This window comes from Geotrypetes seraphini, chromosome 9 (assembly GCF_902459505.1).
Source record: "Geotrypetes seraphini chromosome 9, aGeoSer1.1, whole genome shotgun sequence".
Lineage (NCBI taxonomy): Eukaryota > Metazoa > Chordata > Amphibia > Gymnophiona > Dermophiidae > Geotrypetes > Geotrypetes seraphini.
In genome coordinates this window covers 130531703-130603791 of record NC_047092.1, presented here as the reverse complement: position 1 = coordinate 130603791, position 72089 = coordinate 130531703, and the positions used below count along the sequence as shown (strand labels likewise).

General features: G+C 41.8%; 1 long non-coding RNA gene across 1 annotated transcript; it reads left to right on the top strand.

Annotated features, from left to right (window-relative positions):
* Window positions 1-39020: 39020 nt before the first annotated feature.
* On the top strand, window positions 39021-62160 carry LOC117366751. Its single transcript, XR_004540643.1, has 3 exons — window positions 39021-39115; window positions 42017-42135; window positions 61899-62160. It is a non-coding gene; the product is annotated as an uncharacterized LOC117366751 (long non-coding RNA).
* The last annotated feature ends 9929 nt before the right edge of the window (window positions 62161-72089 follow it).

The following is a 72089-nucleotide window of genomic DNA, read 5'->3' as shown; positions in this document are numbered from 1 at the left end:
TTTTTTATTGATGATTCTGTTCTGTACATGCCACCTGCCCCCCCCCCATAACCAATAATTCCTCCCTATTCCAAAACTCTTGGCTCAGCCGATGTTTCTACATAAATGCTGAGGGCACCCTTATTCATTGTAATTATGCATTCAGTTTTCAATTGCTTGCCATGTTCCTGCTTTTAAATAAATAATGTTTCTAAATCGGGGCCTTACTAGCTTATCCGGTGTCAAATAAATGAAGGAACTTTATCTGCTCATGTCTAAGGATCCAGATTCTTAAAAAATGGCCTCTCAAGTGTTGTTTACAGAATAAATGCTAAATGCTCTGACTCTGTTCCAACGCTCATACATTTAGCGCTCTGGGCCGTGGGTAGAAAGCTCTACAGCGGGCGCCAAAAAAAAAAAAAAAAGAGGGGGAGGTATGTTAGGCACTGAAAAGACACCTAACTTTAGGCACCATTTAGAGAATCTGGCCCTTAATGTTACTATATAACTATGTCCAAACAGAAATTAATCAGAAATTACACATCATTTCTGACTCATTAGATTCATACCTAGAGCAGTAACATTAACATTTAAATTATTTTTTTGCTGCATTTCTTTAAGACTGCTTCTCCTCATCATCAAAAATAGCTAAAAGGGCTAAAGTCAGTAGATTTTATTAAATCTAGCTAATGATGATTTAGTATCTTTCAGCTGGCAAGGCCTTTTAAACTTCTTAGAAAAACTTACAGTAGTAAATAACTTGTAGAAAAAAAGATATCTTGTGCTCTGTTGGTACCTTTTCTATTACAGTTAAATCTATTCAGTTGTGAGGGCTGAATAGTTTTTGTTGCATTGCCAACGCACATCACATTGCTGATATCATGAACAAAGAAAACACAGCTTGAGATTTCCAATCCATTGTCACTCAGTAATAATTATACAGGTAAATAAGAGAGTGATTCTATAACTGTGCATGCTTTTTCTCGCATATATCCCCTCCCTTACTAACGCGTAGTGCGGGTTTTAGCGCCAGCAGCGGCGGTAACTGCTCCGACGCTCATAGAATTCCTATGAGGGTTGGAGCAGTTACCGCCGATACTGGCGCTAAAACCCACGCTACATGTTAGTAAAGGAGGGGAATAGTTCAGCAAATTTTCAAATGAAATGTTATGGTTATACACCCTTTCAAAATTAACCCAGGGAAACTATGTGCAGACATTTATACCTGCTGCTGACATTTTGAAAATTTCTGGATTGTTTTATGTACCCATGTGTGCTTTCAAATGTATGAATGTAAACACTTTTCTCTCACCAACCCTATCACTGGGAATGCTTCTGCTCAGCTGTTTAAACTAATCTAAGGATTAATTATAAGCAAATAAGTTTCAGGATTGAAGAGAAGCATTCCAAGGGATAAACTTATTTGCTTATAACTGATCCATGGATAAGTTTAACTGGCTGAGCAGAGGCATTCTCAGGGCTGAGCAGAGGCAACAGGCCCAGATGCGACTGGAAATCAATATGGATATAAAAAAAAAATAAGTGAGAAATGGCTCACTCATGGGCAACATGGCTATAAGTGAAAGTGTGACTTGGCATTACCATGGGTGAGGGAAAAATGTTTGCATGCATACACATACATATAGAATTCTGTAGTAGCACACAGCAATTACTTCACCAAGGGTATTCAGTCAATAAAGACTATCTCAAAGGGTAGGTAAACCTTAGCCACCCCTTTAGTGCCCTTATGTGCGTATAGATTTTACCACGATCCTCAGCGGCACCACTTGGAGCTCATAACAATCTCATTGCTCTAAGCTTTACGTGTCAATTCGTCATCGGATCACTATTTTAAACTTTTTCCTTTTCCTTTAACTTAACTTTTGTATTAATAAAATTATTTAAGACTTTAATGCTAAACTTTAAATTTTTAAATTTTAAGCATATCACTTAGCTTAGTCATCTCTGGCAGGGGATTGTAACACCGACATGTTTCGCTATAGAGCTTTATCAAGGTTAACCCCTGTAAAGAACAAAAGTTGAAATTAATAATCAAAAAAATTGTTGTCAAAGCACCCAAACCTAATTAGTACCAAAACAACATTAAGTTCTCACCTCGCTTATTAAACTCTGTGACCACTATATCTGCAGAGATGGCGGCGGCAACTTTTTCAAAAATTAAATAGAGCAGATCCCGGGCCAACTGTACCCACGTGATTACGTGGCCACAGCGTCATGGGACTGCTTGCCTGGTTTAAAGCAACAGTCTTGTATTATTTCTTAAAGGCTCCTTAAGAAATAATACAAGACTGTTGTTTTAAACCCGGCAAGCAGTCCCGTGACGCTGTGGCCACGTAATCACGTGGGTACAGTTGGCCCAGGTTCTGCTCTATTTAATTGTTTTGGTACTAATTAGGTTTGGGTGCTTTGACAACAATTTTTTTGATTATTAATTTCAACTTTTGTTCTTTACAGGGGTTATCCTTGATAAAGCTCTATAGCTAAGTGATATGCTTAAAATTAAAAAATTTAAAGTTTAGCATTAAAGTCTTAAATAATTTTATTAATACAAAAGTTAAGTTAAAGAAAATTGAAAAGTAAAAGGAAAAAGTTTAAAATAGTGATCCGATGACAAATTGACACGTAAAGCTTGGAGCAATGAGATTGTTTTGAGCTCCAAGTGGTGCCGCTGAGGATCGTGGTAAAATCTATACACACATAAGGGTACTAAAGGGGTGGCTAAGGTTTACCTACCCTTTGAGATAGTCTTTACACATACATATATGCACATAAAATAACTCATAAATTTTTTTGCATGCCAACAACAGGTGTCAATATGTATGCATGGTTTCCCTGGGTTAACTTTGAAAGGATAAATCCACATACACTTTTCATTTGAAAATTGGTTGAGCTGCATGCAAGGAAAGGTATGCACATAAAATCACCTTCTTATTTGCCTTCATAATTATTATTGAGTGACAATGGATTGGAAATCTCAAGCTGTGTTTTCCTTATTCAAGAAATCAGCAATGTAACAAAACTATTCAGCCCACACAACTGAATAGATTCAACAGAGAAATAATAGAAAAGGGGCCAACATAGCTCAGTCCAGTTAAACTTGTTAATGTGTATGTTATATGTAAATAAGTTTATCCACTTGTAAGACAAGCAATTTTATAAAAGCCTAGCTATGTGTGTTTCAGAAGTATCCTCTCCATGATTCCTACTTGAAAACTGAGCAGATCAGTGAGGTCACAAAGCAGGAACATGAACAGAAGCTGAGTATTCTATTTTCATGGGAAGCCAATTATCAGTCTCCCCGTGGTGCCAGCAGGCCCATTAGTACTTTGTATACACAGGCATACAAACAGTTTTCAGAAGGAAATGACCTAGGATATTTTCCTTTGAAAAGTTCTTCCCTGGTGGGGACCATGATTGCAGAAGTACTGGAGAAATGTGCAGGTGCAAACTTCCTACCAGAAAGTGTGAAATTAAAAATAAACTCCTCAGCATTCTATGCTGGAATGGACTTGGAGCTATTTGGACCCTACTCCTGGTTTTGTTCCTCTCTCTGCAGTAGAGGAGCTCATTTTCAGAGGAATTGTCTCTCTAGTGTGACAAACTCAAGGCCGTTTTGGGTTTTGCCCCAAGCATCAGGAGAAAACACACTGAGCCTAGGTGTAGGAGGGCTGACCAGGTGGCCGGCCAATTAATAGATCTAGCTGACTACTGCTCAGACAATGAAGTGGAGTCAGAAGAGGCAGGGCAGGAAAAGGTTAGGCATGAAAGCTGTATCCAGTGCAAACCTGTCCCTGCCACTGTCACACTGTCACTTTTTGAGCAACCTGTGCCTAGGAGAATTAGAATCCTGCCTGTAATAATAGGGTGCAGGCTGGTGTGTGGAAAACCCTTCCCCCACCTTCTCAGAGGGGGAGTGGCTCTCCACAGGATAAAACGTGGCTCCTCAGAACAGGAAATGGAGAGAGGCAAACCGGTGAGAGGAAACCTGGAGAGAGTCAGTCACTCTCACTCCATCCGGAGGAGTCTGATAATACAAACTGGCATATGGTAGAGGCAAAGGAGTTGTCTCTTACCTGGAATCCTTGGGAGCCATGGAGGTGCAGGAAATACGGGTAGGAACTGAGTCCTATCCCATAGCCATGGAAGTACAGTGAGCATAAGAGTTGGGTTTGCTGCTTATATCTCTGAGCTACCAGCTAAACTATAATCTTTCTTTGAAGTAAGTTAGGATCTCGCCTTGAAAGCTAAACTCGGAGGCTTCATTTACAGCAGTGAAGTGTGGGTTACCAGCAAACGTGTGTATGGTTTCCTGGATTGATATGAAGCTGAGTAATTATGTTGCCTTCCCTCTCAGCTGTGCATAGTAACTGCAGTAACGTTTCCAAGGGAAAGTATGCATGGTATAGCTCAGTAAAACCATGTGAAAGATCTACCTGCTGCACTGCACAGTCTGTTGTAAGTGTGGTGTTCTGTTCATTGAGAAACTTAGTACTGCTGACCTTGTTTTTATGGATAAACTGTGTGTCATGCTGGTAAAGTCAAAGTATAACTGCTCTGGTGAAGAGGACTGTGTTACTTACCTTGTTGAATTCAATGCTGACCAAACTTGAATATCCTGAGAGTGTTGTTGGAACCTTTTCTTTTTGTATTATAATTCCATGGAATATAAGTTTATCCTGAACTGCAAGGCTGAAGCCTATATTTTGGTTTATTTGGCCAGTGGCTGGAATAAAGATATTTTGTTTTCACCATTTCTGACTTAGACTCTTTACCTTGCATGCTCATTAGGCAGATACTGTGCCTGAATTAAGACCTGAAGGGACGCTTGGTAGTAAGGGACACGCTGGATCTGAGGTTTTGGTCACGTCCCCGTGTGCTCACTGCATCTTACAGGGTGCAGTGGGTGTGACACTAGGTAAACTCCTGTTTACCTGCAGAAAATCCTTTTACAAACTGCTATTGACATTACTTTTAGCAGAGAACTTTCAAAATAAGAATTGCCGCTGCTGGGTCAGAGCAGTGGTCCATCGCGCCCAGCAGTCTGCTCCAGTTCAAAGACCAGAGCCCTAACTGAGATCAACCCTACATGCGTACATTCTGGTTCAGCAGGAACTTGTCCAACCTTGTCTTGAATCCCTGGAGCATTCCAGTTTTCCACCACTCTCTGGGTGAAGAAGAACTTCCTTATGTTTGTACGGAATCTATCCCCTTTTAACTTTAGAGAGTGCCCTCTCGTTCTTCCTACCTTGGAGAGGGTGAACAACCTTTCTTTATCTACTAAGTCTATTCCCTTCAGCATCTTGAATGTTTTGATCATGTCCCCTCTCAGTCTCCTCTTTTCAAGAGAGAAGAGGCCCGGTTTCTCTAATCTCTCACTGTACGGCAACTCCTCCAACCCCTTAACCATTTTAGTCGCTTTTCTCTGGACCCTTTTGAGTAGTACTGTGTTCTTCATGTACGGCGACCAGTGCTGGATGCAGTATTCCAGGTGAGGGCGTACCATGGCCCGGTACAGAAGCATGATAACCTTCTCCGATCTGTTTGTAATCCCCTTAATCATTCCTAGCATTCTGTTTGCCCTCTTTGCCGTCATCACGCATTGTGCAGATGGCTTCATTGACTTGTCGACCAGTACTCCCAAGTCTCTTTCCTGAGGGGTCTCTCCAAGTACCGCCCCTGACATCCTGTATTCGTTTACCACCAGCTGATTATTCCCTCATCCAAGGGAGTAAAATACAAGCGAATATTTAATACCCTTTTCACGTGCATCATTGCAAGTACCTGGAACGTCCTTCCAATATCCATAAGAACAGAACTGAACTACCTCACTGAACCACCCAGTCCTGCCCCAAAGGATCCACAGAATCACCCTGGCCCTGCCCCAAGAGTCCACATAACCACTCAGTCCTGCCCCAAGGTAGAGAATGACACAGTGACTGTTACCCATGCCTAGCTGTAACCTACTGAAATGGGGAGGAGAAAAAAATAGTTGCCAAGGGTATGGGAACAAACCTTCCTCTACAATGTGATGTAACTTTCTCCATCATGCTGTATGGGTCTCTTATCTTGTAAATCACCTAGAACCTGTACTTGATAAGTGCAATTAAGAAATACTGATTAGATTATATTATCTAATATAATAAAGAGCTAGCCGCGCATGCGCAGTCCTATTTGCGTGTTCCGTGCGCTGTAGGTCTGTGGCCGCAGGACTGCGCATGCGCCAGTCCCCAGCTTTACTTCTCTCTGACTACGGACCCACAAAGCCACCACCGCGACTCCTCTCTCATCTTCCGACGCAACTGCAGCTCATGAGAGGAGCCGCGGGGGCGCCTTTGAAAACGGCTCCCTTCTCCGAGTGCCCACCCCCTCCTCCTTTTTTTGCGATCAATCAAGCGGCTCCCCAGCCTTCTTCCACCACCTACCGAGCCCCCAGCCCTGTTTCAGCTCCTCCTGCACGGGCCCAAAACAAAAAAGGAACCGCGACTCTTCCCCACCCGAAACACTATGCCGGCTCCTCACAAAACCAAAACTCCCACGCAGCCGAACTTGCAATATCGCACGGGAGCCCCAGCTCGATCCACTCCTCCAGACCGACGATGCACACAACTTGAACCACATGCAGACTTACATTGCACGCCCGAACTCACAGCCAAACAGCGTATGCGCCAGTTAGCTGCATCGCGCGACAGGAGCGACTCTGGCAGCGGATGGCGGGAGGAGGGCTCATGGTCCTGCCGCCGCTGCCGCTCCTGTTTACAGCGGCCTGCAAGTCGCCGCCTCCCCCCCTCCCGCAACAACCGCTACCGCTCCTGTTCTTCCCCTCCCTCCAGTCACCGCTGCCATTCCTATTTAAAACGGCCTGCTGAGGTTCGCGGCCGGCTGTAGCGAACCTCGCAGGCCGCTCTCCACATGGTAGCACGTTCCCTCTGACGCGATCGCGTCAGAGGGAACATGCTACTGAGGTGAACAGCGGCCTGCGAGGTTCGCTACAGTCGGCCGCGAACCTCAGCAGGCCGTTTTAAATAGGAATGGCAGCGGTGACTGGAGGGAGGGGAAGAGGAAAAAGAAGGGCCATGGAGCAGGCAAGAAAGGGGGCTGTTTTGGTGGGAGGGTTGTGCAGATAGCAATCATGGGGGGGGGGGGCGAACAGAAAGGGGCCATGGAGCAGGCATTGCAGAACAGGGGGAGAGGGAAAGGAGGCTGCTTTGGGGGGAGGGGTGTGCTGGGGGCCACGGAGCAGTTAGGCATTGCAGAACAGGGGGAGATGGAAAGGGGGCTGCTTTGGCAAGCAGGGGGGCCAGGGAGACAGACAGAAAGAAAGACGGACAGACAGGGGACCAGGGAGAGACACAGACACAAATAATGACAGACAGACAGCGTCCAAGGAGAGAGAGACAAATAAAAAAAACCCAGACATACAGACATCTATTCTGGGCGGCGGGAGGAAGGCAGTATGGAGTGCTGCTGGGAGGAGGGCTTCGAGCCACACAAGACTGTCCCCAAAGCCCCTGCGGAGAGTTGGGCCAACTTCTCCTTCCTCACCGACGCCGAAGAAGCTGCAGGCCCCGCTCCCTGTCGCGCTCTGAGCACTCACGATTGGCTGAAGGGTGTCATGCCAATGCTGCAGGTACAGGGGGATGCTTTTGTTGCAGAGGTGTGCTGGGGGGTAGACAGCTTTGCTCGCGGGGGGAGGGGGAAGACACAAGGGGGTTAGGGAGAGGAAAAGGGGTATGCTGGGGGCAGACAGCTTTGCTCTGGGGGGGGCGGGGGAATGACACAAGGACACAGACACAAAGAATGACACACACGGGGCCAGAGAGACAGCCAGTGTCCAAGGAGAGAAAAACAAATAAACATAGACAGACAGACAGCGGCCAAGGGGAGAGAGAGAAAGAAAGAAAGACAGACACACACATCTATTCTAGCACCCGTTAATGTAACGGGCTTAAAGACTAGTTCCTTGAATAAAATGAATTAATAATGTGGGATACAGAAGTGCACAATCAATGCATTTTTGGTTCATTTGTAAAAAATTCAGACTTTTTCTTGATTTTCAAACTTTTTTAGTTTGTTTCAAATATTTGTTTTAAGATCTTTTTTTTATTGTGTACAAATTCTTTACACATTCATTAATTCATAGGTTAATGTTTGTCCAATCAATTTTGAGTGCACTAGGGGACCCTTTCACTACAGTGTGGTAAAATCTAGGCTTAATGCTTTTTTTATTTACATTTTTAGCAATGTACATTATAAAAAGCAAAGCATGAGACTACCAGAAAAATATACATAACTCAGTAAATGTACTCATATAATAATTCAGTATTTAACACATTTTAACAAGGGACTTTCCTGTGTGCTAAGCTCAGATTTAACCCAGCACTGCTTTAGAGCTTAAAAAATAAAAATCAGGTCATGTGCTAATGTTCCCATTAGAGCATAGCACCTGCAAAAACGTAACGCAGGAACACTTACTATCTCCTATTTATAAGGCGCTAGGTGCTCCTACATTAATTCCATGTTATCCAGTTAGCGCATGCAAATCATAACATGCTAGCTGGATAATACAGGAATGTTCATTCTCTACCCATGACATACTCTTTCTGAAAAATATTTTTTTTAAATTCACTAAAGCATTAGTTATCATGTGCAAACAGGCAAAATACACAAAACGCTTTAACACATTTCTGTGGTAGCCTGTTCTTGCACACTGACTGCAAATTAAGGATTTAGGGCTAGATTCACTAACCTGCCCGATCTGGGCAGGTCTGACAAATTCACAAAACTGCAACATGCAGATGAGGGCGATCGGAGGAACGCCCCCATCTGCCAGCAAGGATCGCTCTATAGCGATCCCCGCACATGCGCGGACCATGTTTAGATGCTCTGCGCATGTGCTGGACCTCCGGCCTGGCACTTTTTTTAAACTTTTTTTTTTTTACAGCCCGTGATTTTAACCCACTTTAATCCTACGGGTTAAAACCACAGGCTTACACTGCGGGGAAGGGTGGGAGAGTCAGGGCGGGCAGGCAGGCAGGTGATGAGGGCAGCTCAGGGCAGGCAGGCATATCGGGGCAGGCAGGTGATCAGGGCAGCTACAATCAGGGCAGGCAGGCAGATCAGGGCAGTCAGGCGATCAGGGCAGCTACAGTCTGGGCAGGCAGGCAAATCGGGGAAGCAGGAGATCAGGGCTGACAGGGATGAGAGCAGGGTGGCAGAAGATAGTCGGAAAGGGCTTCAGCGACTGGTCCTCGGCAGTCGCTTTTTGGGTTGATCGGCCAGCACAGTTAGATTGGGAAATTTGTTTAGTGAATCGCGTCCCTACCTACTTTGCATGCAGTTCCCCTCATTTGTATGTGTGGATCGGAATCAGATCGCAAAACAGGTTAGTGAACACTGCAGGAGGGAAATCGGGTCGCAAAGGGCTCACAAACCGATCGGTACACGATCGGTTTGCTTAGTGAATCTAGCTCTTAATGGTCTTTAGTAAAAGGGCCCCTAGATTTTCAAAGATGTACTAATGAAATAAATAGTTGGGCTTTATGACTGTTACAACTAAAAAGTGAACTAACAAGGCTACCACACCATTTCACTCAATAAGAGGCAGGAATAGGAATTTCCTTATATGTTTATCACGTCTGTTCATTGAATAGATGTCAGAATTCTCTAAGTAGTTACTTATTTTTTGTTAATTGCATTTGCTTTTTTATCAATACCAAGGTTTTCAAGCCAGAATAGATAAGAGTGGATGATAGAATCAAACCAGTTTTTATGTTGGGGACCAGAAAAACAGGAAGAATAGTCTAAAGGTATAAATCACTCATAAAATTTAGAGAGGAACGTGTATGATCACAGCAGTAGAGCACTGCCATATAGAGGACTCATATGCATGTACAACCTGTAACCTGTTCCGATCTCTTTGGGGAGAACGGGATAGAAAATTAAATAAATAGATAATTGTGAAGTGACATACTTGTATGTAAAAGATGATACAGTATATTGGCATGAACTAAGAAAATAATTTCTTTGTAAATCTGAAAAAAAAATAAATCATTGGGTGTTGTGTGAAGGACAAAACTACCTTCTGTCTGATTCAAGATGTGAAAAAATGATGGGCTTCTGGCCCAGGGGAAGGTTTTTCAGAGGAAGACAGCAAAGACACAAGAAGAAGGAATGAATTCAGCATAATAGGTACAGATATAAAAGTAGTGGAACCAGCTGAGGGTAGTATGGGATTTCAACAGATTATTAAAAATGTGCTTGCATCAGAGGTCTTTGATCACATTACGGGTGGCCGCGTCGTGTTGAGTGTCAGTTATGAGGGATTTCGCCCTGAGGAAACCCTAACGGGTGAAACATTTTGGCGACTCTGTCCCTCTAGGCTATCCACCCAAGCTAAGTGCATAGTATTTACTATCTGAACATTTCTACTGTTTAAAGAACTTAACTTATTTAACTTATTAGAAAAATATATAAAAAAAGATAAAACACCAGATTTCTAGAATACCAGGTACCCGATGACGATTGGGGGCATAAATCCAATGGTTATGAAAACTTATTGAACCTTTGGTGGCACCGCTGAGGGCCTGGGTAACCGTTTGATAAGACTATATTGGAATAGGAGGTGTTCAAGGGAGGTTTGAACCATAACAACCCTCTGAATTATTGCATCAGGGGTCATACATCACACGAGTGATGTAATCAATGAACACTACCCTCATACAGAAATTTTTGTGCTACACAACATTGGACTTGAAAAAACTGCCAGTTCTCTGGTTCCTTGATAAACTGTTTAGGCTTTGGACAATAATGAGTGTTGAAGTGCTTGGCACTGAAGCAAAGATCTTACTAAAGAAAGAATATTATTTATAGTATAGTTCTGATTACCCTTCTAGTAGATGAGTTTGAAATTCATCCCATTTGGTCTTCAAGCATATTTCAGTAAATAGGCTTGAAACTCATAATCACAGTCATGATTTTAAAAATATTCTGTAAAATCAACTGTACCATTACAAAGTCATTATGGTAAGGAAAAAAAAAATCAGGAGCATAGCCACAGGTGGGCCTGGGTCCATTTGAATTTGTCCCGGGTATATCCAGCGGCGGTGGGCCTGGCTGGTTTTCACAGGTGTGTGAGGAGGGGGGATTCCTCTGTTCACTGAATCTTAATCTAGAGCAATCTTCTTCAACCTTTTTACACCTATGGACCGGCGGTTGAAAAACACTGGACTAAGTCGTGGGCCAGACTCCGCCCCCATAATAGTACTAATTGGACACTATTTTTTCCATTCAATTTCATATATACACACAATATAATCTTATTAACACATAATGGTTAACCACAAAATTAAACTACACAAAGCACACTATATGCTTCTCAACATTCCTACCAGAACACAGATAACCCTATGCAAATACGGGACCAAAAACTATAAGTGCTATTATATACAAACAAACCCTAAGATGCCAGAGAAATAGAAACAAATGCATTTCTTCCTGAACAGTGCAAAATACAAGACAGCAGATGTAAATTCTCAAATTGACACAATTAAATCATTAAATTCATAAATGTAGGCAAATGGATGTTCGGTCTCAGTTTATAAGGATAACTTTTAAGCTTCTAAATTCAGTTTGGCACAAATTTAGAAGGTCACCTTAGAATATGCCTCTCTGTATTATATACAAGTATTACAAAGAAATAGGTACAGACTTGTACAAGCACCTACTTTATGCATGTGTGTGCTAGTAAAATTTGTTGTCTCCCTCCCTCCATGCTGTGACTTACCTTCTGGCCTGCTCCCTCCTGGCCATTTTATGCCGCCCCCGTTGTTATCTTCGGGCCAACTTCCTCTTCACTGCTGCAGTGCACAAAGCCGCGGACAGCGGCTCCTCGCATGTCCCGTGCCTCACTTCCCTCTGATGTTGCGACGTCAGAAGAGCTTCCGGTTCAGGCGCATGACGCCCGTAGGAGTCGCTGTCCACAGCTTTGTGCACTGCAGCAGTGAAGGAGCCGGCCCGAAGATAACATTGTTTCGGGCCTGATGTACGTGCTGGCCCTGCGGACCGGCAGGAAATTTCTGCGGACCGGTGATTGAAGAACACTGTTCTAGAGGTTTCAAGGTACAGGGAGCTGCTATTGCTTCTGATGTCATGGTAATATGGAGGCTGTCATGCACACTGGGTGGACTCCTCCCACTGCCAATAGCAGAAAACTACTCTTGGCTTTTTTGAAAGATTCATTTTTTTTTTTTCGATTCCGGAACTTGGAGCCTAAGAGGATGGCTGGTTAACTGCTGAGCTCCCTCTCATAAGCAATATTTATTTGTTTTAATTAACAGCTATTTCTTCAATTCAATTCAAAATAGCAGAAATGTCCTCAAATAAGCAAAAGATACCAGAATCTCACACTAAATCAACAGGAAAAACCAAAAGACTAAAGGAGGATCTGCAGTCTTCCAGTGAAATTCCTCTTCCTATGGATGCCCTGGACTTAATTGAGGTATTGGAGGAAATAAGGAAAGTTAATATGAATATGATAGAAATGAAACAAGAGTTGAACATGATGAACAGCAAATTTGATATATTAACTAGCAAAATGGAAAAGTTGGAGAATAGAATTGAAAAAATTGAACATGTTCAACAAAGTAATAAAGAAGATCATAATAAACTATTCAAATTAAATAAAAGAATAATTGACATGGAGAATAGATCTAGAAATCAAAATTTAAGAATAGTTGGTTTAAAGGAAGGAATTGAGGAGAAAGACATGATTGGATTTTTAGAAGAAATAATACCAAAAATTCTTCCACTTAAAATAAAAGGATCATTAGCTATTAAAAAAGCACATAGAATTGGTGTGAGGAAAAATCAAGATAAAGATAAGCCAAGAACTGTTATTTTTAAAGTAGTTAGATTCCAACATGTATTGGAGATTTTGAAAGCAGCAAAAGAAATAAAAGATGTGTCATATAAAGATTCCAAGCTTATATTCTTTCAAGATTTTGCAAAGGAGACTGTTCAAATTAGGAAACAGTTTTTACAATATAGACAACCATTGAAAGAAATGGGTGCTAAGTATGGACTTTATTACCCTGCGCTAATGAGAGTCACTTATAAAGAAAAATTTTATCAATTTGAGGATCCAGGGAAACTTAAAGAGTTTTTATCATCACAAGAAGTACCCATGAACTAAAAATTATTTACGATAGGGAAATAAAATGTTAGGTAATGGGTAGGGAGTTTTAAATTTTCCTTGAATAGTGTGCATGAAAGTTTGAAATTAGATGAATTATAAAAATTTATTTTTTCATATACATTAATTGGTTACAAGATGGCTGCTGAAACTCAAGGATTAACTGTATTGGAATGAATAGAACAGTTTCAAAATAACTTGAAATAGATTCTAATACAGAATGGGAAAAGCAGATGGAAACAGAGAATTTTCAGTCATTCCTATGAACCCGTCAAAAGAATTCTAAGGGGGAGAGGGGGTGGAGTTGTAAATGAGGCCTCAAGATTATAGTCTCAGATAAATATCCAGGAACTTTCCTAGTGCTAAAGACGTTGTTTCAGAGGGGAAGCTCAGGATGTCTAAGATAAGAGATTCAGCATCGGAACTTTGGAGCACTTCCCCTCCCCATCTGAATCAGAAGAGGGTTCTAAGACTCGGTAAATTAAGAATCAGCACTTTTGAATTTTACATTAGAGATCTGGAACATTGTTTGTTCTCCTGCTACTTACGTGATTTTTGATGCTTGGAAATAAGATTTGAGTGCTGTTAGAGGCCAGTATTCTGTGGACCGACATTGGGGAGTTGTACTTCCGGTTGCGTCGTTGTCAAGAGAGGCGGGGTAGAGCGGGTCTGAAGAAGAGAAACAACGCTGGAGAGCTGGGCGCAGGTCTGACTAAATATTATAATCAAAGCGGAAGTGCAGGGACGCTGAATGAAAGAAGTGGACTAAATCGGCAGTGAGGTAAACTGTTTGCATCTCAGCACAAGGTCTGAACAGAACGGGACTTGTTATTCAGTTGGAGAGTAGAGACTTTTTGGGAATACAGCGCATGGTGATGATTTGGACACTGATCCGTTCCCTCGCTTATGTACTATGACTTTGCCTTTATAATATTCAGTGAGTTCAAATGTGGAACGTTTAAATGATTTAAAAAACTAGAATTTAAGACTCATATGACTGAAAGCTGAAAAAATAAAATGGAAAATGAAACTGTTTAATGTAAAGCTCACTGAAATTATCTTCAAACATTGCTCAGAGTTTGTGGAAATTGGATACTAAAAGATGGATATTAATTGATTAACACTTTCTGGGCTATACAGTGTAACAGAAGAGTACAACTTGATATATCCCACATACTGGTTTGGAATTCTGACTGAAACCTAAGGAATGAGAATTTTCATTGACTCAATATTTGAGAATGGAACAGTGCTTGGTTTGTTCATATGATTCAAAAAGTGACTCTGTGCTAAAAGTTATGATTTGTTTTGAAAGATTGGAGAGATGAAGATTGTATGCTATAATAGTTTAAATGGTATATAATATATTCAAAATAGAGTGTAATGGGCAAAATTACAATATATATAAAAAGGAAAAAAAAAAGGGGAAGAATCAGTATTGATAAAAGATATGTTATAGTTTTCTATGCTTTTTGTCACTGAGTTTAAATATTAAATTATTCAGTTATATGGGGTAGAGATACGCAGTAGAATATGATATATGGTTGGGAGATTTTTAATGAGATTATATAGTCTTTTAAAATGTGTGGCTGGAATAAGATATATTTTAAAAGAAGAAATAGTAATACAAAATGCTTATGGGTGAGGAGAGAGGGTTTGCTGGGTTGTTCTTATGACTTCAAGTTATCGCAATATGCATGGGGGAGGGATAAGGGTGGGAATAGGGGAGGGTTTTTTGTGTATTATGAATAGATTTTATAAAATTTTAAGAGAGGGAAGGGAATTGTGTAATGATAAATTAAGGGAAATGTTTGGAAAAAGGGAATATTATAATAATTTGAAATTTATGTTGGGAAAGATTTATGACAGTGATAAATATTTAAATGGAACTTAAAATACTTTCACTAAATGTCAATGGTTTAAACCATCCAATTAAGAAGAAGAAAACACTTTTATTCTTGAAAGATCAAGGTGTTGATATATGTTTCATTCAAGAGACTCATCTGTCAGCAGTAGAGTCTCAAAAGCTAAAAGGTGGTTGGATTAAGCAAGTTTTTTATGCCCCAGCTGTCAAGAAGAAAGCAGGTGTTGCAATACTGGTAAATAAAAGATGTAATGCAAATTTTAACCTAATCACTGCTGACCCATTGGAAAGGTGGGTGCATGTGGAAATGGTTCTGGGAAATATTTCCATGGCGCTTTTCAATATACATGCACCTAATTCTAATCAATTTGAATATTTTAAATCTTTACAACAAATATTATTACCACTGGCTGCTTCTAATCTAGTTGTGGCTGGGGATTTCAATGCTGTTGTAGATCCTATTATGGATAAAAAACCTAGTAGAGTAATGAAATCATTAGGGCTTGATAATTTGATACAAAACTGTGATCTGAAAGATATATGGCAAATCTTTCATTTTAATGATCAGGAATTTTCATTTTGTTCCCATGTTCATAAGTCTTTTTCAAGGATTGATTATATATTTGTTTCTAGTACATTAGTTCAACAAGTAACACAAGCCTCCATAGATCCAATTATTTTGTCTGATCATGGTGGGATGTGGATTAAAATAAAGTTAATTGATAAGGAGGATAATAGACCAATCTGGAGATTTGATAATACACTGCTGGTGGAACCAAATTTTATTGAGGAAATGCAAGTGAAAATAAATGAATATTTTCAAATTAATAATACGAAAGATATCTCTATAGAAATATTATGGGATGCTTTTAAGGCAACTATGAGAGGCCAAATTATTTCTTTTTCGGCATATCTTAAAAAACAAATTAAAAAACAATTTTATAATTTGGAACAGGAAATAAAGATATTAGAGTCAAAATTAATTGAGAAATGGGAACATTCTGTATTACAAGATCTCATGAAAGCGAAAGGGAAATATAATGAAATTTCCTCTAAGTTGATTAGAAAAGATTTATTCTCTCAACAAGCAGTGTATTATGGAAATTCAAATAAGGCGGGAAGAATGTTAGCAAATTATTTAAAAGCAAAAAAACGGAAAACAAAGATAGTAATGATTAAAGATGAAAGGGGGAATTCTTATTCTCAAACTGGAATGATTTTAAAACAATTTTTAAATTTTTATAAAAACTTATATTCTTCTGAGACTTATTTAGATAAAGAAAAGGATGGTTTGAGATTTTTAAAGTTAATTAAGGGACCGAAAATTCCTGAGCAAGTAAAAGAAAGTTTAGAAAAGCCAATATCATTAAACAAATTGCAAGCAGCACTGAAGTCCCTTAGAGCTGGATCCGCTCCAGGTGGAGATGGTTATTCTGTGGAGTTTTATAAATCTTTTCAAATTATCCTGTTGCCATTTTTATTAAATTTGTATCAGACTTAACTTAATAAAGGTTGTATTATGGGTACCATGGCTGAATCATTAACTATAGTTTTGCCAAAGCCAAATAAAGATCCCACAATGGTGTCAAATTACAGGCCTATTTCGTTAATTAATGTGGATAGGAAAATTTTAGCTAAGATTTTGGCTATACGTTTGGCTAAAGCTCTCCCTTTCATTATTGGTATGCACCAAACAGGATTCGTTGCTCAAAGACATTCTTCTAACAACACTAAGCTTGCACTACAAATGTTGAATTTATCCAAAGCTTTAATAGATCCAGTTTTTTCTGTATCACCTGATGCAGAAAAGGCTTTTGATCTTGTTGAATGGACCTTTATGTATCAAGCGATGGAGTGGTTTGGTATTGGCTCAGGTTTTATACAAATGGTTCAAGCATTGTATAGCTCCCCCATTGCTAAATTATATATTAATAATAATTTTTTCAGAAGGTTTTAAATTGCAAAGGGGGGTTAGACAAGGTTGTCCCTTATCTCCTTTGCTTTTTGATATTGTTTTGGAACCCTTGTTATTAGCCATTCAGCAAACAGAAGGGATTCAGGGTATTCCTCATAAAGATCGGGAATATAAGATCTCGGCTTATGCGGATGATATATTGCTCTATTTGAGAAATCCTGAGAAAACCATTCCTTGCTTACTTGAATTAATTGAGAATTTTGGAAAATTTTCAGGATATAAAATAAATTGGAATAAATCAGAAATTCTTCCACTCAATGTTCATTGTACAAAAGGATTGTTTGATTCATTTCCCTTTCTTTGGAAGGAGGAGGGAATAAAGTATTTAGGTATTTGGATTAAAAATACATTGGACGAAACAATGAAAATAAATGAAAAATCGTTATTACAGAAGGTTACGGAGATATGTGAGCAATGGAATCCTTTACATCTTTCATGGTGAGGGAGAGTCCAAACTATTAAAATGATGATTTTACCTGTGATTTGCTATCAGATGGGAATGTTGCCGGTTTATTTTCAAGGGTCCTTTTATAAAAAATTAAATAGTATTCTTTTAAAATTTATTTGGCTGGGTAAAACTCATAGAGTGGCTCTGGTATCCTTACAAAGACCAATTTCAGAGGGAGGGATACATTTTCCAAATTTTTATAGGTATCATCAAGCCTATATTTTGCGCCATGGTATGTATTGGGTCCTCCCAGAACTCATGGAAACACTCCCTGATTGGTTATGGGTAGAATGGCAACTCATGTCTCCGTTGCGTTTATGCCAGGTACTCAGTATCAAAATGCCTAGTTATAGTAAAGATAATATCATACTAGTAGACACATGGAAAATGTTGCGATATGTAAGCAATTTAACATCTATTCCAATTCATAAATCTACAAAACAGTCTATATGGGTTAACTCCAAGATCCAAATTGGCGGGGAGAGACTAGTCTGGAAGCATTGGATGATAGCAGGAATACGAATATTGGATGACGTTATTTCTAATGGTACCATGCTTGAATTTTCACAGTTGCAAAACAAATTTGGTCTTAATAAATCAGAAAACTTTAGATGGATGCAACTGAAGCATGCCATTCAGGCGGGGTTCCCTGATTGGAAAAACCTTAATAAACATCACAGTTTGGAATTTCTGTGTTTTCAGACAGACTTCTTGGGTCATCAGGCCGCCCAGTGGTATAAAGTGTTAGGCGGATTTAATAAAAAGAAATTAAAAAATGGTTTAAGAGATATTTGGAGCATTGAGATTAAGCATGAAATTACTGCATCTCAATGGCCACGAATTTGGTCTTGGAGGATGAAATGTACGGTGTCAGCATCTATGAGACAAACTTGGTTCTTTCTGTTACATAGAGCGTTATGGACCCCCGTTAGGTTACAAAAATTAGATAGTTCTTTGTCTAATAGATGTTGGCATTGTAATTTGGAAGCAGGAACTTTAGATCATTTATTGTTTCATTGCCCATATATTATGAATTTTTGGAAATCAATTTGGGACCAAATTAATAATTTATTAGATAACCCAGTGGCATTATCCTATGATACTGTGATATTTGGTATGGAAATGAGAGCAAAAAGTCAAATTTCTGCAAATAATAATAAATTATTGCTAATAATGACTGGTGTTGCCATTCTGCAAATTACATACAACTGGAAGGATTGGAGGAGATTGAATTACACCTTTTGGTGGAATTCTTTATGTCACATCTATAAAATGGAAAGATTCATTGCATTGCAAAGAGGATATTTTAAGAAGTTTCAGGATGTGTGGAAACCATTGACAAGATATTGTACAGAGTAACTGGATACGTTTCCCTTAAATATATCAGTTTAAAAGGGTAGGGTGGGGATTGTGGTATTGATGTGTATTTATATGATTATTAGTTATGTGGTAGGGAAGGATGGGAGGGGGAGGGGTAAGAAGTTATGTAATTAACCAAAGATAGAATGTAAGTGATATTTGCATTGATTACCTGATTGAATATGTACTTACACTTTATGTAATTTTGAAAATGAATAAAAATTTGGAAAAAAAAAAAAAAGATTCATTTTTTTCAACATGAGAGCAGTTTAGAAAGATACAGAAAGCAGTTGCAGTTTTGTTGAGAGAGAAACAGCCTATCTCTGGTTAATAGTTTTGTGGGAGCTGGCAGAGAATTTCTGTAAGCAGCTGGCTATCTCTATACATATAGCTCTGGGGTTCAGTGTCCCAGAACTCTGAATATTCTGGTAAAGGGGAAATTTCTATTTGTCCTATTTTACCCTCTGTTTATTTATTTTAAAAAATGTATATACTGCATAATAATTATGCAGTTTACAAAATTGCATTATGTGACAGGGAAGCTCCTGTCACGGTTAAAAAGACTGCTAGCCCAGTCAAAAGTACAGCCCTTAAACCTGGAATCCCTAAGATGAAGCCTTTACACCCAGCTAAAGGCACTAGTTTAGTACAGCATTAAGGAAGGGAGAAAAGGCAGATGATGTCACAGCCAGAAATTCAGGCAGGGAAGGCACAGAAAACACAGTCTATCCCCTATTACTCCTTTCCCAGAGCTAGGGAGAAACGTGAGATCAACCCAGAAGGGGGTGGAGTTAGCCACGAGTTCTGCAGTCAGGTAAGCCTCAAGTAGGAAAACTGCAGGGAGATCAGGGAGCCTCAGCTGACTCTAATTGGAAAAGCAGAACGGAGCACACTGGAAGCAGCCCAACACTCTGTGCAAAACACCAGGAACATAGGATTGCCCCAGGCCAACAAGCAGAGAGAGGAATTCAACAGCCAGCTAGGTACTGTGATTTCCCAGGGAAGCCTAAGGGGGTAGGGCTAGAGGTTCTCTCAGAGGGAGATGAACCTGGCCAGAAAACTTTCTCAAACACGCAGAGAGGGGAAGAGAGGTGGAGAGTGAAGAAGGGGAATTCATGGAGACATGAAACGACTATAGCCCCAGTGACACAGGGTGGGGGTGGTGCAGTGAGGCTGAGGCAGAATTAAGTGTGCCAGAAGAATGTATGGAAACCTGATTTAGAAATTATAAGCTGCTCTAGGACTGTGGTAGCAATTGGGAAGGCTTGAAGACCTTGGTGAAAAGGGAGGCTTGCTCTACACAGCCTGCAAAGCAGGGCTGTGAAAGTCCTTAGAGGGGATAAAGTGCTAGAGAGGGAAAGCAGTAGCAGAGAAAACGTTTTTTTCCTCTCTGTCTGAAAAGTACTTGGAAGAAGGGCTGGCACCTGCAGTGCTCAGCCAGTGCTGGCCCGAACTGGTGCTAATAGAAGCCAGCTGCCCTAAGGAGGGAGTATTGGAGCATTTGAGAGACTGGAAAGCGTGTTTGATTTTGGTTTATCTTGTTTGTTGACAAGGACTGTCCAGTCCCTGAACTTGAGCACAGATAGAGTGCACTGAACCTAAAGGGAGGAACTATATAATTAGTGCCCGTGAGAAACCATTGTTTAGTTTGGAATTTTTCTTTTTCCTTATAATAAATTGGTAAAGTTTTGTTTGAAAGAAATCCAGTGTCCGGGTTTTCCTTACACCAACTGTATAAAAGGCGCATCAAAAATCTTACCTATGGTCTGCACCGGGGTTTTCCCAATCACCAGGGGCCTGGCCCGGCCACAATATATATTTAATAAAAGCTAAACATTAACAAACGATATTATTAACAAGTGGCATTCCTGCTGATTATCACATGATCAATGTGTAAACCCTTGCCATCTACAAAATAGGTAGCAGGGCTCACATGCTAATATCTTATAATGGACAAATGCTAATGGCAACCGTACCATGTAGCCATTATTGTCAAAAATTGGAAATCGCCTTATTGTGCAGGAAAGACACATATAAGAGCATGCTAAGACATCTCTGTATCCTTCCCTTCCATCTCTCCTTCCTCCCTTCATGGTCTGGCATCTCTCTCCTCTCTTCTTTTCTCCTTTCCTTCCCTTCCTCCCCCATCTGGTATCTCTTTCCTCTCTTTCCCTCCCTCCCTCTCTCCCCTGTGGTCTTGCATCTCTCTCATCTCTTCTCCTCTCTTCTCCCTTCCCTTGTCTCCATCCCTCCCTCCCCCTTCCTTGTGGGCTGGTATCTCTATCCTTTCTTCTCCTCTCTCCTTCCCTAGTCTGGCATCTCTCTCCTTCCTTTCCCCTCCCCCCTCAATTTGGTGGCTTTCTATCTTTACCCCTCCTCTTCCAATTGAATGCAGTATTTCTCTTCCTCTCCCTGCAGGATCCAATCTCTCTTTATTTTTCCCTCCCTTCATGCTGTAGTATGCCACTGACAGCATCAGTCAGCAAAACATGCTTTCTTCCCTGCCTCTCACTTACTTGTCTTCCTCACTTCTACCACTCTGGCTGCAAAGATATCAAAACAAAACCATGTGCAGGTCAATTTATTTTGCTCTTGATATTAAGGACACCGCCAAACCCTGGAAAATAATGGCAGTAAATTTATCTCAGCTCTGACTTTGTCTCCCTCTACTGTCTAGAGCAGCTGCCTGTGGTTTACAAGTTCAAATACCAGTAAGGTCATTTTTTTAAACTACTACTGTTTGAAAAAGAGTAATAATTGCCATATCTGTATAGCATTTTGAAGGAAGTTATTATGTTGAAGACAAAGTATCATAACAAAGAGGTAGATATAGTCTGCCTGATATTCAGTTTTGTTTAACTGGCCAGGAACAGCTCTGGACAGTTAACAATAACAATTTGCCAGCTAACCACTAATATTCAGCAAGAGATAGCCAGCTACCTCCCCTTTTAATTAATGAGTAGTTGCTAAAACTTGCCTGCCAAGTTTAAGCACTGATAGCCCAATTCTATATAAGTTGTTTAAAAATTTAGCGCCAACTAGTGAGTGCTAAGTGCAATTCTATAAAAGTTAAGTGCCCATTATAGAATCACGTTTAGTGCCACCTATGAATATTTGAGTGGTACTAAGCTTTCTAACATTTAGGTGCACCCTATTTATTCCAGATTTTCTTTGCCTAAATGCCTAACTCAAAAACACTCCCATGATCCACCTTTAACTATGCCCATTTTTAACTATGCACTTGAACTAGGCACCTGTTGTAGGGTCACATCTACCAAGTTAGGTACCTAAATTTCAATTACCGGTAACTCCAATCAGTGCCAATTAAAGTGTTGAGTGCCAATTTAGACTATTATTCATTTAAGCTAGGCGCCTACAACAGATAGGTACATGCGCTGATGAAGGTACCTAGCTTTAGGTGCACTTTATATAATTTTGGGGTGACTAGCTAAATTTAGGGTCAATTCAGGTCACACAAATAGCTAGGCTATCTTTGACTGATATAACTTAGCTGGCCAACACTTAGGGCTCCTTTTATCAAGCCGCACTAGTGGGATTAATGCGCGCGACTTTTCATCATGTGCTAACCCCCGCGCTGGCCTAAAAACTACCGCCTGCTCAAGAGGAGGCGGTAGCGGCTAGCACGGCCGGCAGTTTAACGCGCATTATTACGCGTGTTAAACCGCTAGCGTGGCTTGATAGAGGGAGCCCTTAAATCTTCTTAGCCAGCTAAGTTTGAGCCATCTAAAAATAAATCAGATATTCAATGCCAGTTACCAGAAATGGTCTGGAATTGAATATCCAGGCAGCGCCGACCGTGGAATTTAGCCAGCCTGCCTCCTATGGATTGAACTTCAGACCCAGTCATCTGTGGGATTAAACATGTAGAGGGAAATTCTGTAAATGGCATCTAAAAAGATAGGTGCCTATAAGTGCCTATCTCTTATCAATCACACTTAGGCGTTTATTTCAGAATCATGCCTAACTTAAAACTTATAATGTGTTTGTAATGTAGGCCATGGTTTTAAAGACCTACATTATAGGCACCTTAGAGAATTATAGTCATTTAGAGAATTGCACCTAGCAGTGACTTAAACAAGCCTACTTTGGAGCTAGGCACTATTAGGCACCTATCTTTTGTAGAGTTGCATGTAAGAAGATAGGCACCTATCACCCAATTAATTTTTATTTTTTTCAGTTATGAGCTTGTTAAACATAATTGAAGCCAATTTTTTTAGATGTCTATTTAGGCATCTCTTATAGAATTTATCCCATACTGAATTAACAGCCCATTTGCAGCATTAAAATTAGCTAAAAGGCCCAGAAGAAAAAAATACAACATAGTTTACTAATCAGTGGTTTTTTGTTTTGTTTTTGTGAAAACTGGTCATGCTGATTTGTGGGAGAATGAGTTGCTTTGTATGATATTGCTTTGCAGCAATTAGTTCATTCAAAATTACAGTACAATTTAATTTATATTAGAATACATATGTCATCAAGAAGGCTTCAGGTACATAGGAGGATGGGGAAATACATGGAAGGACAAGAAGCTATATTGCACTGATGGGCTACATATTACTACAGCAGGAAAAAGAAACCTTGCAGAGAAATTTAGACAATATTTTTCTAGGCATTTAAACTAGAAGGTGGGGGTGGTGTATGTACGAAGGACAATTATAGAGACCACCCCCGGCAAAATTAAAGATGTGATAGTAGTAAAGAATGCAACATAAGCAATATCAGCAACTCATTTCTTAGTATTGCAACGGAAAGTGAAACGAAACAAAAATCCATACGAAAAAGGAGATTATCGCTGAAAAATAGCTGAAAAGCGATGATCACAAATGCTCGCAGTCTAAGCAACAAAGTTCATGATCTGCAAGCCCTGATGTTAGAGGCAGATCTAGATATTGTCGCTATCACAGAGACATGGTTCAGTGAATCACATGGATGGGATGCAAACATACCAGGATATAATCTTTTTAGGAAGGACAGAGATGGTCAAAAAGGTGGAGGAGTAGCTCTCTATGTAAAGATCAATATCCAAGCGACCGAAATGCAAGGGACCTGGGGAGAGGAAGAAGCGATATGGATTGCTCTGAAAAGAGAAGATGGAACTTCTATCTATGTGGGTGTAGTCTACAGACATCCGACTCAATAGCAGCAAATTGATAAGGATCTGATTGTGGATATCCAAAAGTTTGGAAGGAAAGAGGAGGTTCTGCTGTTGGGAGATTTCAACCTGACGGATGCAGACTGGAATGTTCCATCTACAGAATCGGAAAGAAGTAGGGAGATTGTGGATGCCTTTCAAGAGGCACTGCTCAGACAAATGGTGACGGAACCCACAAGGGATAAAGCGATATTGGATCTGGTCCTCACAAATGGAGAGAGAATCTCTAATGTTCGAGTGGGTGCTCACCTGGAAAGTAGCGATCATCAAAAGGTTTGGTTTGATATATCGGCTAAAGTGGAGAGCGGCCGCACGATAATTAAAGTCTTAGATTTCAAACGTACGGACTTTAATGCTATGGGAGAGTACCTGAAGAAAGAGCTGTTAGGATGGGAGGACATAAGAGAAGTGGAAAGACAGTGGTCTAAGCTGAAAGGAGCGATAAAAATGGCTACGGACCTTTATGTGAAGAAAATCAATAAAAACAACAGAAAAAGGAAGCCGATATGGTTCTCCAACCTAGTGGCTGAGAAAATAAAGGCGAAAGAGTTGGTGTTCGTGAAATATAAAAAAAACCAAGAGGAGAGCAGAAAGGACTACAGGGTGAAACTGAAAGAAGCCAAGAGAGAGATACGTCTGGCGAAAGCACAGGCGGAAGAACAAATGGCTAAAAATGTAAAAAAGGGAGACAAAAATTTTTTCAGATATATTAGTGAAAGGAGGAAGATGAAAAATGGAATTGCTAGGCTAAAAGATGCAGGAAACCAATATGTGGAAAGTGATGAGGAGAAAGCGAATGTGCTAAACAAATACTTCTGTTCTGTGTTCACAGAAGAAAATCCTGGAGAAGGACCGAGATTGTCTAGCAAAGTTACACGAGAAAATGGAGTAGATTCTGCGCCGTTCACGGAGGAGGGTGTTTATGAGCAACTTGAAAAACTGAAGGTGGACAAAGCGATGGGACCAGACGGGATCCATCCCGGGATATTAAGGGAGCTCAGAGAGGTTCTGGCGAGTCCTATTAAGGACTTGTTCAACAAATCTCTGGAGACGAGAGTGATTCCTGGGGATTGGAGGAGAGCGGATGTGGTCCCTATTCATAAAAGTGGTCACAGGGATGAAGCAGGAATCTACAGGCCAGTGAGCCTCACTTCAGTTGTTGGAAAAATAATGGAAGTTTTGCTGAAAGAAAGGATAGTGTACTTCCTTGAATCTAATGGGTTACAGTATCCGAGGCAACATGGCTTTACAAAAGGTAAATCGTGCCAAACGAACCTGATTGAATTTTTTGATTGGGTGACCAGAGAGCTGGATCGAGGACATATGCTAGATGTAATTTACTTGGATTTCAGCAAAGCCTTTGATACAGTTCCTCATAGGAGGCTGTTGATCAAACTTGAAGGGCTGAAGTTAGGACCCAAAGTGGTGAACTGGGTCAGAACTGGCTGTCGGACAGACGCCAGATGGTGGTGGTTAATGGAAGTCGCTAGAAGGAAGGAAAGGTGAGTAGTGGAGTCCCTCAGGGATCAGTGCTGGGGCCAATCCTGTTCAATATGTTTGTGAGTGACATTGCTGAAGGGATAGAAGGAAAAGTGTGCCTTTTTGCAGATGATACCAAGATTTGTAACAGAGTAGACACCGAAGAGGGAGTGGATAAGATGAAAAAGGATCTGCAAAAGTTAGAGGAATGGTCTAATGCCTGGCAACTAAAATTCAATGCAAAGAAATGCAGAGTAATGCATTTGGGGATTAATAATAGGAAGGAACTGCATATGCTGGGAGGAGAGAAGCTGATATGCACGGACGGGGAGAGGGACCTTGGGGTGATAGTGTCCGAAGATCTAAAGGTGAAAAAACAGTTTGCCAAGGCAGTGGCTGCTGCCAGAAGGATGCTAGGCTGTATAAAGAGAGGCGTAGTCAGTAGAAGGAAGAAGGTGTTGATGCCCCTGTACAGGTCATTGGTAAGGCCCCACTTGTCCGAAGATCTAAAGGTGAAAAAACAGTTTGCCAAGGCAGTGGCTGCTGCCAGAAGGATGCTAGGCTGTATAAAGAGAGGCGTAGTCAGTAGAAGGAAGAAGGTGTTGATGCCCCTGTACAGGTCATTGGTAAGGCCCCACTTGGAGTATTGTGTTCAATTTTGGAGACCGTATCTGGCGAAGGACGTAAGAAGACTTGAGGCGGTCCAGAGGAGGGCAACGAAAATGATAAGAGGCTTGTGCCAGAAGACGTATGAGGAGAGACTGGAAGCCCTGAATGTGTATACCCTAGAGGAAAGGAGAGACAGGGGAGATATGATTCAGACGTTCAAATACTTGAAGGGTATTAACGTAGAACAAAATCTTTTTCAGAGAAAGGAAAATGGTAAAACCAGAGGACATAATTTGAGGTTGAGGGGTGGTAGATTCAAGAGCAATGTTAGGAAATTCTATTTTACGGAGAGGGTGGTGGATGCCTGGAATGCGCTCCCAAGAGAGGTGGTGGAGAGTAAAACAATGACTGAGTTCAAAGAAGCGTGGGATGAACACAAAGGGTCTAGAATCAGAAAATAAGATTTAATATTGAACTAAGGCCAGTACTGGGCAGACTTGTACGGTTTGTGTCTGTATATGGCCGTTTGGTGGAGGATGGGCAGGGGAGGGCTTCAATGGCTGGGAGGGTGTAGATGGGCTGGAGTAAGTCTTAACAGAGATTTCGACAGTTGGAACCCAAGAAATAGCTAAGAAGAAAAAATTTAAAAATTAAATTGAATCAGGTTGGGCAGACTGGATGGACCATTCGGGTCTTTATCTGCCGTCATCTACTATGTTACTATGAGATTTTATTTGTTTATTCATTTATTCATTAAATTTTCTACACCGTTCTCCCAGGGGAGCTCAAAACGGTTTTTATGAATTTATTCAGGAACTCGAGCATTTTTTCCTATCTGTCCCAGGGGGCTCACAATCTATCTAAAATACTTGGGGCAATGGAGTTGAAAGGATTTTCTCTCTTCAGGACCAGGTAAGTATGTTAATTCTCTTTCTTCTTCTATCTTGCGGTGGGTACCAGTTCTCATCATTGAAGTTTTGAGAAATAGACAACCAATTTACTAACCTAACTATAATAACTCAAAAAGGCAAAACCCTATTCACTATTAAAAGTATATGTAATTTTTATTTTGTTCTTTGACAGAAGTAAACATAAAAATTACTTTGTTATAACTAGCTAAAAAAAACAAACCCAATAATTGAGGGAACCCTAATCTAAATCCTCCCATAAGAATAGAATAACCATTATTCAAGATAATACATTTTCCCAAAATTTATCGTAGCTTAGCATCCAGCAAATATAAAATCATTTCCATAAATAATTTTTTTTTTAAATCAGAAGTGTCAAATAGAACACCCAAGACTTCCACTAACAAATAATATGGTGTCCTTTTCAATTTTTAAAAAACTAAACAGCCCTGAACTATCTGATCACCTTTACAGGTCTCTCACTGGCAACTTGGCAAGTGTTATGTCACCTCCCTTTATCCCACAGAGAGAGTATACAAATCAGATTTCTTTTTCCTCTCCAAATAATCAGATGTCTGTTAACATTATTTTAGTGAATAATGGGAATTAGAATTATTAAACAGACATATCAACTGAAATCTGAAAATTTGTAACTCTCTCACAAAAAATCCAGGACCAAGTCCCACAAAGTAACTCCAGCAAGTTTAATCTCACAGAACCATGCTCAAACTTTCTTGAACTAGTCAGACACATTCTACTCAAATTTTACCCAAAAAATACACTTTTGACAGAGACAGCCACTAATACACAGCTGCTTGTCACAAGCATTCCCTCCCAACTGCCAAACTGGCAGTTTTAGAACTTTAACAGCAACAACTGATCTTTGCCATGAGAAGCCTCCTGCATGGGGCAGAGATCAACTGTTTTAATCTTACAAACAAATACCATACAACAAAAATAAATACCAATCACAAACCCTAACTAAGCCTTTTTTCTTGTTCTCTACCTTCAGGGAACCTCTTTTTATTTTCTTTCTTATAATTTATCTTCTCCCACAAGCCCACTGCGAGGCAGAGGTCCCTGCACACAACTACTAAACAGCTCTGCCCTCAAGCCATTCCTTAGCAACCCCTGATGCTTTCACCTCCATTACACGAGGCTGGGAAGCCAGCATCTAGAATGTACACCCCCCCCTTCCTGGACCAGACTGCACCTCTCAGCACCATCCCCTCTGAGCCCACTCACCTGCTCTCTGCCACTGCAGCTCCCTCCAGGATCCTCTTCTGCTCCTCTCTTTTGTCTTCATCGGTCTCCTACACATTTAGGCCTCAGTCCAGCCCTGTCTTCTCGCCGCACCTTTGCACATGTATGGTTAACGTCATCAATGACATCACTGTGCAAATACACAGCAATGCCTCCAGCCCTGCCCTGGCCTCTGTACAGCCTGGGCACTTCTTGGCAAGGCCATGCCTTCTCCTGCCTGCCTTTCTCCACAGTTTTTCTTGGTGTTCTTACGATCCTCAGGGCAGCAAAACTGTCTATCGTATATCTTTCTGAAGCATGCCTAAGTATTGACATCACCTGAGCTTCAATTTTCTACAGTGGGCATGTTTTTGCTTTGAATTAGTGACTCACTAGATAATGTAAATTGTGTTTATAGCTCACTTCAGAGCAGATTCTAAATTATACTTGTTGATTTAGTGTTTCACTTTAGATTAGTTCCTATACTATAAGGAGTTAACAATTTACATAATGCAATTGACTGAATTAGTGCTTCATTTAGGAGCAGTCCCAGAATTATGAGTATATACTATCTTCCTTTAGAAGAGTCCCTGAATTATATTGTATATTGTAAGTGTTTATTTCTAGAAATACCTCAAATTGATATTTTGCCTATCTCCATTACAGTTACTTTGCTTAGGGCTAGATTCACTAACCTGCCCGAATCGGACCAATCCATTTCAGATTTGGGCAGGTCTGAGGGATTCACTAAGGAAGAATATTCAAATGGGGGCGATCGGAGGAACGCAAATGTGCGATCCCAGCTCATGCACAGACCCTGACAGTAGTGACAGGAGAAGAAGCCTCCTATCACTGCTGTCAGGGCTCTGCCCTGATCTCTCCTGCCTGCCCTACTCTGCCCTGATCTCTCCTGCCTGCTCGCCCTGACTCTCCTGCTCTCTGCTGCCCTTCCCTGCAATGCAAGATCATGGTTTTAAAGCAGGCCTGCACTGTGGGGAACGGCGGCAGAGAGCAGGAGAGTCGGGGCGAGCAGATAGGAGAGATCGGGGCAGAGCAGGGCAGGCAGGAGAGTCTGCAGTAGTCTGACACCCTGGTCTGAATCAACCCCGACCTACTCGCCTGGTGTACCTTACTAATCGTTGGGAGCAGGAGGGGTGCCCAGTCCCTCCTTCTCCTTAGGCCTCTCCATGCACATCTTCGGGAGTATGAGGAAGCACAAAGTCCTCCTGCTCTTGCTGCTCCTAAGGCCGCTACGTCATAGCGGCCTAAGGCTGCTCCCTGTGCATCAGGTGATGCATTGGGGCGTGGCCTAAAGTCACACTCGTCGGCGGAGGAGGCATGGAACAAAAGGGACTGAGCACCTCTCCTGCTCCCAACAATATTAAGGTACGGGGAGGGGGTGGGCCTTGCCCGGTCATCCTGCCGGCCTTGGAGGAGGCCTGTAGTAGGAGGGGCTTAGTACCCCTCCTGCTCCCAACAATTTTGAAAGATATGGGGGGAGCGGGTGGGCTGGGCCCAGTCAGCAGGCCTGCCTAGGTTAAAGTACAGGGAAGGAGGTTGGCTGGGCCGGGCCTGGCCAGGAGGGGTTTCACATGGCAGGAGGGAGTTGGCATTCCTCCTGCCTTTTGTGAGACATCATGGGGGGGGGGGGCATTGGTGCGACTTAAAAATTTTTTTTAATGTTTTTATTAGAAGCCCATGGTTTTAACCCGCTTAAAAGCCCATGGGTTAAAACCATGGGCTTGCACTGCAGGGAAGGGTGGGAGTCGGGGCAGACAGGTGATCAGGGCAGTGTCAGGGCAGGCAGGCAGATCGGGGCAGGCAGAAGATCAGGGCAGCTACAGTTGGGGCAGGCAGACAGATCTGGGAAGCAGGAGATTGGGCTGGCAGGGCTGAGAGCAGAAAGCAGAAGGCAGAAGGCAGTCGGAAAGGGCTTCAGCAACTGGTCCTCAGAAGATGCTTTTTGGGTTGATCGGCCAGCACAGTCGAATTGGCAAATTTGTTTAGTGAATCGCGTCCCTGCCTACTTTGCATGCAGTTCCCCTCATTTGCATGCGCGGATCGGAATCAGATCGCAAAACAGGTTAGTGAATACTGCAGGAGGGAAATTGGGTTGCAAAGGGCTCGCAAACCGATTGGTACATGATCAGTTTGCTTAGTGAATCTAGCCCTTAGTTAGAACAAGCCAAGACACGTCAAGGTTTTGGGAGATAAACTGGTTAATTTAGATAATTACAAATAAGAAGTATTCATTAACTTGCCATCTTGATGTAGGAAGCAAAGTAAGAAATAAAGACAATGCTCTCTCTTAAGCAATTCAAATAATTATCTTTGATTTCTAATTGTTAATTACATATTAATCTGCTGTGACTTTAGGAGAAATAAGAAAATATAAAGCAAATGTAGATGGTTATGTACACTCAGTGCTGGTGCTCTATTTTTCTTATTGTACATCCATGAATTGTTTGGATAAAGGATAATGAATGGGGCTAGATGGATTGGGGGTGATAAATCAATTCAAGTTCTCTGATGAGATCATAAACTGCTAGAGCAAAGCTTGAGTACAATGTAATAACATCAAAACACTGAGATTAATTTATCACCTGGTAATCTGCCTGTCCACATCCATTATTTATCATAATGTCTAGAGAAGAAGAAAAATCTGGCCAAGATTTTGGAAGGTCCAGGAGATGGTTTTCCTTTCCTCTTTTACAAAAATTGGCAGTCCAAAGGGCTCATTTACTAAGGTGCGCTAGTGTTTTTAGCGCAAGCAGCAGATTAGCGCGCTTTAACCCCGCGCTACGTGGCTAGAACTAACGCCAGCTCAATGCTGGCGTTAGCGTCTAGTGTGCGTGGCATTGTAGCGTGTGCTATTCCACGTGGTAAAGCCCTAACGCAGCTTAGTAAAAGGAGCCCAAAGTGTCTGAAAATGTGCTCAGCTAAAACAGTACTTCCTCCTCTACCCTAGGAATGCTAGCCTGAAAGGGTCTGCAATTGTTCAGTCCTAGAAACTCTGATGTAATTTCCTGTTTCTAGGTCAGACAGAGTCAGCAGCAACACACACAGGGGATGTCTCCATGCCAGTCTTCCATCTCCCATTCAGACCTGGAGAAGCAGTGAGCCTAGCAAAGGAGCAGGATACCAGTTAACTGAATGAGCATTAATTGTGATAAAATCTTTCAACACATATCAATTTAGTGTATTAATTGCATTACTATGTAATATGCTAAATCTTCAGCCCTAGTGCTTACATTTATGCTTTTATTATGCCCAAAATTCCTAGCTTAATTTACATATTTATGCATACATTTTCAAAAATATATGTATAAATGCAATCCTTTCCTCAACCCACATCTCCAGGAATGTTTCCAATCAGTCCGGGTAAATGTATGTGTATTATATACTTGACATACCACCTTTTTCAATTGAAATCAAAGCAGTTTACAAATACTGTATGTGCAATAGGTTTACCTGCATATTGAGTGGGGAATTTTATTAAAAAAAAAAAAAAAAAACCCACAGGTGGGAGAAGAGCCAAGTTTTTCTAATAACCTGTAAGAAGTCCTAGAAATTAGTGACAGTCCCATGGTTTTAATGTAGGTATATTCTGACCCCATACAGAAACATAGAAACCCTGACAGCAGATAAAGGCCAAATGGCCCATCCAACTTGCCCATCCATATCAACCACTATCTTCTCTTCTCCCTAAGCATTCCTACATACCTGTCTCATGCTTTTTTGAATTCAGATACAGTCCTTATCTCCATCACTTCCACTGAGAGGCTATTCCACACCTCCACCACCCTTTATGTAAAAAAAGTACTTCCATAGATTACTCCTGAGCTTATGACCTTTTAATTTCATTTTATGCCCTCTCATTCCAGAGTTTCAATTCATTTGAAAAAGGCTCATCTGTAAATTAATACCACAGAGATATACTGTTTCTTTGGATTTTTGCAGCCCAAGTGCATGACCCTGCATATTTTAGCATTAAATCTTAATTGCCAATTTCTGGACCATTGTTCAAGCTTTGCTAGACCTCTCCTCAGGCCAACCGCAACCTCTGGGGTCTCTACTCTATTAGAGGGCTAGATTCACTAAGCAAACTGATCATGTACCGATCATTTTGCGGCCCGATTTCCCTCCAACCCGATTCACTAACCTCTCCTCCAATCCTATTCTTATCTGTGCATGCAAATGAGGGGAAACAGCATGCAAAGTAGGCAGGGACGTGATTCACTAAACAAATCTGGGACACCGACTGGGCAGGTCGATCAACAGAAGAAGGAACTGCTGAGGACCAGTCTCACACGTCCCTGCCAACTTTCCTACTTCAGAAATCTCCCGTGTTTGTTGGGGGGGACGGCATTTTTTGACAGGTCTGTCTTTTTCATTTTTTTTTTCCATGGCACAGATATTTTGCATGTGTTAAAAAAAAGACAGGCAGACCTGTCAAACAACGGCCGAGGTACCCCCCCCCCCCCGACAAACACGATTCCCCCTCGACCCACAAATGGCAGGATGGCTGCCAACTCCTTCCTACCACCAAACGACTGCAACTGGCCGGCCTGGCGAATCCCACCCCCCGACCGGCCCACCCTGACCAGCCCGGCTCACCCCTGGCCCGGCTCGACCAGACACTCTTCCTGTACCTGAAAGTTGGGAGCAGGAAGGGTGCTCAGTCCCTCCTGCTCCTTAGGCCTCCAGCACTGTATTTGGGAGCAGAATGAACCGCAAAGTCCTCCTGCTCCTCCTCCATGATGCAACGCGAATGTGGGCCTTAGGCCCCACCCCAGTGCATCATGTGATGCACAGGGAGGAGCTTAATGCCCTGATTGGCTCAAGCATCTCAGGCTCCTTCCATGGGAGGGGCCTGAGAAGCCTGAGCCAATCAGGGACTTCCTTAGGGCTGAGCCTAAGGAAGTCCATGATTGGCCAAAGCAATAGCCAATCAGGGATTTCTTAGGCTCAACACTAAGGAAGTCCCTGATTGGCTCAGGCACCTCAGGCCTCTCCCAAGGGAGGAGCCTGAGGCCCTGAGCCAATCAGGGCCTTAGACTCCTCCTTGTGCATCACATGATGCACCTGGGCAGGGCCTAAGGCCGACATTCGCATTGCGTCATGAAGGAGGAGCAGGAGAACTTTACGGTTCCTCCTGCTCCCAATGACAGCGCTGGAGGAGCGCTGAGCACTCCTCCTGCTTCCAACTTTTAGGTACAGGGAGGGTGTCTGGTTGGGCTGGGCCGGGCCAGTGATGGGGTTGGCCGGACTGGCCTGCTGCAGTCATTTGGTGGCAGGAGGGAGTTGGCATCCCTCCTGCCATATTCGCACAGGCGGGGAGGGCAGCGTCGGGTGGAGTGGCTGAGGTATTGGAGGTGCTTTGTCAGGTAGTGGGAGGCTTTTTTTTCATTTTTTTAAATAGGCCTGATATTTTGCGGCCCATTAAAAAAAATGAAAAAAAAAAAAAAAGCCGGCAGAAGTCCTGACAGCAGTGACAGGAGGATGCTTCTCCTGTTACTACTGTCGGGGCTCTTCCCGACTCAATCTGATCCATGCAGTCGGTTGGGAACATGCCTCCGATCACCCCCATTTGCATGAAGATGATTGATTAATTGGTCGGCCTGCCTCCAAATTGCTCACTGATCGGACACGGACCGATAGATTAGTGAATCTAGGCCATAGAGTTTGGTATCATCCAGAAAGAAACAAACCTTAACAGACTATCACTCACAAGATGTTTAAAAAATCCAGCTCAAAGACAGACCCCTGCAGGACACCACTGATAAAATCCTTTTCCTCAGCGTGAATTCCGTTTACCCTCTGTCTTTTTCCAAATAATCAGTTTTTAACTCAGTTGATCAGTTTAGGGTTCATACCAAGGGTACTCAGTTTATTTATCAGTTGCCTATGTGGAACCATGTCAAAGGCCTTGCTAAAATCCAAAAACACCACATTTAGCACCCCTCCCCTATTCAACTGTTTGGTCACCAACAGGGCAGGATTAATTCTTCAAGGGCCCCTAGGCATATAAGTACACTGGACCCCCTAGCCCTGCCATGTTTATGCCCTACCCATGTCCCGCTCCCCTGCCCCACTCCCAAGGAAGAGACAAGTTAATCTAATCATGCATTTTTTAATGGGTATAACTTATGGGCTGACTGGATGGACCGTTCAGGTCTTTATCTGCCGCCATTTACTATGTTACTATATTAAACACGACGTCCCCATCCTCCACCCGTCTGCAGCCAGCGTTCCCTAGACAGGAGGAGCACCTACCTACCTGCGGCTCCTGTCCTCCCCGGATCCCATTACATGATCCCCAGGCTGAGCCCCGCTTACCTGCAGCTTGCCTCGATCTCCGGGTTGTAACCACTGAAGACACCACTGAAGGATTTACTTTATAATCTAGTCCTCCCCAGAGCAGCCCACGGAACTACGCTCTGTGCCACTTCCAGCCACTGCCTCCTCCTCCTTCCCCGCAGGGCAGCCACCGCCCTCTTCTCGCTGCTGCCGCTCAATGATATTACTAAAATCTTCCCGATGCAGAATTGTAGGGGAAAGCAGGAAGTAAGGCTGTGTCTCTGTAGTTACTGCTCCCGCCTCTATCTGTAACCTATTGGTCAGACATTCTTAACCATTCAATAAGCTGCAAAGGATGCAGCCAGTACCTTAGGAGACACCATTGGTCAGACAGTCCTTAGCCAGCCAATAGGTTGCAGAGGAAAGCAGGACAGAAGGTTGATGTCTCCTAAGCTACTGAACCTACCTCCTCCTGCAGCCTAGTGTCAGCTAATGAATGAATGAGCAATTGACTAATAGCAGGGAGCAGAAGAAAGTAGCAGCATAGGTCAAAGAGGCTTCCTGCCTTTGGTCTACCATAGAGAGGGGAAGAAGTGCTGAGGGAGGTACTGCAAAAGGAATGAGGACTTGATAGAGAAGCAGGGAAAGGAAAGAGTAGCACAAGCACTGATAGGTTGTGAGAGGAAAAGAGGCTGAGGAAAGAGATGTGGACTGTGAAATGGAGAACAAAGCTGAAATGAATTCAAGCTGGGGGAGGGGCATGGGCTGTGATACATAGAGAAGTGGGGGAGGGATGGGCTGAAGAAAGAGAAACAGAGATGAGGACAGGAAGAGGAACTGTGTGTTCTAATAGGGGAGAGAAGCTGAAAAAAGGGTTTTGATAAGAGAGGAGGATCAGGTTGGAAGGAACAAATACTAAGAGGTGACGAAAGGGATGGAAATGGCAGAAGGTTTGAGACTAGCAAGAAAAAAAAAATAAGAACAAGCAACAAAAAGATAATTTTTAGATTTCAACCATGAGCACAAAAATCTATCAGCCTCTCTTCACAACTAAACAAGCCCAAGAATCACTGGGTGGGTGATATAATATTACTATTTGGGCTGGGTAAGTTTGGGGTAGCTGTTGGCATCTGCTCTTTTCTTCCAACTTTGTGGTCACTGGGGGCAAAAAAATATTTCAGTAGAAGGATGGGAAAAGCGGAGGAGGTTATGGAAGCATGGAATTATGAACCAAAAATTTCCCTTTTAAAACTTACTTTCTCTTGGCAGCTCTTAAATTGAGAGGGGCTATGGTCAGAGATTGAACCAAGCAAGAATGGAGAGTAACACTGTTCCCACTCCTCATCAAAATAAAAATATTTTTCTCCATTGCATGTCATGGGAGGTAGAAATTGGGGGGGAAGGGGGGGAGGGCACTGGGTTATGTGAGCCTAAAGTAATAGTACAGCAGCAGCAGGAAGGGGTGGCAGGAGACCATTGGCAGTGTTGGGGATAGGGGAGAAGAAACATGCTATCTCACAAACTCCTTGTTTCCTGGTTTAGCTCCCCGGCTTTCTTTTTGCTTAACTGTTGAATCCTTGCTCCCCTCTTTGCTTTTTGTAAAACTCCACCTCCCAGGTCTCAACTCAGCTGTTTAAGATGGATGTTTGTTTCTTGACTACTGGAGCAATATCCTGCAGAAAACCCAGAACACAGTGGCTTAGTATAAGTGCATGCTCCTATGCCCTGGACTGCTTGAACATGTTCTCTCATTCAGCATGTAATATTTCAAGTTTCAAACTATGAACCTTGCTGGGCTTCCAAAGCTCAGGGTCAGCATGTGGCAAAGAATCTGATGTGGACTCTGCAGGCAGAAAGGTGGCCATAGGTCTGGAATCTGTGAGTGACAGGGTAAGTGCTGCAGTGCAAAAGGGGATGAGGCTACTAGTCCCAGAAAACAGAAATGTGTCTGGAGCAAGGAAATGATCCAAGCCTATGGTCAATGAGAAGTCACAAATTGAAGACGAGTTAAATCTACAAACAAAATAATGTCTTACCTGTAGAGGAGAGTGAGAAATGGGAATCAGTGAGCCAAACCTGCATGGAAGGGATGGGTGAGCCAAACCTGCATGGAATGGCAACCAGCTAGGAAAAGTTCATTGGCCCTTGCTGGGGAGTGGAGGAAAATAGAAGGCTGGGAAAAGGGAAATGAGAAACAAAACAAGTTAAAAGATTTAGGGAGTAGAGCAGGCCAAGAACAATTAAATCCCCTGCCTCCAATTATGCCTAAGTAGGAGAAGAACAATTAAAAAGTACAGAAGGAGGATGGAGGGGATATAAATTATGAAAAAATGAAAAATATTGGGAGAGTAGAGTGTGATGTAGATGGGCTGAGGGGAAAAAAAGGGACTAATTGGAGAAAACTGCTTGAAGGGAGGGAGAGAGAGAGAGAGTGGTAAGACCCTAGTTTTTTATTTGTCCACATTCCCAGGCCCTGCTCTTAACATTTAGATACAGGTTGGTCATCAATACCATTTACTACCACATGTATTTTGTGTTTCCTTTGCTGGGTGAGGGGAAATTTATTGTGAATTATGAGTTGAGCACCCCCCAATCATTTTCAGAAGTTGGCTCCTATGTATATAGTTCCCCCCCGCCCCCCCCCCCACCCCCACCATGTTATAACTTGAGAATACCTCTTTTAAATGCAGCTGAAAGTACATACACAGCAAAATGACTAGTGTGCTGGTATAACAAAGAAAATACTACACATGCCTATATAAGCTGCAAGTACTATAGCTTGTGTAAGTACATGTACCTAAGTTCTGGTGACTTTTTTTTTTTTTGCAAATCATTTTTATTAAAGGCAACCAGAGGAGCAAACAGGATACAAGATAAGCAGACACATAACAGAAGCGGCTGTGAACAATGCAGAGTATTTTCTAATTTATACAATGTATAGGGGCTCAGAATAATAATTTTAAAAAAGTCCAAAAACCGGCCTAAGTCAGTACTTGGACGATCAAAAAGACAGATCATCCAAGCACAGATAATCAAAACTGGTTTTAGACGTATCTAAAACCAGCTTAGGCCTTTTCAGTGCTGCTGTATGCCCAGAATGAAAATAGGCATTTTTGGAGGCATGGATAGGGCGGGAGGTGGGCGGGATGTGGGCTGAACTAGACTTAGTCGTCCAGCAACCATAACCAAAAAAGATTGCCAGGCTGCCAGACGGAACTTATACGTTTTGACTTAGATGACTTGTTTTTGATTATGCCCCCCACGTGCTCTATCAGACTCTGTACATATGTATGTTGTTTAAATTAGGTGCCATTGACTCATGTTCAAGTCCTAGTAACTTGATGAATTGCAGATCTAAAAAGAAATCAGTTTTGTGCTAGTCCGGAAAGGTCCTCCAACATCATCCCTGTGGTTGTTTTCAGCATGTCCAGCCATCTGATTGCAGGTCACCCTCTGCTTGGTCCCTTGGATCATCCCAATCATGATGTCCTTTAGTGACCTCTCTCTCTTCTGATGGTGTGACCAAAATAAAACAGTCGTAGCTTCATCATTTGAGCTTCAAGTGACATAGTGGATTTGATCTCTTCTAGAATTGATTTGTAACATATGCAGAAAAATCCATTTAGGTACATATGTGTATACAGTGGTCAGAATCTCCAATAGACCTCAGAATGCACAAATTAGAAAACCTTTAAATCTAAACCTTTAAATCACAATTGTGACATTACAGTAACTTTAAAATAATTTGGGACACATTAACAAAAATTTGTTTGACTTGATCATTAGCATTACCCTTTAGTTTCTCTATGAGTGTTGAACACATCCAGGAAGGGGGGGAGGGGGTGTTAATATATACTTATTATATTTGAATGTAATGAGTGCTGTTTTTTGAAATATTTGTTCATTATCTGTTGCACTTTATGTTGGCTTGAAAAGAATAAAGGGGGAAAAAAAACCAAAAACCTTTAAATCAAAAGGCAGAGTGCAGACTCTGTAGTGGTCTTTATTGTCAATTAGTTTTTCCCCCTCAAGGTGAAATACAGAGTAAGCTTTTCACTAGTGGTTCATAAACACAAGAGCTACAGTATTAGATATTCAGGACTAGATTTTGTAAATGGCACTCAAATGTCATATTTTTTATTGTTTGTTTCATTTTATTTCTTTAACAAAGGAGAAAGGAAATAAATGAAATCTAGAAATAAAATAAAAACTGATGGGTTGGTTCAGCTCTCTGCCCCCACTCCTTCCCATTGCCTCTGCTCCTACTGCCATTACACTTTTAAACTAACTGTGTTTTATGTCAGCTGTTCCAAACCTCTAGCTTCTCTATCTACTTTCTAATCCATCTGCGGGATTAATGGAGGCATGAGAGATTCCAGTCGCCCCTCCCTATCATGGTTATTGTCTTGATCAGCTGATTATACCATACAACATAATAGTGCAAGCCACAGGTTGACTGGTGGCATTTTGAAAAATAGCAGAGGCAGGGCAAAAATGACTGGTGATCAATCCTTCACCTGGACTTCTGCAGACCTATGGACTGGGGTAAAACACATTTGAAGAGGAAGGAAGGTGAAGGCTTAATTTTGATATTCCTAAGGTTTTGCTTGTTTGTTTTTTGGGGTGGGTGGGGGGTAGGATAAGCTTGGTGACTAGTGGCTGCATTTAAAAAAAAGGCATCTTGTTCATTTTTCTTTTGTTTTAAAAAGTAAATGAAACGAAACAGGAGATTTTACTACAGTTTCCCAGCTTATTTCAAATGAAAGCAAGTCCCTAGTTTAGTAGGGAAAGTCAGCATATAAAAAAAAAAAGTGAGGTATCCATCTTGGCTACATTGATTTTTTTCATGTCTTGGACTTAAGCCTGAATAGTGCTGAAAGTAATAAGTGGATACCATAGAGAATTTGGAATAATGAAGATTCATAAGGGGATCCTTATGCTCAGAAACTAAGACAAACAATTGTCTGTCCAGGTGAAAGCACTTCCAGACTGGGCAATACATTTTCAAAACTCCAGATTGCTAATCAGTTTACTTCAAAGAAATTCCCTGTTGCTGTGGCAGCAGTTATTTTGTCCTGAATATAGTATAAAACTCAGTATCAGCATATCCCCCCTTTTCCTATAATGGGACAGGCATGCTGACACTATTGTTTTGTTGTTTCAGTGTAAAATGGATGCTGTAGGCTGCAATTGATTATCTTCAGGGCAAGTTACATCCTAGCCAGCTTCATCCTAATGCCAGGATGCTTTCATTTCTATGTATTGTGGGGCAGCATTTTCCTTTAAGATGAACTAACTTGATGTTATGGTACTTCACATCAAAGAATGTGATTCTATGACTGGCTCATTGACTTAGTGGTTAATTGCGTTGTCAGTACAAGTTTTAGAAAAGGATTAAAACATTCTATTAACCTCCTGGCTCTTATTGTAATTTAAAAGTAGAACTCCTAGTGAGCTGTAATGCATGTTGTAAATAAAATGAATCGGGGAAAATTGCAGCAATAGGGCAAGACTTTTAACAATAGCTGAATCATCTGTCAAATACAGGAAAATAAATGAGAACAAAATGGTAAAGTAGGATCAGCCAGGCTTCCCAATTCTCTTTCTCTCATCACTCTGACATCAGGTCACTTAATTTTGTGTTTCTTCTTATAACATAGGGCCTGGTTTACCAGACCTTTCCTCCACAAACACAGGATGGAAAAAAGGTAAAGTAGGATCAGCCAGGCTTCCCAATTCTCTTTCTCTCATCACTCTGACATCAGGTCACTTAATTTTGTGTTTCTTCTTATAACATAGGGCCTGGTTTACCAGACCTTTCCTCCACAAACACAGGATGGAAAAAAGGCACAGTACATCAGGCAAATAATCTGAAAAAAGTTCAAGGTCAACATTAGACCCCAGAACAATAAAATCCAAAATAACAGATATACTATGTTTCCCCGAAAATGAGATAGTGTCTTATATTCATTTAGGGCCCAAAAAAGGCACTAGGTCTTATTTTTGGGTAGGGCTTATTTTTTTTTCATGTACATGATCATCTCTCCCTTCCTCTCCTTCACCTCAATTCTTCCTCTTTCCTTTACCCCACATGTGCAACATCTTTCCTCCCCTCTCACCCATCCCCTTGTGCCTTCCCTCTGCAGCATTTTTCTATCCCTCCAACCCTCCCATCCCCATGTGCAGCAGAACCCTTGCCCAGCTTCCATCCTTCCCTCCCTCCCATCCCTCATGCAGCAGAACCCTTGAGCAACCGCCGCTGCCCCCACTGCGCAGCCAAACCTCCGAACCCCCGCAGACCATCCTTCCCTCCCAACCTATCCCCGCTGACTGCGACCATAAATACCTTCTGGCAGAGGAGCATCGGGCCAGCAGCACTCACAGGCTGTTTCACGGCCTTCTCGCTGGGGCCTTCTGTGCCGTGTTACTGATGATGTCATCAGTACACAGAAGGCCCCAGCGAGTAGGCCGCGAAGCAGCCTGTGAGTGCTGCTCGCCTGACACTCCTCTGCTGGAAGGTATTTATGGTCACGGTCAGCGGGGATCGGTTGGGAAGGAAGGATGGAAGGTCAGTGGGGGTTCGGCGGTTTGGCTGCGCAACGGGTCAGGGGGAAGCGCGGCTGCCTACAACTAGGGCTTATTGTTGGGGTTAGGTCTTATTTTCGGGGAAACACGGTATAGCGATAGGATTGTTGTATGTAGCTGGTAAAGGTTCTCAGCTCCCATTAAGGCTCTGGGTTACTTGCTTTAATTGGTCTTATGTTTTTTACACTAGGACTTAAGTGCTCTGCTCTCTGCTATGGCAATTCTCATCTCTGTTTCACAGTCATATGCTCATGCAGTGCAATGGAATGAACACTACACCGTAGATCCAAGTAGAAACAAGTTGTAGTAATCTAATTCTAGGCCTGCAAGGCTGTCTTGCAGGTACCCCTGCTGCTCCTCTGTGATTTTGCTTTACTTTACTTAACAAACCTTAGCACCCCCTATTTTACTTTACTTAACAAACCCTATCCCCACAGAAGCCAGGGGAAAAAAGTCTGATAGCATTTTTTTTTTCAGGCACACACTGGGGGGGAGGGGAATCTTTACTCTGTCTCCTCTCCAAGAAGTAGTAAGGGGCCCTGCAAGGACCTTTACCAGCAAGTTTTGCCAAGTGAGAGCCGATAGGCTGAGGCTCAGGACAGGACAGGACTACGATGGGTCAGGTCCCTTTAGGTTTAGCTGGGGTAAGTACCATGACCTGAACTCCAGGAGCTAATTGGGATATACTGTATAGTGAAACTGGATAGGGTTGAGCTGTGGTGTTTAGATGTTAGATGGGTATATCAAAGCCGAAAACACAGATGTGTGTGTTACACTGAAAAGAATAAAATGTTTTTTTATTGGTACTGTAAAATTGATTGCAATAAAAATATATTTTTGCCTGGGTGATTTTTTTTTTTTTTTTTTGGGTCTATTACCTTGGTTTAGGAAATGATGTGAATGCTGAGAAGACACAGAGACTGTGGAAATATTGGAATAACTGTGAATCATTTAGTAAAGTGTGGACAAGGAAGCTCAAACTGAAAGTACCTGTTGCTGCTAGCTCTGTGAGTAATGGCCTTATGGACAGACATTTAACAACTGTTTTGACATCTCAAGTTGTACCTATGTGACCATACCTCAAATTCAGAAAACTACTAAACGCTTTTCTCTTCCAAGACTCTAAACCTACTATGAATTAAAACCCACGCCACATCAAACTCAGAAACTACCTACATCTTACCCTCTAAGGCCTAGATGTACTAAACAAGGTTGATAAGACTGCGTGGGTCCACTGAGGTCCGATTTGTGACCAATTCCAAAAGAGTGACTAATGCTCAAACAAGTTTGCATGTAAATGATTTGAGTGGGGTTCCTCGTAATCCCTGTCCAAATCTGACAATGAATTGCGCATGCACAATATCTGTCCCCATAAAAATAAAAAAAAGTCATGCCGGCCCCCCTCCCGACCACAGCCATCACCCTCTCCAATGAAAACCATGAGTCCCCAAGCCCCCTGATGATAATGGCCCCCCATGACAGTGATGCACTCAGAGAGACAGAAGTAATGTCCACTTCCTCCTGCCTCAGCAACCTGGTTGTACATCTGGGCCACCTGGACCCCCTCGGACACTCCCCCAACTCTCCCCCCCAATATCCCCCCACCCTACACGAAGATCCCCCATCCCACCACAGTCCTGGTGGACTGGGGGGGGTCAGCTCAGAAACTCCCCCATCTCAAGCAGCATTGTAGAAGCCAGCAAGAGGGATGCCCACTCCCTGCATCCTGGGATGCACCGGGGAGGGGCCTAAGGCCCTGATTGGCCAGGATACCTTAAGCCCCTCCACTGGGCACGTGCTTTCTCTCCCCCAAACCTCTAGCTCTTTGTCAACAGTGTAATTGCCCCATATGGGTAGAAATATGGCAGCTCTCCTTCAGTTCATTAGAATTTAAAGTGGCCCTGGCTTAAAAAATTAATCAAGACCACTGATGTAAGCAGTCAGCAGCTGTTGTTGTCCAGTTAAATAGCACTGATTATTGGGGGAAATAATTATATTTAAGTTATACTTTCAAAAAGTTTGTCATTTTTATAGACAGAAAGTGATAGTCTTTCTTAATGTCTCCAGAGCAGCCAAGGCTTGTTAAAACCAATTTTTTCTTTGAAACTGAAGGTTGTTTTCTTTGTTTATTTTAATCTGGGGGCTTCTCTTTCTCAAATAAATGTTTGGTGGGTTATCAAGGGAATAAGTTAATCTCTGACCCTTCACAATTGAAGAAATTTCTGTTGAATAACTGAAGCAGTTTGAATAACTGAAATCTTTGGTGGGAGCTCAGGTACTAAGTTATATTAAAAAAAAAAAATTAGGCTCTATCTTATTGTATTGATGTTATTTCTATTTATGTAGATTCATTCTTTCTTCATGATGATTTCTTTAGATAACAGTCTGTCATTATCAGATTGAAACAAGTTAAATAAACATTACTTTAAAATATGCCAAAAATTGCACAAACAAAACCATTTAAAAACAATTCAATATATTATGAGGTTTGCAATACACAGGACCTAGCATTTAGTATTCAATCTGATTGCATTAAGAATTATTAGGAAGAGTAACATAATTGCCATCATTTATTTGGCATATAAACCACAACATCATCTTTTCAAAGAGTACAAGCAAATTAAAATAACATTTAGTGGATTGTAAATTACACAGTTCATGAACAGTAATTCTCTTCACTTTAAAATGGAATGAATAGATTAGAACTAATTAGGCAATGACTCCAATATTGCTATTGAAGGGCAGGGTCAATAAGGTACTTGTTATTCTAAAATGGGACCTTGTGATTGGTTGAAAACATGTTTTATGGGTTTTCATCCCCTTTGCCCGCACCCTTTTTCCCACACACATTTCCTACCAGTACCGAGGGCAGATGTGAAAAGGCAGGAGGAACTACAATCAATAAATACGTGGATGAGGAGATGGTGTGAGGAAGAAGGATTCCACTTCGTGAGGAACTGGACGGCGTTTTGGGGCAAGAGCAAGCTCTACAGGAAAGATGGACTGCACCTGAGCGCGGCAGGAATTAGACTCCTAGAAAACAACGTCAAGAGAGGAATAGAACAGGCTTTAAACTAAGAAGAAGGGGAAAGCCGACAGTTGACCAAGGGTCGACGATTCAGAAGACGGTATCCTGTGAAGATACTGAGGGGAAAAATGGCTGGGAAGAAACAAGGGACAAACTGCAGGAGTCGACTAACCCAGCAGAGGAGGTTACAATGTCTGCAGCAAAAGAGAAGAAAATAAGGACCGAAGCACAGGGAAAGGAAAGGAGGACAGCAAAATACCAGGATCTAAAGTGCATATATGCTAATGAAAGGCGCCTAAGAAACAAAATGGAGGAACTAGAAGCCTTGGCCAACGCAGAAGACATCGACATCATTGGAATCTCTGAAACATGGTGGAATGAGGAAAGCAAATGGGATACAGCACTACCAGGATACAAGCTCTATCGCCAGGACAGATCAGGACAAAAAGGAGGTGGAATAGCCCTATACATAAAAGAAGGCATACAATCCACAAGAATGGACACAGCAGAGACGGCCAACAAGCTGGAATCTCTATGGGTTAAAATACCAGGAAGGAAAGGGCCTGAAATAAATATGGGCCTATATTATCACCCACCCGGGCAAACCGGAGATATTGATGAGGAAATGGAAGCCGAGATGAAGCGAGAATGCAAAAGCGGCAATACGGTTATTATGGGAGACTTCAACTACCCTGGGATAGACTGGAGTCTTGGAAGTTCGAAATGCGATAGGGAGACAAAATTCCTGGAAGCTACACAGGATTGCTTCATGGAGCAGCTTGTTAGAGAACCGACGAGAGGAAATGCCACTCTGGATCTAATCCTAAATAGGTTAAGGGGACCTGCAAAGGAAGTAGAAGTAGTGAGACCGTTGGGAAACAGCGATCATAATATGATCAAGTTCAAGGTTGAGGTAGGAGTATCAAAAGGCAAGAGATCCATAGCGACAACCTTTAACTTCAGGAAAGGAAACTACGAAGCAATGAGGGAATTGGTAAGGAAGAAACTTAGGAACACTCCCAAAACATGGGACATGGTGAGCGAGGTGCAAAATCTGTATATCCCCAGATTCAGGAAGGGCTGCAAAAAGAATAGAACAAAAGACCCGGCGTGGATAACCAAAATAGTGAAGGAAGCGATAGGCAATAAGAAAAATTCATTCAAGAAATGGAAAAAGGACAAAACTGAGGGGAACTGGAAAGAGCACAAGAAGCATCAAAAAGAATGTCACCGTGAGGTTCGGAAAGCCAAAAGAGAATATGAAGAGAGGCTAGCCAGGGAAGCAAGAAATTTCAAACCATTCTTCAGATATGTTAAAGGGAAACAGCCGGCTAGAGAGGAAGTGGGACCGCTGGACGACGGAGACAGGAAGGGAGTGATGAAGGAGGAGAAGGTAGTGGCAGAAAGGCTTAACATGTTCTTTTCGTCTGTATTTACTAACGAAAACACGTCCAACATACCGGAACCTGAGCAATTCTTCAACGGAAGTCAGGCAGAAAAATTAACATCCATAGAAGTGAGCCTTGAGGACGTATGCAGGCAGATAGGAAAACTAAAAACTGACAAATCTCCGGGTCTGGATGGCATACATCCAAGGGTTCTGAAGGAATTAAAGGAGGAGATAGCGGAACTACTGCAGCAAATTTGCAACTTATCCCTGAAAACAGGCGAGATCCCGGAAGATTGGAAGATAGCCAACGTTACGCCCATCTTTAAAAAGGGATCAAGAGGTGACCCGAGAAACTACAGGCCGGTGAGCCTGACTTCGGTTCCGGGGAAAATGGCAGAAGCACTGATAAAAGAAAACATCGATCAGCATTTTGAAAAACACGAACTTCTGATAACCATCCAGCATGGTTTCTGCAAGGGAAGATCGTGCCTAACGAACTTATTGCACTTCTTCGAAGGGATCAACAAATGGATGGACAAAGGAGACCCCATAGACATCATATATCTAGATTTCCAAAAAGCCTTTGACAAGGTGCCCCATGAACGTCTACTCCGGAAACTGAAGAACCATGGGGTGGAAGGAGACGTACATAGATGGATCAGAAACTGGTTGGAGGGTAGAAAACAAAGGGTAGGAGTGAAGAGTCACTACTCCGACTGGAGGAGGGTCACGAGTGGTGTCCCACAGGGCTCGGTGCTCGGGCCGCTGCTATTTAATATCTTCATAAATGATCTAGAAATAGAGACGAAGTGCGAGATAATAAAATTTGCGGACGACACCAAACTATTTAATGGAGCTCGGACTACAGAGGACTGCGAAGAATTGCAAAGGGACTTGAACAAACTAGAAGAATGGGTGGCGAGATGGCAGATAAAGTTCAACATTGAGAAATGTAAAGTATTACATGTGGGGAGCAGAAACTCGAGGTACAACTATACAATGGGAGGGATGTTATTGAATAAGAGTACCCAGGAAAGGGACTTGGGGGTAATAGTGGACATGACAATGAAGCCGTCGGCACAGTGTGCAGCGGCCGCTAAGAGAGCGAATAGAATGCTTGGTATAATCAAAAAGGGTATTACAGCCAGAACGAAAGAAGTTATCCTGCCGTTGTATCGGGCGATGGTGCGCCCGCATTTGGAGTACTGCGTCCAATATTGGTCGCCGTACCATAAGAAGGATATGTCGTTAGTCGAGAGGGTTCAGAGGAGCGACATGTCTGATAAAAGGTATGGAAAACCTGTTATATTCTGAGAGATTGGAGAAGCTGGGTCTCTTTTCCCTGGAGAAGAGGAGACTTAGAGGAGATATGATAGAGACTTATAGGATCATGAAGGGCATAGAAAGAGTTAAGAGGGACAGATTCTTCAAACTTTCTAATAATAAAAGAACAAGAGGGCACTCGGAAAAGTTGATAGGAGACAGATTCAAAACGAATACTAGGAAGTTCTTTTTACCCAACGTGTGGTGGACACCTGGAATGCGCTTCCAGAGGACGTAATAGAGCAGAGTACAGTACTGGGGTTCAAGAAAGGATTGGACAAATTCCTACTGGAAAAGGGGATAGAGGGGTATAGATAGAAGATTACTGCACAGGTCCTGGACCTATTGGGCCACCGCGTGAGCGGACTGCTGGGCACGATGGACCTTGGGTCTGACCCAGCAGAGGCATTTCTTATGTTCTTAAGATAAGACAAAAAAAAAAAAAAATATCCTAGCAAACATATCTTATTACTGCAGTCAGTTAGTGGCACAATTTTGGTAACTCAATTGTGCACCTGAGCTGTGTTTCATCCTTACAGATTATACTGTATAAGATGAGATCTTTGTGCCTCATTGCTTTCTCATTACAAGATTATGCTAGGGGAGCCAAATGCTAAGTTTGGATGGGAAGGGGTAAAACACGGACCTCACAGACCTGAAGGAATCTCCTTAAAAATCTGAGGTCCGTGTCCATGCCACTTGTAGTTTCTGTCTCTTACAGACCTCTATGACATTTTAGCGCTGACGGATCCGTCTCAGCATAGGGAGAGAAAAGTATTAGGATCCGTCAGTGCTAAAATGTCATAGAGGTCTGTCAGAGCCAGAGACTAAAAGTGGCGCAAACCTCAGATTTTAGGAAATCGGTTTAAAGGATTCATTTTAGAGCCGCTCCAGCACTAGTCTCTGGCTCTGACAGACCAGAGATTATAAACACAGAAAATAATTAAAAGGCCAGAAGGAAAAGTCCAGCACGCTGGTGGGAAAAACAGAGAATCATGAATGAGAAAACCAAGACAAAGAAAAGGAGGAAGGGGAACCATAAGAGAGAAGAGAAAAGGTGAGAGAGGTGACAGAAAGAAAGAAAGGTAAGATTAGTTTGTGATGAGTTGTTTGTACAATCTGAATCACACACATGCCATGTCCAAGATTTATCTTTAACTCTTCCCCCCGGGACCTCCTGGACTATGCCAGAGCGTTAATTGTGCAGCTCAGTAGTAAAATATGGTGTCTGGAAAGCAAACTGCAATACGGGAATGTTTAACAGCAGTCTCCCCACGAAGATCACAAGTTACCTCTTAACCCCCGAACTCCAGAGGGGGCTACAAGATCCAGGGCCTCAATTACAGCAAATTCTATGTCAGGCTTAAAGGATAAGCAGAGTGCAAAATGGTTAAACAGCCCTGTTAAGCGCAGGGTTTTCTGGATCTCCTGAAAGAGACCTCCAATTTGCGATCCAGGAAGCCTGATTCACTATAGTGCACCCTGACTTTTAACTATAATAAGATCCGGCAGACAAACCTATACATAAGAAGACTTCTGCTCTGCTGCTCCAGCACTAGTCTCTGGCTCTGACAGACCTCTGACATTTTAGCGCTGACAGATCCTAATACTTTTCCCTCCCTATGCTGAGACGGATCCATCAGAGCTAAAATGTCATAGAGGTCTGTAAGAGACAGAAACTACAAGTGGTACAGACACGGACCTCAGATTTTTAAGGACATGTGATTTTAGATCCGCAAGGTCCATCAGGTCCTTCCCAGTTTGGATCTCTTCAGCCAAACAAGAAACTTGGATTGTTATGCCATGAGAGACTCAGATGATATAGAGGAAGAGTAAAAAAAAGAGGAGGACAGTATCTTATTGGGGGAACCAGGATTCCACACTAGAAAAGGAAAGCAAAAACCCTAATCCAGATAAATGGGCAGCTGCCAGAAATCATATGTAGTAGACAGTTTTGAAGAATAGCTGCTTTGATCTTTCTGCTGCATTCGACCTGGTCAGACTCTTTTCCTTCACTATAGCTATTGCAGGTTCTGTTCCTATTTTCAAGCCTTCACATCATTATCCCTGTCTAGTACAGATCCTCTCACCTCTGCAGTCCTTCAGGGCTCCATCCTCTCTCCAGCATTGTTATGCTGTTGATATCCATTTTGTTCATTACACTATCCCTTGATTTCTTTCCACTTCAGTTTTGTTTGAAAGATATTGCTGCCTGGCTTCATAATCAACATCTTGCCCTAAACCCAAGCAAGACAACTGCCTACTGGTTGACAGGACACTACCCTGTACTAGCTTTTAGTCCTATCCTTTTTGACTTACCAGTGATCTCCCTTTCTCCGCAACCTACCCCACCCCATAGGACCTTCCATCACCCTGGGACTTACCTGGAGGTGATGCCTGATGGTCTGGTTGTCCAATGTTGGTCCTCAAGTCAGATTTTCAGGATTTGGAAAACCGTGAAAACACGACCTGGCGAGGGCTGATATTGGACACCCCGAGTCTAGTGGAATGAGGAAGGAGTGGCCACCCCTCTGTTTCTGCTCTGTCTGGATCTAGGTTCAAAATAGCAATATTGACCCCTTACAATAGTGTCATTTTATTACCACTAGAAGTCATCCTTCCTTATATAGATATCACTTTAAAACACATACAGTAAAATCTTGGATTGCAAGTAACTTGGTATGCAAGTGTAAAACATTTTGTTAAATTTTAACTTGATATACAAGCAAGGTCTTGCAATATAAGTACATACATTATACACACATCACATAACAACTGAGCCGATGGATCTTCTCTCTCTCTGACACTGCAGGAGTGTGGTGACTGTTCTAAACAAGTGTAGCACCCCTTAGTTTCAGCACAACCCTGTCTTAATGCACAGAAACAGAAAATGTGTCACAATGGTGTTAAAATCCCTAAGACAAGGCTCACTTTCACCGTAGGAAACGTCAGGGTATGTGTAGTCTCCAGCAAAAATACCAGTAAGGAAAGAGATCAATACTTTTAATAACATATATAAACTAACAGTTTATTGTACAAAACAAAATTAAATATAAAATTTATTCAAGTAAATTATTCAAATAAACAATAACTATGTCTTAAGTAAGGATTGAAAAAAAAAATTAACCTGTGTGCACACAGTAAAAATAAAGTTAACCTCTCTTGCGTTGACTAGCGTTGGAACAAAACCACTGGATACCACACTGGATGCCTCACTGGTGGCCACACTGGATGCCTGGAGTACTTTTCTACCACACACAGCACTGAATACAGCTCCCAACTGCTGCTGCTTTTCAAAACAAAACTTAAGAATCCTCACGTGCACATTACCTTGAGAATCCTCACATGCACACCATCTCCCGGAATTCCCACAGGCACTCTCTTATTCAGAATTTCTACACTTTGTTACACTAGCAAGGTCTTGCAATACAAGTACATACAGTATTTTATATTAAAGTTTTGGGGTTGTGGAATTTCCATTATTTCTTATGGGGAAATTCGCTATGATATACAAGTGTTTTGTATTACAAGCATGTTTCAGAACAATTTATGCTTGCAAACCAAGGTTTTAATGTATTTAAATATTTAAGAAGCCAAGGATTGTAATGGATAAAATAGTCCTCAAAAATGGGTTATATGCCTTAAAATAAAATAAAAAAATATTCTCTATCAACATAGGTTACAAACTCTAAAAGTAGACATCACTATACCTCAGTCTCTTGGGCCGTATTAAAAATAAGAACTACAGATGCCTTCATCTTGTAACAAGCCCTACAGCTATTAAAGAATTAGCAAATCAAGGGTCTGGCTATAGAAACCCAATGATAAATTATTGAATCACATGCCTGCCTAAATAAGACTGTCTTAGCCTCTTGAATGATAGTCAGTAATTACCCAAGCTTCTAATGGCAATTGGTTCCATAGTCATGAGGCAGCAAATATGAAAGCACTTTGTCTACAAAGTGTGTTTCCTTCAGTGCTGGTTCAGCTAATAAAGTTCCATGTGAAGAATGTAAAGTATGCCCAGATTTACACCACTTTCATTTATCCTTCAAGAAAACTGCACCATTGCCTTTCAAAGATTAAAGACCAGGCAAAGGAGCTTAAACTACACAAGAAACTCAATGAACAGCAACTGCACAGATTCTAGAACTGAATCAATCCTATGCCATATATTACAATTGGTACCTGCTGTATCTAGGCTGCAAAATTCTGTACTAGCTTAGATCGTGGATGTGATATTAGAAAGGTTACATATATAAAAAAACAACAACTTTTATACATGTAAATCAGGCTCTACGTGGAGGGGCATAATCAAAAGTGTACCTGTCTGAGGTTGGACGTTTTGTGCAAGATGTCCACAAACCCAGTAGGAAAAAAATGTCCATTTTCAAAGTTGCCAAAAATCTTTTATTTTTGGAAATGAGCTAGGTATAAGTTTTGGTCTTTAGGACATCTTTCTTTTTTGCCCATTTTCAAAAATAAAAACGCCCACGTGAAAAATTAATAAAAGCAAGTTTTGTAGATGAACCCACCAACTATCTTGTCTGATCGTGGCAGAAGGAATCCCCATTATTTGAGCCAGTTTCGGGGTTCCTGGCAGCTTAGCTGATGGGGATTTGTCTACCATGATCAGCTAATGGAAAGCCTATGGGGTTTTTTTTTGGGGGGGGTTGCTCTTTGAGTGGTGGGAGGGGGAGTGACCACTGGGGGATTAAGGGGGAGGGGGTCATGCCTTAAATCCTCCAGTGGTCTTCTTGTCAGTTTGGGCAACTTTGTGGAACTTAGACGCAACTCAAACAGGTCTAACTGCTGGCATCCATGTTCCCTCCAGGAAAGCTTTGATTATGGCTGGGGTACGTCCAGGTTTAAGCCTGCCCGATTCCTGCCCATAACACACCTCCCAACATGCCCCTTTGATCTTGGATGCACAGCAGCTTAGAAGTGTTGCTGCATGTCCAGAAAGTTTGTTTTGATTATCGGCACATGGACATCCCTGTTATTTAGGATGTCCAAGTGCCAACTTAGGCTGGTTTTTGGATGCTTTAAAGTTTTGATTATGAGCCCCATACTGTATAAGCAGTGACTTTAGAACAATTGTTACCTATGCATAGAATACAAGGAAGCATTTAGTGGGCATAGTTTGGGCAGACCTGTGATTTAAAACTGCAAGACACTCGTATTCCTGGAAATCACACATGGCTTGGTTAACATACGTTTGGACTTGGGCTTTAAAGAAGAGCATGTTGGGGGAACTGTGCTTACCTCCCTCAAAACCCATGTTGGAATTCTTATTTTGTTTGCATTTTACAGCTCAACTCCCTAATTGGGTCTTCTTGGACTGCAGGTTTGCAAAATCTACCACTTATATGTTTAAATTTCACTGCTTATATAAATAAACTTACCATAAGCGAATAGAATGCTGGGAATAATCAAGAAGAGTATTACAAGTAGAACGAAAGAAGTTATCCTGCCGTTGTATCGGGCAATGGTGTGCCCCTATCCGAAGTACTGAGTCCAATATTGGTCGCCGTACCTAAAGAAGGATATGGCGATACTCGAGAGGGTTCAGAAGAGAGCGACACGTTTGATAAAAGGTAGAAACATAGAACATGATGACAGAAAAGGGCCACGGCTCATCTAGTCTGCCCACACTAATGGCTCACCCCCTAACTACCTCCATGAAGAGATCCCACATGCCAATCCCATCTTTTCTTAAAATCTGGCACTCTGCTTGCCTCAATTATCTGTTGTGGAAGATTATTCCAGCAATCAACCACCCTTTCAGTGAAGAAATATTTTTTGGTGTCGCCATGAAATTTCCCACCCCTGATTTTCAACGGATGCCCTCTTGTTGCCGTGGGTCCTTCAAGGAAAAAGAGATCCTCTTCCACCTTGATATGGCCTGTGACATATTTGAACGTCTCGATCATATCTCCCCTCTCTCTGCGTTCCTCTAGTGAGTACAGCGGTCAAACTGATCTTTGGGCTGAGGAAGTTTGACCACGTGACATCCTACTACCAGAAGCTGCATTGGCTGCCAATGGAGGCGCGCATAAAGTTTAAATTTGCCTGCTTCTGCTTCAAAGCACTACACGGACTTGCCCCCAAATATATAACTGACCTTTTCGTCTTCTCAGCCAACAGACACAAGAGAAGCTCACATTCCAACTTCGTTTCCCCCCCAGTGAGAGGTTGTAAACTGAAAAAACACCGTGAACATCTTCTCTCGCACCAAGCAGCATCATGGGGTAAAGACCTAAAACAATTGCTTTCGCCCACTACTTATGAGGAATTTAGGAAACGTCTGAAAACACACCTGTTCCTAAAGTATCTAGACAACTGATCCTCTCTTCTCTCTCCCCTCTATAGCAATTAACTTGTTCTATTGATCACTCTCTCCTCAAAAACGGATTTCCTGTCCTATTAACCCTCTTTCTTCCTCCCCTCTTAAAGTCAATCAATTTGTACCTTTGCTTAATCTTTGTAAACCGCATAGAACTTCACAGTATTGCGGTATATAAGCTGTTATTATTATTATCATCCAGTCGTTCCTCATACGGGAGATCCTTGAGTCCTGAGACCATCCTGGTGGCCATTCACTGAACCGACTCAATTCTCCGCACATCTTTTTGATAATGCAGCCTCCAGAATTGTACACAGTATTCCAGATGGGGGTCTCACAATGGATCTGTACAACGGCATTATGACCTCGGGCTTACGGCTGACGGAACTTCTATGGATACAGCACATGATTTGTCTAGCCCTGGATAAAGCTTTCTCCACTTGATTGGCAGTCTTCATGTCTTCGCTAATGATCACCCCCAAGTCACGTTCTGCTACAGTCCTTGCTAGGATCTCACCATTTAGGGTGTAAGTCATGCATGAATTTTTGCCACCAAGGTGCATGACCTTGCATTTTTTGGCATTGAAACTTAGTTGCCAAGTCTTTGACCAATGCTCCAGCAGGAGTAGGTCCTGCGTCATACTGTCAGGCATTGAGCTTTTGTCGGGCACTGTGCTTTCATCTGTTGTGCGATTGCCTACCATGTTGCATAGTTTGGCGTCATCGGCAAATAATGTAATTTTACCTCGAAGCCCCTCAGCCAAGTCTCTTACGAAGATGTTAAATAGGATCGGACCCAAGACCGAGCCCTATGGCACTCCGCTGATCACCTCCATTGTATCGGAGAGGGTACCGTTTATCACTACCCTCTGAAGTCTATCTCTAAGCCAGTCCCTAACCCATGCGGTTAATGTTTCACCCAGTCCCATCGAACCCATCTTGCTCAATAACCTGCGGTGTGGGACGCTATCAAACGCTTTGCTGAAGTCCAAGTACACGACGTCCAGGGACTCCCCTATATCCAGCTTTCTTGTTACCCAGTCAAAGAAGCTGATCAGATTTGATTGGCAGAACCTTCGTTTTGTAAAACAATGTTGATGGGGATCTCGTAGATTCTCCTCGTTCAGGATCGTATCCAATTGGCATTTGATTAGTGTTTCCATAAGCTTACTCACTAGCGATGTGAGACTCACCGGTCTATAATTCTCAGCCTCCATCCTGCATCCCTTTTTGTGGAGTGGAATGACGTTAGCCATTTTCCAATCCAACAGGACTCTTCCCGTACTTAGGGAAAGATTGAAAAGCGCGGATAATGGTTCCGCCAGTATGTCACTTAATTCCCTGAGCACCCTGGGGTGTAGTTTGTCCGGTCCCATAGCTTTGTTCACCTTGAGTCTTGATAGCTTCTCGTAGACACTGCTGGGCGTAAACTCGAAATTTCGAAACAGTTCTTCCGAGTTTTCCCTCGTTGGCAGCTGAGGGCTGAGGGCCGGATCCCGGCGCCTCGCAAGTGAAGACCGAGCAGAAGTATTCATTTAAAAGTGTGGCTTTGTCGGAGTCTGATTATACTTAGTTCCCGTCAGGTTTCCTAAGGCGTACTATCCCATCTGTGTTTCTTTTTCTGTCACTAATATACCGGAAGAAGGATTTATCGCCCTTCTTGATGTTCTTCGCAAGGTTCTCCTCCATTCAGAGTTTGGCCTCCCTGACTGCCATTTTGACCGTTTTTGACTTGGCCAGATAGTCTTCCTTGGATTCTCGCCTCCCTGATTGTTTGTAGATGATGAACGCTCTTTTCTTCTTTTTTTATGAGGTCTTAGATCTCCGCAGAGAACCACTGTGGTCTATTGTTTCTTTGCCGTTTACTTACTGATTTGACATAGCGGTTGGTTGCTTCGTGTAAGGTTGATTTTAGAGTTGACCACATTACCTCTACATTATCTGTTTCAGCATGGTTTTGCAGTGCCCGATGGACGAAATCTCCCATGCTTTTGAAGTTTGTGCCCTTAAAGTTGAGGACCTTGTTTGATGTGCTTGACTTAGTGAAACCTTTCCTGAGGTTGAACCATATCATGTTGTGGTCACTGGAGGCCAACGTATCACCTACCGAGACCTCTGTGACACTTTCTCCGTTGGTGAGTATTAGGTCTAGTATCGCCCAATCCCTAGTGGGCTCTAATACCATTTGTCTGAGTCTCGCTCCCTTTATAGAAGCTAATAGCTTCCTGCTGCCGCTGGTCGTAGCGGAAAGATTGTTCCAATCCACATCAGGCATATTGAAGTCTCCTAACAATACTGTGTCTCCACGCAAAGTGATATTCTCAATGTCTTTGACTAATTCTATATCCATGTCCTCCTGTTGTCTTGGAGGTCTGTATACTACACCAAGATACAGGCATTTGTCCTTCCCCTAGCAAAATTCACCCAGAGGGATTCCCCGGTGTACTTGACATCTGCGATTTTGGTAACTTTGATGTCCTCTTTAGTGTATAGTGCTACCCCTCCTCCCATTTTGCCCTCTCTGTCCTGCCGAAGTAAGTTGTATCCCGGTATAACCATATCTTACCCATGGGAGTCCGTGAACCAAGTCTCGGATATCGCCACCACATCTAGGTCGGCGTTCCTCATTTCCGTCTCTAATTCCAGAATCTTATTGCCCTCCATACCTTATGTTTGCTATGTCCCTGGAGGAGTGTGTGGCGCAGTGGTTGGATCTACAGCCTCAGCACCCTGGGGTTGTGGGTTCAAACCCCGCGCTGCTCCTTGTGACTCTGGGCAAGTCACTCAGTCCTCTATAGCCCCAGGTACGTTAGATAGATTGTGAGCCCACCGGGACAGATAGGGAAAATGCTTGAGTACCTGATTGTAAAAACCGCTTAGATAACCTGGATAAGCGGTATATCAAATCCTAATAAACTTGAAACTTGAATAGATATTCCTGCTTGAGCTAATTGGACTCCTATAATACTGTTTGCAATGTGTGTACTTACCTCTGACTCAGAAATGCAGTGTGTATTTGCCTCGGACTCAGAAATGGATTGGCAACTTACCTCGCCAAGTTGGTTACTTGCGCCAGCACGTGAGTGGGTACCTAGTTTAAAGCCCTATGAAGTAGGTGGGCTAGTCGGTGTCCAAAGACATTCTTTCCCCTTCTGGTCAGGTGAAGTCCGTCAGGTCCCTGTAGTCCTTGCAGCGCCTCTCCATGTTTCAGGTATGGAAAACCTTTCATACGCTGAAAGATTATAGAGACTGGGGCCTTTTTCGCTGGAGAAGTGGAGACTTATAGGGGATATGATAGAGACTTACAAGATCACGAAGGGCATAGAGAAAGTGAAGAGGGACAGATTCTTCAAACTTTCAACAACTACAAGAACGAGAAGGCAATCGGAAAAATTAAAAGGGAGTAGATTTAGAACCAATGCTAGGAAGTTCTTCTTCAGCCAACGGGTTGTGGACACCTGGAATGCACTTCCAGAGGGCGTGATAGGACAGGGTACAGTATTGGAGTTCCACAAGAGATTGGACAATTTTCTGAAGGAAAAGGGGATAGAAGGATATAGATAGAGGGTTACTATACAGGTCCTGGACCTGATGGGCTGCCGCGTGAGCAGACTTCTGGGCATGATAGACCTCTGGTCTGACTCAGCAGAGGCACGCTTATGTTCTTATTTATATCTGTCAGTAGCACTCCTTATACTGTATGCACAAGATTAGGTCTCAGATTGAGATTAGTCAAAATATCCAATCAAGTGAGGAGATTTTAGGTATGACAGAGATAGAGAATATTGGTATTCCAGTCGACAGGATGTGAGAGAATTTTTTTTTTCCCTATCAAACACACTAAAGTTCAATTATTGTTGAAAAAGTTCTCTACCTCTCACTGTGGATTTGTCCTACACATTTATGTAAATACTCTGCCTCTCTTATTCCCTGGTTTCATCCTTCAATAGACAATTTTTTTCAATTCAGGTCAATTTCCCTTATTATCGGGAGATATCTTAACTCCTATACTTAACATTTCTACAGGGAGAAAACATGAGTTATCTAATTATCACTCAATTACTAATATTCCTGCAATTTCTTGGAGTCATAATTTCATACATTCAACACAGGCTTCCAAAAGGATTTCTGAACTGAAACCCTTTTGGAATCATTGATTAAAACAATATGTGCAAAGCAATATGTGCAAAGGTCATCAAATCGTAATTCTACATTTCAACTTTTCTTCAGCTTTCAACCTAGTTGATCACAGACCTTTCTTTCACAGACCTTTACCATTATTCATATTGTAGGAATAGTACTTGTCTTGTTTAAAGGGTTTTTATTTTTTTAACAAGGAAAACTTATAGAGTGAAATTGTTTGATACAATATCAGAATCTTGATCAATAACTTATGGAGTTCTACTAATCTTCCATTTTATAAAACCACTAATATTTTAGCCCGTTAACATTAACGGGTGCTAGAAGTCTGGTCGGCTCTTGTAGTCTCTTTCCGCCGCCCCTGTAAATTTAGCCCTGTAAGGTACTGATAGTCAGTATAGTGTTGCAGGAAGCGTATGAAGTGGTCATGCCACTTGCAACCTTCTATAATGAGGAAGGACCTAGGGAAGCTTGACAAATGGTCTAAAATTTGGCAGCAAAGATTTAATGCTAAGAAATGCAAAGTCATGTATTTGGGATACAAAATTTCACTGACAGCTTATTCTGTATATCCTTGATATACCTATATATCCCTACTACCACTATTACTATTTATTATTTCTTAAGAGCTACCAGACACATGCAGCACAGTACATTAAACATGCAAGAGACGGTCTCTGCTCGAAAGACCTTACAATCAAATGATGACAGACATAGAGGATAAAAGTGAATTTATACATGGTATTTAGGTAGAAATTACAAAGGACTTTGGAGGTGGTAGGGTAGTAAGAGGGAATGACAACAGATTTGGGTGCTTTACAAGTTGGTAGCGTACCAACAAGAGAGACTAACCTGATGAATGGAGTTGCCAGGGCAGAGTATAGGGAGATACAAGAGAGGAGAGATACTGAAGAGCTGCAAAATGAATATACCTGTAGGTCTGTAAGAACTGTAAGCGGAAATGAACAGGGAGCAAGTGAAGCAACTTGAGAAGAGGGGTAATGTGAGCATAACAACACTGGCAGAATACAAGGCATGCGGCATTATTCTGAACAGATTGAAGGGGAGAGAGATGGCTTAGCGGAAGACCCGTAAAAAGCAAGTTGCAGTAGTTCAGGTGAGAGGTGATGAGAGCGTGGATGAGGATCTTGGAAGCTTGCTCAGAAAGTAAAGGCCAGATTTTAGCAATGTTGTAGAGAAAGAAATGACAAGTTTTGGTGGTATGTTTGATATGCAAAGAGAAGGAAAGAGATGAGTCAATGATGACTCTGAGGTTGCAAGCTAATGAGACAGGGAGAATGAGAGCATTATCCACTGAAATAGAGAAAGGAGAAAGGGGAGAGCCAGGTTTAAGAGGAAAGATAAGATTTCAGTCTTGGACACATTTTTAATTTTAGATGACAACGAGACATCCAGGGTAATGTCAGATAGGCAGACTGAAACTTGGGCCTGGATTTCCATAGAAATTTCAGGCCTAGAGAGGTAGATTTGCAAGTTGTTAGCAAAGAGCCATGGGAAGAGATTTGGGCACCAAGGGAAGAAGTGTAGATAGAGAAAAGAATAGGTCCCAGGAGAGAGCCCTGAGGTATGACAACCGAGAGTGGGATGGTGGTGGAGGAGGATCCTCCAGAGCTTATGCTATAAGTGTGATGGGAAAGATAGGAAGAAAACCTTGAGACAACAGTGCCCTGAAACCCAAACGAGGGTAGCATATCAATGAGTAGACAGTGATCTACAGTGTGAAAGATCACAGATAGATCAAGGAGAATGAAGACAGTAGAGGCCTTTAGATTTAGCCAGGAGGAGGTTATTGGAGACTCTATTGAGGTATAATTGACATCAGCTTTTAGTCGAGACCACACTGGCACACATCATACCATTGTAGCAGGTTGTTTATCTTCTTAAGCCACCTGGGGTGGGGGTGATTTTCAACACTGTACAACTGCTTCTCTCAAGCACCTATTTCATAGTACTTAGTAGCATTTAACTCCAAAGTAGGCATGTTTAGGGGCAGAGAAGGAGATAGGCCCAGCTAGGCGTAATTCTCTAAAGGCCTTAGATGCCTGTTATGTAGGCCTTTAAAACCCTGGTCTATATTATACATGCCTAAGTTTTAAGTGCGACTGACAAGAGATAAGCGACTGTATTATAGGCGCCTATCTTTTTTGACGCCATTTACAGAATTTTCCCGTTTGAGTCTTAAGATAAATCATTTTTTGACAGATGATTACTCTTTAAGTTTCAAGTTTATTTAAAATTTAATTAAGTAGGGGAGGGTCATTAGGGAGGGTCATTAGGGTGGGCAGACTAGATGGGCCGTGGTCCTTATCTGCCGTCTATTTCTATGTTTCTATGTTTCTATCAAAATTTCAAAGCAATGTACAGTGTAAAATGGGAAGGATGAACAATATAGTTTAGTAAACAATAACGTAGACAAGGACAACAGATAGGCTACCAACTGGAACAAGAGTGAACCAGGAGGAACTGCAATCGTTACAGGAAAGAAAACAATAAAAGGAAGAAACGAGAGGACAGGACTTATAACTTTTAGGGCTCCTTTTACAAAGGCGCGGTAGCGGTTTTAGCATGCGCTAAAATGCTGCGTGCACTAGCTGCAACTTCCTCCTTTTAAGCAGGCGGTAATTTTTCATCTAGCGCGCACTAATCCTCCGCGTGCACTAAAAATGCTAGCGCACCTTAGTAAAAGGAGCCCTTAATCATATAAGCAAGCTGAGAAGACTGGAACTCTCTGATAACTACATGAATAAAATAATAATTTAAATCTCTTATAGAGGGTGACATTACAATAAGGCCATTTCTCTATCTTGCTTTATTTATACCCATACCCTCTTGACATTCTATAGTAGCATCCAAGAATCATTCCAATTGACTTGGTCGCCAAGAGGGAACATACATTACTTAAGGCAGTGTTTTTCAACCTTTTTACACCTATGGACCGGCAGAAATAAAAAATTATTCTGTGGACCAGCATCGGTCCGTGTACCGGCGGTTGAAGAACACTGGACTAAGTCGTGGGCCAGACCCCGCCCATCTCTACCCAATGTCCACCCCAGACCCTGCCCCCATAATAGTACTAATTGCACCTTGCACGTTCCTTGCCTCATCTGGAAGCCTTCCCTCTGACGTTGCAACATCAGAGAGAAGGCTTCCGGTTCAGGCGCAGGATGTCCGTAGGAGCCACTGCCCGTGGCTTTGTGCACTGAATCAGTTAGGAATAGGGAGCTAGCTCGAGGATAATGCCACATCGATTGTACCGTGGACCGGCGGTTAAAGAACATTGTTTTGGGCCTGATACAAGTGCTGGCCCTGTGGACCGGCAGGAAAATTCTGTGGACCGGCACTGGTCCATGGACCGGTAGTTGAAGAACACTGACTTAGGGGTCCTTTTATCAAGCTGCGGTAGGGGTTTAACGCGCATAATACCGCACATTAAACCGCCTGCTGTGCTAGCCGCTAACGCCTGCATTGAGCAGACGTTAGATTTTTTGCTGGCCACGGGGGTTAGCGTGTGATGAAATGTCTGACGCGCTAACCCCGCTAGGGATAAACACAGGCATAGGTTTACAGTGTGTTTTTTGATTTTTCAGAATTTTTTCAGCTGTTTTTAGGTATGTATTTCAGATCATTTCAAACATTTGCTTCAATAAGACAATTTTTAACCTGCATTAGAACTTTCCACATACTAACTGCTCGAATTACTAATATGTGACCATCTCTGGGAAAAGGTAACTAAAGTCACCAGAAACTACAAATGAGGTTTTAATGAATTCTGTTAGAGCAAATAATTTGTAATACAATAGTCTAAACACCATGAAAAAAAATTAAAAAGTTACAGAAATTCAAACAACTTTTTCAGACTGCTTATGGACCTACAACATAGACTGTCTATTCTCAACATTTTGGATCTGCAACTTTAGTCAGCTTTCTCCAGGGACGGTCACATGTGCTACCCACATTAGCACACATTAATGCCATTATCACATTATTAGTAATTAGGTCTCATTTCATAAAATGGAATTTGTAATAACATGCTAATGTTGTTACAATGTGTTGGTAGTATATGTTGGTAAATCTAGCTGTGAGTTTTAAAACTTTTTTTAAAATAAAACTTCAAAAATAAACAAATCAAGCAAAAAAGAAAAAGAAAATATCTTCTAAACAGGAAGAAAAAGAAATAAGCAAATATAATTTCCTAGCTGAAAGTGAACAATTCCAATTAGTTCCAATCATAATGAATGCATATCTCTAAAATTATGATTTATTCATCTTCTATTTACTCGACTCCCTTTTTTTTTTTTTTTTTTACAAAACTACAGCGCGGCCGTTATTAAAAACTGAGCTACAGTTTTGTAAAAGGGAGGGGAGGGGATAATTAGCAACAGTATTATCTTTTGCTAGCTTGTGAAGCACCTCCAAAGTTTAGCCTTGTGTAATCTTTCTTTAGCTACTTAGACCTAATTACAGTCTATAATTTGATATCATACAATATATTTAACTAAGTATCCTTTGCTCTTTTTTATAGTATGAAACCTGTCATTTATGAAGAAGGCGCTTGGTTCAATACAGTATGTCTTCCTCCTCTTTTGGAATTCTGTACATCTGGCTATATTTTTGAAAGACTTCTTGGGTTGCATTGTTCTCTATGCATGTAATCTGGCTTTGTGCTGTTTTATGGTGTGTCTTCTTTATATGGATTGAGGCCATGGAGATGCTAGTGAGTTTTGCACAGATTTTGCAAGTATGGCATTTTGGCACAGCTGGATTACATTACTGAGCAAATTGAAGACATGACAAATGTGGATGCTTTGGCAAGCTATTTTTCAGAGAAAACTGTTATCATCCGCTCTTCTTTTATTCAGTCCTGTGTGGATTTCTTGGACATTTTCACTTGCTTGAATGAAAATGACTCTGTGCCGGCGACCAGGCTCTGGACTAGTTTCTCTCATGTTTCTGAGCATACTAGCTTCTCACTTTTAAACAAGCTTAGTTTGTTTTTAGGAACTCTCCACTAGAGAATGACATGGGGACAAATTTTTCCCCGTCCCTGAAGGAACTCATTTTCCCATCCTGGCAAGTGCTTTTCCTGTCCCTGCCACATTCCTGAAAGCTCTGTTCGCATCTACACAAGCCTCAAACAGTTTAAAATCATAAGTGTTCAAGGCTTGTGCGGTTAAGGCAGAACTTACAGGAATGAGACAAAACAGGGACAACAATAAAACTCATGGGGATGGGACAGGGAAATTGAATTCCTGCAAGGAAAGGGAAAAATTTGTCTCCATATCATTCTCTACTCTCCACCTAATGCTGTGAGATGGGTTACGTCTTTTATTAATCATTTTCTTGATCTAGGGTTTTTCACATACTCTGTGGGTCAGATTGTGTTAAATCCTTTATTAAAATCTTATTTGGATCCTTTTCTTTCATCTAGTTATCATCTGATCCCTAACATTGCTATTTTGACTAAACTTTTAGAGTACATTGTCTCTAAACAACTTACAGATTTTATTGAAAAATTTACAGTTTTGCAATATTTTCAACATGGTTTTCATCCTAGGTTTAGCACAGAGACTTTGCTTTTGTTGTTAGTCTCCAAGGTACATGATCTGATCAGCAGAAGATGTTCAGCTTTTCATTTGCAATTTGATTTGTCTGTGGCCTTTGATATTGTGAATACATTGCACTAAGAGGGTATTTTACTAAGGCTAGCCAATTTAGCGCGCTTAAAAATGCTAACCCGTCCATGGAATATAATGGGCGCGTTAGCATTTAACACGTGCTATTATTTAGCATGCGCTAAATCGGCTAGAGTGCCCCCCCTAAATGAAAAGATAGATATAATAGGCAACTTTGAGACTTAGTGGAAGGAAGATAACCAATGGGACACTATCATACAGGGTACAAATTATATCACAGTGATAGGGTGGATTGAATTGGTGGAGGCATAACGTTATATGCTAAGGAAGGCTTTGAATCAAATAGTTTAAAAATTCTATAGGAACCAAAACCGACCTTCCAGTCCTTATGGGTAGAAGGGGAAAAGGATAATGATAGGAGTTTACTACTATCCGCCTGACCAGTATGAACAGATACTGATATGTTATCAGAAATTAGGAAGGGTAACAAACTGGGTAACATAATAATAATGGATGATTTCAACTACCCCAATATTGACTGGGTAAATGTAATATCAGGGCATGCTAGGGAGAAAATTCCTTGATAAAATCAAAGACTGCTTTATGAAGCAGCTGGTTCTGGAACCGACAAGATGCAAAGCAATTCTAGACCTAGTTCTTAGTGGAGCACATGAATTGGTGCAGGAGGTAATGATGCTGGGGCTGCTTGATAACAGTGATCATAACATGATCAGATTTTATATAATCCCTGGAGTAAGTTCACACAGGAAATCCTATATAGTAGCATTTAACTTTAAAAAAGGAGACTATGATAACATGAGAAGAATGGTAAAAAAGAGAGGAGCATCTGCAAAGGTCAAAAATTTAGATCAGGCATGGATGTTATTCAAAAATACCATCCTGGAAGCCCAGACTTAATACATTCCATGTATTAACGAGGAAAGAAGACCAAAAGGCAGCCAGCGTGGTTGACAAGTCAGGTGAAAAAAGCTACATAGTAGAGCTAAAAGAGAATCCTTTGGAAAGTGGAGGAAGGTTCCTACTGAAAGTAAGAAACAGCACAAGGAAATCAAGTGCAAGGTATTGATAAAGGAGGCAAAGAGACACTTTAAAAAGAAGATTGTGCTGGAAATAAAAACTCATAGTAAATCTTTTTATAGGTATATTAAAAGCAAGAAGCTTGGAAAAGAATCAGTTGGATTACTATTTTATTTATTTATTCCATTTTCTATACCGTTGTCCCAGGGGAGCTCAGAATGGTTTACATGCATTTATTCAGGTACTCAAGCAGTTTTCCCTCTCTGTCCCAGCAGGCTCACAATCTATATGTACCTGGGGCAATGGGGGGGATTAAGTGATTTGCCCAGGGTCACAAGGAGCAGCGTGGGTTTGAACCCACAACCTCAGGGTGCTGAGGCTGTAGCTTTAACCACTGTGCCACACCGACGGGTGAAAGGGATGCTCAGGGAAGCCATGCATACTTAGGATGGCGTGTTCCCTGCCACCGTGGTTCCTGGGTCCGTGCCGAATTCGATTCGCCCTCATTCCATCTAACAGCGGTGTCAAACTCACAGCCCCCCTGGAACTGTTCTGCGGCCCGTGATTTGGCTGGCCCTTGCCGAAGTTATTTTTAAGTTCAAAGCTGCCGCGGCTCCTCTCACGAGCTGCACCTGCATCGGAAGCCTCTCTGATATCACGTCAGAGAGAAGGCTTCCCATGCATGTGCGGATTGTGAGAAGAGCCGCGGCGGCAGCTTTAAACTCAAAAATAACTTTGGCAAGCGTAAGGGAGCCAGCCAAAATCGCTGCTGCACAGGGAAGTGGGGTAGGGGAGGGAAATGTTGCTGCTGCTGCTGCACAGCGAAGTGGGGTGGGGTAGGGAGAGGGAAATGCTGCTGCTGCACAGGGAAGTGGGGTGGGGAGAGGGAAACGCTGCTGCTGCTGCACAAGGAAATGGATGGGGAGAGAATGCTGCTGCTGCTGCACCTGGAAGTGGGGAGAGGGAAATGCTGCTGCTGCACAGGGATGGGTGGGAGGGAAATGCTGCAGCAGCATAGGGAAATGGGGTGGGGGGAGGGAAATGCTGCTGCTGCACTGGGAAATAGAGGGGGAGGGAATGCTGCTGCTGCACAGGGAAATGGAGGGGGAGGGAATGCTGCTGCTGCTGTACAGGGAAGTGGGGGGAGGGAAATGCTGCTGCTGCACAGGGAAGGGTGGGAGGGAAATGCTGCTGCTGAACACAGAAGTGTGTGGGGGGGAAGAGGGATAGGGGGCCAGGGAGTGAATTTGCTTTGTGGGGAGGGTGTGCTGGGAGGCAGGGAGCAATCTTGGTTTGCTTTTGGGGAGAGACAGAAGGGGGCCATGGAGAAAGACAAAGAAAAGCAGGCAGGCAGGGGGCCACAGAGAGAGACAGAAAGACAAGCAGGCAGTGCACGAGAACGAAAGACAACGGGCAGGGAGAGAGACAGAAAGAAAGACAAAGGGGGCCAGGGAGAGAGAAAGACAGACAGACGGGGCAGGGAGACAGACAGAAAGAAAGACAGACAGTGGGAGGGAGAGCGAGAGAGAGAGAGAAAGAAAGAAAGATAGACAGCGGGAAGGAGAGAGACAGAAAGAAAGGAAGAAAGAGACTGGGGCAGGGAAAGAGACAGACAGACAAAGGGGGGCCAGGGAGAGAGACAGACAGACAGACAGAAAGAAAGACAAACAGACAGCGGAAGGGAGAGAGACAGAAAGAAAGGAAGACAGACATCTATTCTAGCACCTGTTAATGTAATGGGCTTAAACACTAGTGCTATTTATATTCATATTGGTTTTCTTTTTCCTTTTTTTGTGGTTGTCATTTCTGTATTATTGTTTAGGACCCCTGAGAAAGGCCAATTATTGCCAAAACACAGACCGTTTAGGGTTTGTTTACTTCAAACACAGTACAATTTTTATGTTTTTATCCTGTTGGCATCTGTCTGATTTTTATTACATAGTGACATTGATTTGATTTGTGTTGTAACACCAATAAACTTTCACATTTTAACTCCTGAAATTCCAGGACCTGGTTCCAATATTCTTTTCCTTATGTTTTATCATATACATCGCTTAGAAGTTTTATAGGCGATATTATCAGATTTTAAATAAACCTGAACACTGGTGCACACAGCATGCATCAACAGTGTTAGTTTCACACAGCACTTTTCAGGACCAATATACACTTCCAATCTCTTCCCTGAGCATTCTCTGTACCCTAGGAAGCATGCATTGCAAGTAACTTACTCTTCTGCTGCTGCTGTTGTTTTAAAGCTAGAAGAGCCCAGGATGAACAAGGGCACAGCTGCCCAATTCTCTGCCCTAAGAGCAAACCTGCCAACAGATCTAGAGCTGTTGGTAGGCATTAGTCATTAAGACAGGGGTTTTTGTGAGCCATTTTTTTGAGCATTGAGCTGTATCGCTAACAAGCTCATGCTAATACTAATGAGCTCATTAGCATAAGACTTTCAGTCACTGCTTCTATACACAGTAAAGCAGTGGCCAAAAGTCTCTGGGTATTAGCAGCGCAGTAATGTTTCATTTAGACCAGCTAAAACCAGTCTAAATGAACATTGCAAGCCTAGTTTACTTTGAGCATTGGGCCCTCTATAAGTTCAGCAGCAGATGAAAAATGCCAATACCAGAGCCTTGGCCATCTTAGTGGCAGGGGTGAGTTTGTAGAACAATCTGGTTGGACAGTTACAACTGATCAATGATGTACAGAGATTTAAAAACTATTTTAAACATTTTTATTTGTAGAAGCTTTCTGTTTAAGTGGGCGAGAAGCAGTGACTACGAGGATGAAATAGCTATTATACTGTTATTATTTAGTATTTTATGCTATGGATTTTATTTTGTGCTTTTAATTTGTATCTGGTTTTGGAACCTGCTTAGATTTAAGTGGGCTATAAAATTTATAAATTAAATAAATAAATATCTGTAGAATAGCGCTTAGGCGGTACACTGGCATATATTAGTATAAAGGCATATATGCATGCTAGTCTGCTAAACATTTACATGTGTAACACATGTATAATGTTGCTTTTTTAAACTGTGACCCAATGTATAAAAGAAATTAAGGTTTCAGAACGGGGATATGAAATCAAGCAACCTAGATGAATGAACTTATCAAGGTTATATTAATCTCTGAAACTGAATCCAAGTAAGAGTGAAGATGTATTTGGAAAAGTCTGAATGGAGACACAGAGGCATTTTCAAAAGGACATCCAAGTTAGAAATGTCTCTCACCCAGTTTTGAACAGGAAATACACAGCGCTGATTCTTATGCCCAACCAGGACTCGTGTCTGCTGAAACAAGGTGTAATTCCTGGTACCCAATTTGGCACGCATCCCATTTCATGCAAATTTTCAAAATGTCCCTTACCCGCTTATGCTCCTCTGGTGGCAGCTTCCCCTTTTGGGAAGCACGCAATAGGATTTGGGTGTCCACTGTTATAGAACAGCACACAGCCAGATGTGTGCACAAATCCTAATTGGTATCAATTTACTTCAATAATTGATTGCTAATGCCAAATTATTTCTGTTAATTAACTTGCTAACAAATTAAGTTGCATGTGCATCTCAGGATCACACTCGCATCTTGACATGCAAAATTTTGGATGACCTTAATAGAATCCAGGGGATAATGCCTAATTTCTAAAATGACCTCCACGGAGTCTGAGTAAGTAGAAGTACATCAATTTCCCTCCAATCTCAGAGAGCACTGGTAGAGTACCTATTTAGTTGGTTAGAGGTGATTTTCAGTCTGTTAATTGGCTAACCACATAAAGTTGGGACAGCAAAAAGGCTGTCCTAAGTTATGTAGTGAAGATAATCGGGCACTGGTTTGAATATCATAAGAATTGCCGCTGCTGGGTCAGACCAGTGGCATCTGGTTAACTTCCAGGTTACAGTGCATGCCCTGGCATTGATTATCTGTGTAGTAGCTGATTTATTTAGTTTGTAGTTTTTATGTTGTTGCTATAGCACTCTTTCTGTTCACAGTGCCCCCTTCCTGACGACACTTTTGAGAAACTCGAGTCGAAGGGAGGTTATGGGAGTTTCAAACTTGGGGATTCTTTAATTGAAATTGAAACCTGTACGAGCGCTGGAGTTGAACTAATACCATGCTACCTTCCTTATGTTCATTTGAAGATAAGCGATTTTTTCATTTCTTGATTAAGGAAGGTCTAGGGACTGAGCGTGCAATGATGGTCCCTGTTGCACAACCAGCGCTTACACTTTTATTAGTACCTTACGCACGGATCGGTTGGTGACTGAGCACTTCACTTATATTAACTAATATTTATTATTATTACATAGCATGTTCATGCTTTTAATACATTTATTGTTCTTCTAACTTGTAGAGTATTTTCGTAAAATAGATTTCTTAACACAAGTAATTACTAATTAACTCCTTTATATTAGTGAGATTGATTATCTGGGGGTCAGTTCAGCCCATGGCTGTGGGCAGCTCAGATGCTGCTTCCTGCCATTGGCTGAATATCAGGTCGCTAGATACCTACTTGGATATAATGTGCCCTAAAATTTAAACATTTCTATGACATAGTTGTCAAGTACATTAGGATTAAGGTGTGGATGAAATATTGCAGTTCTGCAGTGTAACTACCATAAATACTGACAGTAGCTATTTATTATAAGCTGGTAGTTTCTTCAGAATAAGAGGAAAGCCAGTGATTTTCTCCCAAAACATTTAGTAGGCTACACTGGGTGTACAGATGTACATTTTATTAAAACAGGTGTCACAGTTTAGCAAGCAAGTAAGCAAATCTCACCATTCCATTTATCATACCAGCTCGTGCATGTATGGTGGTGGTGAAAACATCGTCCAGCTGGAGAAACAGCTGAAGGTAGCACTGCTGGAACAGCCTGGAGGTGTGGGGTTTCCACAGATGAGCAGCCGCCACTGTAAATCTGCAGGCAGAGCCAGACACCCATCCTGACAAAACAGGCGACTGCAGTTGGCAACCACTTGACTCAGGCTGGGAATTTAATGAGACAAAGAGGGCCATTCGCTGAGCAGCAGAACAGGCTGTACAGCTTGATTTAGTTACTGCAGTCGATGAGGAAGCAATCCATATTAATCCAGATCAAAAGGAAATGTGCATTGCTTTGTTCAGAAAATGAAGTTACTTTACTTGGAAAAAGTCCAGGGCATAAAAGTGATGGAAACAAATTCTCAGGCTACATATTGAAATATGCCATAGACGGCACACAAAGCTATTTGCAGATGCCTGAAGAGAGCCAGTCTAACATACCCTTTGACCACTGAATCAATCGAGGACTAGCAACAAAACAAATGTATTTTTTTTAAAAACCCTAAATCTTTTTATTGAACAATACAAAGATATTGACTATTGTGCTGTGTGCAAGCTGACTTTAAAGTAAAGGTTTGTAAATTGGAAAAAAAAGATTTTACTAAGACTATTTACAAAGGGTAATAATGAAAGGTAGGAGTTCTGATTGGTATAGTTGCTTAGGAGAAAAAGGAAGCACGGTTTCTTTCATTACAAAACTTGAAGTCAATTTTAGAAATTATAGGTACATTTACATATATTAAAGACAGATTTGAACTATCACCTTTGTATAGTTAGACATTTAAAAAAAACAAAAACACTAGCATTAAAAATGTCATTTGTATTGTGGATTTTAACTATTTTGAACCCAATAGGAAAAGATAACCAATTACCAAAATACGCAGGATCTCTCCCCCTAACAAGAATTGTAACAGCAGCGAAAAAATCCCACCTAATCTAAAAAAAAACCCAAACTATATGAATATATGTGATAAGTGAGGGAGGGTCCTCAGTCTACATAAGTCAAAAATAGGGGAAATAGGGGATTTGTATTGTGGAGTCATGTTCTTCTGTGCTGTCTATTATGGTATCATTTCTATTCTGTTGATATTTATAACATTTATCACATAGATCACGCATTCAGAAGATGAAGATGTTGGGCCTTGTGAGGTTACTAGGTCCTGATGTCCCAGAAGCATCTGAGTTACTGGTAGAAACTGTGATGGTTGTGTGGGAGGTATAATATTTAGGTGTTCTTGTGGATTCAGGGCTTACATTTAAAGGGCAGATGCTGGCAGTAGTTTGGAAGGTGTATTTTCAGCTCCATTTGGTGAATGGACTCAGGCCCTATTTGGCAGCACAGTCGTTTAAGACAGTTTGCAGACAATTGTTCTCTCAGCCCTCGATTATTGTAGTTTGGTGCTCCTGGGAGTGCCGGGGTCGGCACTGTGCGCGCTCCAGGTTGCCCAAAATTCGGTGGTCAGATCTCTGTTTAGACTGGGAAGACGAGAACACGTGACAGAATATTATGTAAGTTTGTATTGGTTGAAATTGAGGGATAGGATACATTATAAGTTATTGTTCATCGTTTACATGTGCCTACACAATTTGGCTTCCAAACCTCTCCTCCAGAGTATCCTGCCACGTGCTCCGCCTCGCTTGCTTCGGTCCGCAGAACACTTTGATCTGCAAATTCCATCTGTAAGATATCTGAGCTTAACATCATCCAGAGATAGTATTTTCCATTGCGTTGGGCCCAGGGAATGGAATAACCTCCCTGAGGATATTCGCCAACAACAGAATATACAGAATTTCAAGAGATTATTCAAAAGGTATCTGTTTTGTCAGATGAAATACAGGGTCTGAGTTTGAATGATTGATGATAGTAGGATGCTAGCCACTGATGCATTTTATTGTCTGGATTGTTTTTCCTGTTTTGTAGATATGTTTGTCGATTTGTCTGTTATTTGTAATTTTACATTTTTGTATGTGAGCGTGTGACTCGCCCTTGATAAGGGCGGGGTATAAATAAATAAAACAAAACTAACAAACAAAAACATTTCTGTTATATGGTTGTTTTACAGTGCTGTTAAAGGGAAGGTTATTCGATGTGGGTTACCTTTAAGACAGGTTAGTTTATCAAAAATTTTGATATTTTAGCACATGGTCTCATTTTATGCAATGAGACCCTGAGCTAAAATAGCAAAACTTGTGGTAAAATAACTCTCTTTAACTGTAGTCCACATGGATAACTTCCCTTCCTTACATAAGAACATAAGAATAGCCATACTCTGTCAAACCATTGATCCGTCTAGCCTAGTATTCTATTTCCACAATGTCCAATCCAGGTCACCAATACCTGGTAGAACCCAGCAACATTCCAAGCTCCCGATCCCAGAGCAAGCAGTAGATTCCTCCACATCTGTTTCAATAGCAGACTATGGATTTTTCCTCCTAGAACTTGTCCAAACCCAGCTACATTAACTACTGTTACCACATCCTCTGGCAATGAGTTCCAGAGCCTAATTAAACATATTTCTGATACTGTATCACATTAGGTCTATTACTAGATTAATTTTGCCATCTCCAAATTTACCTCATTGATTATATTTATCCTTATAGATATTTGTCCCTTTTACTATTGTTATGCTGTTAACAAAATTGCAATTTTTATATGAAGTTGTATCTGCTACACACCACCTTGAGTGAATCTCTTCAAAAGGAGATTAACAAAACCCAATAAAATGGATGTGTGATAGCAGTGGCATATGGCCAGGGCTTTCAAGGGATTCAGTAAATCCCCAGCTCTACAACCCTGCTTTTTGTTGTTGTTGTTTACTTTTTGCTTGAGCAAAAAAAAAAAAAAAAAAGCCCAAAAAAGCAGCACTCTAGAACTGAGGATTCACCCAACTCCCTGAAGGCCCTGACAATACTGATATGAATTTGATTGGTTGTGCAGCTTCTGCTTGCTGCCTGCTCAACCAATCAAAGTCAGAGCAGTGCTCTCAGGGTCTTCAGGGGGTTGCATGACTCCCCTGAAGGCCCTGACCATATGTCACTGTGTGATAGCCTTGACTGAATGTGTTTGTGAAGAGCTAGCTAAATTAAAAGTAGACAAAGCAATGGGATACATCTGAGATTACTGAAGGAACTCAGAGAAGTTCTGCTGGCACTGCTGTCTGGCCTTTTAAACATTTCTTTAAAATCTGTGGTAGTACAAGAGAACTGGAGAAGGGCAGATGTG